This window comes from Lucilia sericata, unplaced genomic scaffold, assembly GCF_015586225.1.
Source record: "Lucilia sericata isolate MDLA Ls3-8-SP2 unplaced genomic scaffold, ASM1558622v1 Contig000550F_arrow, whole genome shotgun sequence".
In the NCBI taxonomy this organism is placed as follows: Eukaryota; Metazoa; Arthropoda; class Insecta; order Diptera; family Calliphoridae; genus Lucilia; species Lucilia sericata.
In genome coordinates, this window is record NW_023994560.1 from 231,173 (window position 1) to 294,709 (window position 63,537).

Genomic DNA, 63,537 nt, shown 5'->3' on the forward strand with positions numbered 1-63,537 from the left:
ACATCCAAAATTATATGTATTCTGGGTCTTTATTAGATTCTAAGATGATCTAGCCATGTGTGTACGTACGTCTATCTGTCTGTCCTTCTGTTTGTTGAATGTACAATTGTTTCCGAACGGGAAGAACTAGGGGTTTCTTCAGAAATATTACCCAACAAGATATATCACTGTTTAATAAAGCGAACGTCGGACTTAGCTCTCACATAGGGTACCTTATAGAATATAGCTTTAATGTTCAATAGCAATAATAAGAACAAAAATCTCTTTAACAAATTTCATGAGGATCGGTTCAAAATTGGTCCTACACCGCAAGATAGAGCTTACAAAATGTTCAATATACTGTGGCAAATCATCAACGATAACGATAAGGCTCATTTTTGACTTAACTGGTTGGTTAAGAAACGAAAATATACCAAATGAAGTGATATTAATCCAAAACGGACTCTACAGACTCAATCATATTCAGAAAAATGCACCATTTGGTGAGTTCTATACTTTCGTGGCTTTATCGGTCCTTATTTATTCTAAAATTAAGCTAGAGCTCACGTTATGGTTAATGAAGATACTCATAAATGGTTTAGTTAAGCCCGATTGAATTTTCGAGATCGTTAAGTGTCATACTGCGCTCACTTTTTGATATTTATGATGACGATTGAACCAAATTTGTCTTTAATGATGACGGTTATTTTAGGCATAACTGGTTTATCAAGAAACGAAAATACCATATATGGAGTGAGATCAATTCACAGCAGACTCTACGGACTCCATTACATCCATAGAAATGTGTCGTTTGGTGGCGTTTCAGACATGAATCCGAAGCTCGCGTTATGGTTATTGCACCATGATCAATGAGAGATCAATATGGAAAAGACTTTACAGACTACAGCAAAATGCACCCTTTGGTGGGTTCTACACGCTTGAGGCATCGTCGGACCATATTTCTTCAAAGATGAAGCCGAATATCACGTTACGTTACAATGGATATCGTTACCGCACCATGATCAATGATTTTTTTTTAACAAAAAATGCGAAATATGGAGTAACATCAACCCTCAACAGAGCCGACGAACTCCATTACAAAAAGGCACCGTTTAGTGCTATTTACATGCTCGAGATATCATCGGATCTTACTATTAACACCCTTAAGATTTTTTTTGAAAAATTTCACAACATTCGGGCGAGTTGTGTTCCAATATGGGGTTGTAAAGTGATCACTTAAGACATCATGTAAAGAAAGTTCCACTGGATATAATACAGATTCAAATTTAAAATCCCAAACTAGATCAATAATTTAAGAGAAATGGCACTCAAAACCCAATAAGGTTTCAAACGATCATTCAACCCAATAATTTAGCTAAAAGAAATTAGTTAATATTTATTATTAATTGTTGTTATTGTTGTTGTAAGCCATTAGAAATTCATTTATAGTCTGATCTGCATAGACGACAAGTAAATTAATGAGTGAGTGAGTGATTAAATGAGTGACTGACCAGCTAAATATCTATCCGTAAACCCACAAAAAACAATAATAAAAGTCATGCAAACACCTTTAAGCAAAAAAATACAAAAGAAAAAGAAAAAAACTCTTACAAACAAAAAGATTTACAATGTTGTTGGTTTTAGTGGTTTTTAATTAATAATGTGAATGTATGGTTGTTTGTTAACAACAGGTAACAAGACGAAAACCATAAAAGAAGCCAACAGACAACTCACTCTAACACACAACATGATCATTAACATAATGACTTGACTGAAAAAAAAAACTGAGTTAAAATGGAAAAAATCTCAAAACCGCATAATGAGACAAAAACAGAAGCGCATTTCACAAATTCCACAAAGCGGTGAAAGACTTCGAGAAGTAAACAACGAAGACACATTAACCACTATATCAGCACCAAATATCTAGATACCAAACTACCAACAACTACCAACTAAGCTAAGCTAATAGCAACAACAAAGTATTTTACTAACAACAATAATTAATAAGAAATTAATAAAACATTTGGCCAAAACAAAAAGGTAAATAAAAATATCTATAGAAAGATTTATGTGTGATACATAAATTAATAATAAATTAACAATATACCACTTTTTTATATAGTTTTAGCTAAAATAATAAAGAGTTTTTCTTCTTTTTTCGAATATTTTTAAAGCCTACATAAAAGGAAAAAGAAAACATAAAACCAAAAAGCGCGCAATTATTTTGAAGTCCCAAGCAACATCATTATTATCTTCATCATCTCTCAGACATTTTCTTTTACTGGATAATTTTTTAACTAACAAGGAAAACAGCAATTAACCGCAAGCAAAATGGTAAGTGTTTATTTTTTTAAAGATAATTTATTTGGTTAATTGAAAATGTTTGTACTCACCACCGAAAAGTAGTGCGATATATTAAATTTGTCATTTCGTTTGTAACTCATGAAAATATAGAGGGTGTAAAAAGAATATTCCTAAAGATAAAAACAGATTTTCTGACTTACTTTCTGGATACCTTATATATTCTGGGTCGTTTTAAATTTAAACACACAATGTCACTACGCATGTCTAACCATTGAGGAACTTTACGAAACCCTTGACAAACCTATAGGCTTATCACAGAATAGACCATTAGAAATTCATAAACTAGACTATAGACTAGGCTATAGACTAGACTATAGACTAGGCTATAGACTAGACTATAGACTAGACTATAGACTAGACTATAGACTAGACTATAGACTAGACTATAGACTAGACTATAGACTAGACTATAGACTAGGCTATAGACTAGACTATAGACTAGACTATAGACTAGACTATAGACTAAACTATAGACTAGACTATAGACTAGACTATAGACTAGACTATAGACTTGGCTATAGACTAGACTATAGACTAGACTATAGACTAGACTATAGACTAAACTATAGACTAGACTATACACTAGACTATAGATTAGACTAGACTATAGATTAGACTAGACTATAGACTAGACTAAATAGACTAGACTATAGACTAGACTATAGACTAGACTATAGACTAGACTATAGACTAGACTATAGACTAGACTATAGACTAGACTATAGACTAGGCTATAGACTATAGACTATAGACTAGACTATAGACTAGACTATAGACTAGACTATAGACTAGACTATAGACTAGACTATAGACTAGACTATAGACTAGACTATAGACTAGACTATAGACTAGACTATAGACTAGACTATAGACTAGACTAGACTATAGACTAGACTATAGACTAGACTATAGACTAGACTATAGACTAGACTATAGACTAGACTATAGACTAGACTATAGACTAGACTATAGACTAGACTATAGACTAGACTATAGACTAGACTATAGACTAGACTATAGACTAGACTATAGACTAGACTATAGACTAGACTATAGACTAGACTATAGACTAGACTATAGACTAGACTATAGACTAGACTATAGACTAGACTATAGACTAGACTATAGACTAGACTATAGACTAGACTATAGACTAGACTATAGACTAGACTATAGACTAGACTATAGACTAGACTATAGACTAGACTATAGACTAGACTAGACTATAGACTAGACTATAGACTAGACTATAGACTAGACTATAGACTAGACTATAGACTAGACTATAGACTAGACTATAGACTAGACTATAGACTAGACTAGACTATAGACTAGACTAGACTATAGACTAGACTATAGACTAGACTATAGACTAGACTATAGACTAGACTATAGACTAGACTATAGACTAGACTATAGACTAGACTATAGACTAGACTATAGACTAGACTATAGACTAGACTATAGACTAGACTATAGACTAGACTATAGACTAGACTATAGACTAGACTAGACTATAGACTAGACTAGACTATAGACTAGACTATAGACTAGACTATAGACTAGACTATAGACTAGACTATAGACTAGACTATAGACTAGACTATAGACTAGACTATAGACTAGACTATAGACTAGACTATAGACTAGACTATAGAATAGACTAGACTATAGACTAGACTATAGACTAGACTATAGACTAGACTATAGACTAGACTATAGACTAGACTATAGACTAGACTATAGACTAGACTATAGACTAGACTATAGACTAGACTATAGACTAGACTATAGACTAGACTATAGACTAGACTATAGACTAGACTAGACTAGACTAGACTAGACTAGACTACACTAGACTATAGACTAGACTATACACTAGACCATTCAGTAGACAATTCGCTAGACTATTCACAAGAATATTCACTAGACCAGCGGTTCCCACCGTTTTTTTCTTCACGGACCCCTTATGAAATTTAAATTTCCCACGGACCCCAATACATGTTTCAATTTTTGAAATAAATACATTAAAAATCGTAATCGGACAAAAACTATAATATGTATATTTATTATTTTAAAATATATTTTTAATTCATAAATATTTTATTTAAAGATAAACAGTCTCTAATAACAAAAAAAAAGAAAAAACAAATAAAAAGTAACATAAAAATACTTAGTATTAAAAAATATAAGATTTGTAAGAAACTTGAGATCGTTATTTTTTTACATAACATATTTTGACATAAGCGACATAAAAGTATTATAATTCATTAAATATTTTATAAAAAAATATTTCGGGAAAAATAATTTTCAAAAATAATTAAAATTGTTTTGATTTTATAATATCTTTAACATTTGGAGTGATTTCAGACAAAGCACATCTTAATTCGTTTTCAACATCTAAACGAGATCTATATTTGGTTTTTATGCATTGGAGGGCAGAGAAACTGACTTCACACAAATATGTGGATGCAAACTGTATTAGAAGTTTTAACGCTTCATTCCCCAGCAAAGGGTAAACTTTATAATATTTTAACCAAAAATCTTCAACTGTCATTGATTCAAAGTCAGACTTAGCACACGAATTATTTAGTAGTTCTATCAGTTCTTCTTGGATATTGTCAGGTATGTCAACAACAGCCATATTAAATGGATTGCAAATTAAATTGGTTTGCCAAGAAGCTGTGCTAAACTCGTGTATCTAAGTGTTTTATTATAATACTTTTAGATTAAACATTTGGTTGTCGGAAGAATCAATAATATCATTCAGCAGAGGAAATGAAGAATATTTTGGTATGGGGGTTTCAAGGCGATCTTTCCATAACAATATTTTACACATGAATGCATTAATTGCATCGTATGCTGTCAGTATGGTCACTTGTCTGCCTTGTAGTTTCAAATTGAGATTGTTTAATGCTTCGAAAAAGTCGCAAATGTATGCGAAATAAAATATAAAATATTTCTCAGTAAATTTTTTAAACAGTATTTCATTTTTTTCCAAAAGAAAAATTTCCACTTCTGTTTTTAAGTTGTACAATCTCTTCAGCATATTGCCCTTAGAAAGCCAACGTACTTCAGTATGAAACAATAATTTAGTTTGTTCTGTATTTAGATCTATGCATAAGGCTTCAAATAGTCTAGTTCTTAAGGCACTCGATTTAATGAAATTTACTATATCTATAGCAGTTTGTAATGCATTTTTTAATTCTACTGGCAACGTTTTGGAAGCAAGCGCATGTCTATGAATAACGCAATGTGATCCAATCATATTTTTATTGTTTTCCTTCGCCATCTTCAAAAAACCTGAATGCGAACCCATCATTGAGGCGGCACCATCTGTGCATATCCCGATTACTTATTATTTATATTATTTTCGGATAAAAAATCGGAGAGGACCTTATAAATATCACTCCCTTTTGATGTCGTTTTTAATGATTTAACAAATAAAAACTCCTCATTTATTTTGTTTTCTTCGATAAATCTACAATAAAACAAAAGCTGACTTGAGTGAGATACATCTGTAGTTTCATCGCATTGCAGTGCAATAAATAAGGAATTTTCAATCTTTTGAAGAAGTTGTTTTTTAATATCATCTGCCATATCATCAATTCTTCTCTTGACTGAATTGTCAGAAAGAGGTATTTTTAAGATCTTTTCTTTTATGGCCATATCAAACATTTCACCAACAGCAGCTAAACACGGTTTTATTAAGCGTTCGCCAATTGTGTGTGGTTTTTTTGATTTTGCTATTAACATTGAAATTTTACAGGACACTTCCATAATTTTTTCCCTTTCTAAATTCAACTGTCCAGATAAATCCAGCTTCATATTTTTTAACGTATTTAATTTAGATGCAAAAAAATGATTTGTCTTATTTTTAAATTGTGGATGGTTTGCTACCAAATGCCTCTCTAATTTAGACGGCTTCATTGCATCATTTGACAAAATTTTGTGACATATAACACATTGTGGCAAATCTTCATTATTTTTATTAACAAATGTAAAGCCAAATTTCATGTAATCTGTGTTATATTTTCTTTTTTTGGACATCTTTACTTTTTCACTAACTAAACTAATTTTTTTCTTGAGAATTGTAATTCACATAGAATGATAGCAAATGAAACTGTATCAAAAACGTATTAGCTCTTACGTGCTGATGATGGTACAATTTTCAGTGTTGAGCTTTAAACACTTTTTATAGGTACTTTTATGCAATTGGCCGTTATATTATCTACAATGTACGATAAAATGTTTTTGTATTTTAGTTCTTAACAAAAACAAACAGATGCATGTTGAAAGTGAAAAAAAATATTTGTTTACTAATGAAATAAATGTGTAAAATACATTTATAAAAGCAGAATGTTTTTTATTCTTTGTATTATTTCGTTCGACTTCGCGGACCCCCTAGGATTTTGCTACGGACCACTAGGGGTCCGCGGACCCCCATTTGGGAACCGTTGCACTAGACTATTCACTAGACTATATACTAGACTATATCCTAGACTTTAGACTAGACTATATACTAGACTATAGACTAGACTATAGATTAGACTATATACTAGACTATAGACTAGACTATAGGCTAGACTGTAGACTAGACTATAGGCTAGACTATAGACGAGCATACTTCAACGCCGATAGTGGAGTTTGTGTATTTATTCATTTCTGATGAATATTTCCCAAAGCGGTTCGATCTAATTTCAGCAAAGGCTTGGTAATGGTAGAGAATGTGTTGTACTATCCTCGCCAACGGCTCTGTATTCGTCACATTCCGCTCATCCAATTTATTGAAGATGTTATTGTAGTCCTGTATCCCCCCGGTGGCATGTTACCTTGGCGAGACCTCCGCCTTGGTGTTATTGCAATCCCGGGGTATAAAGAGGTGGCCAATACCTCCAGTCTGACCGGGGCTGAAAAATTGGTTACAGTCTACTGCCTGGCTTAGTCCTTGCATAGATTGCTAGAGGTCAGACCAGAGCACCGCATAATCTGGTACTACGGGTGGCCAGTTGCCCGCAGGACTATGTCCTGGCTGGTCAGTTGGTTGAGGTTCCTTCGGGATCCACGTAGTGGCTGTGGTTTAAACCCAAATTCGCGGGAAGAGTAAGTTGCGGTTAAAAGACTGATGCATGATAATAGTCAATATTTCGGGATAAGTTCGGTGCTGTTGCCGAAAACAACAGATACCCCACAGAGGAGTGACTGTGGAACTAAGCGTTGGAAATGGGTTGGAGTCAATTGTATATGATACGGAATGGATGTAGAGGTATGCGGGCCTCACCCACCCGTATATCTAAATGAGTGTGTCGTATGTTTTTCTCTTATGAGTGTGTCGAATAAATGAGATGTGTGCTGGGTTGAATGATAATGGATGAAAGGTATCATATACAAGTGATACCGATTAATTTTCCTTCCTTGCCCAGATATGTTCAGAGTATACTCTGTTCATATCAGAATTACCACAGCGTGTCACTGTGTCACAATGTCTACGGCTTATTGATGGATGGTGCTTCGGTCCACCGGTTACGTCTCTAGGTGCTGTTGCCGAATCAACAGAGCCATAGTAGTGTGGTTGGGCGACATTATGTCGGGGTAGATTGAGCTTGCTCATGACACCTGTCTTTCCCCAACGTGACTACTTTGGCAAGAGATTAGATAGCTCGAGTACTCCAGCAAAGTACTTGTGCATGGACCGGTCATAGCCAATGTGCAAAAATTGCCACCTGAGTTCTTCATTGAAGAAAAAGGGGCGATGGTAGATCGTTCTCAAGTCTACCCTGTGGATGAAAAAGACCACCGTGAGATAAGGCCGACACGGCAGGTGCTCACGTTAAAACTCTCGACAGTCTGTAGTCTTGTATGTCCAGTCATAATACATACATACCACTGAGAAAACTTCTAGTTCTCCTTTCATTTTGGTTACCCCATCAGAGATTTGTGGTCCTAAATACTATTCTATTATTCCACATGGTTGAGTGGAATTCTTTTTGCTTTTAAATTCGCTTTTGTCGCCTCGAAAGGTTTTGCATTTGTCAGGTTAACTTTATCAAGTTTGCTGAATAAGCTCTCTTGTGTACAGAAAGGTTTTAATTCCCAAATAGGGATGTTAAGTATCCTGTATAACATCTTTCTCAAAGCGGTTCGATCTAATTTCGGCAAAGGCTTGGCAATGGTAGAGAATGTGTTCTACTTTCCTCGCTAATGGCTCTAAATTCGCTTTTGTCGCCTCGAAAGGTTTTGCATTTCTCAGGTTAACTTCATCAAGTTCGCTTTTCCTTAATAGAAGTGAATAAGCTCTCTTGTGTACAGAAAGGTTTTAATTCCCAAATAATATGTGATTTGAATTAAATCTGAATCAGTTCATAAAATTATACATAGTAATACAAATGGGTCATAAGTTCCCTTAAATCACTTTACGAGTCACAAGTAATATAGAAACAAGATGGATCCTTGAGGATATATTTATAGTAAATATTTGTTTACCTAATATTACCATTTCGGTTGACATATAGTTATGCAATCATAAACGGATCTAACATTCACTTGAGTAGTTTATAATATTTCAATACTATTCGACCTTTTATTTAGAATTGTTTTGACGGTTAAAGGTTTTAATAAATATACACGTGGGAACATTCTACTCAAGATTATAATAGAAATATTCTTTAATTTTTCCCTGTATTTGAACTGGCTTTTATCAATTTTTTATTATTATTTCTAGGTGTCAATTTTTTTGATACCCTTTACGTGTATTATGGAAAATTTAAATGTTCATATGTATATAATTTTGGTGATATATAAAAAACAACAAATATTAAAAAATATACATATATATAAAAATAAAAGTAAAAACAAAATAATTAATAAATATTAAATGCATTTAAAAGTGTGTGCACAACAAAGAATGGACAATTTCAAAATATTAAAATTATTTTGAAAGTATACGGAACTGTTGTCTAGTGTAGTTTATAGTCTAATCTGTAGTCTAACCTTTAGTCTAGTAGATAGTCTAGTTTATTGTATGGTGTGTAGTCTAGTTTATGATAAAATCCAGAGTCTAGTTATATAGTCTAGTCTATAGTCTAGTCTAGTCTAGTCTATAGTCTAGTCTATAGTCTAGTCTATAGTCTAGTCTATAGTCTAGTCTATAGTCTAGTCTATAGTCTAGTCTATAGTCTAGTCTATAGTCTAGTCTATAGTCTAGTCTATAGTCTAGTCTATAGTCTAGTCTATAGTCTAGTCTATAGTCTAGTCTATAGTCTAGTCTATAGTCTAGTCTATAGTCTAGTCTATAGTCTAGTCTATAGTCTAGTCTATAGTCTAGTCTATAGTCTAGTCTATAGTCTAGTCTATAGTCTAGTCTATAGTCTAGTCTATAGTCTAGTCTATAGTCTAGTCTATAGTCTAGTCTATAGTCTAGTCTATAGTCTAGTCTATAGTCTAGTCTATAGTCTAGTCTATAGTCTAGTCTATAGTCTAGTCTATAGTCTAGTCTATAGTCTAGTCTATAGTCTAGTCTATAGTCTAGTCTATAGTCTAGTCTATAGTCTAGTCTATAGTCTAGTCTATAGTCTAGTCTATAGTCTAGTCTATAGTCTAGTCTATAGTCTAGTCTATAGTCTAGTCTATAGTCTAGTCTATAGTCTAGTCTATAGTCTAGTCTATAGTCTAGTCTATAGTCTAGTCTATAGTCTAGTCTATAGTCTAGTCTATAGTCAAGTCTATAGTCTAGTCTATAGTCTAGTCTATAGTCTAGTCTATAGTCTAGTCTATAGTCTAGTCTATAGTCTAGTCTATAGTCTAGTCTATAGTCTATAGTCTAGTCTCTATAGTCTAGTCTAGTCTATAGTCTAGTCTATAGTCTAGTCTAGTCTATAGTCTAGTCTATAGTCTAGTAGTCTATAGTCTAGTCTATAGTCTAGTCTAGTCTATATAGTCTATAGTCTAGTATAGTCTAGTCTATAGTCTAGTATAGTCTAGTCTATAGTCTAGTCTATAGTCTAGTCTATAGTCTAGTCTATAGTCTAGTCTATAGTCTAGTCTATAGTCTAGTCTATAGTCTAGTCTATAGTCTAGTCTATAGTCTAGTCTATAGTCTAGTCTATAGTCTAGTCTATAGTCTAGTCTAGTCTAGTCTATAGTCTAGTCTATAGTCTAGTCTATAGTCTAGTCTATAGTCTAGTCTATAGTCTAGTCTATAGTCTAGTCTATAGTCTAGTCTATAGTCTAGTCTATAGTCTAGTCTATAGTCTAGTCTATAGTCTAGTCTATAGTCTAGTCTATAGTCTAGTCTATAGTCTAGTCTATAGTCTAGTATAGTCTAGTCTATAGTCTAGTCTATAGTCTAGTCTATAGTCTAGTCTATAGTCTAGTCTATAGTCTAGTCTATAGTCTAGTATAGTCTATAGTCTATAGTCTATATAGTCTAGTCTATAGTCTAGTCTATAGTCTAGTCTATAGTCTAGTCTATAGTCTAGTCTATAGTCTAGTCTATAGTCTAGTCTATAGTCTAGTCTATAGTCTAGTCTATAGTCTAGTCTATAGTCTAGTCTATAGTCTAGTCTATAGTCTAGTCTATAGTCTAGTCTATAGTCTAGTCTATAGTCTAGTCTATAGTCTAGTCTATAGTCTAGTCTATAGTCTAGTCTATCGTATAGTCTATAGTCTAGTCTATAGTCTAGTCTATAGTCTAGTCTATAGTCTAGTCTATAGTCTAGTCTATAGTCTAGTCTATAGTCTAGTCTATAGTCTAGTCTATAGTCTAGTCTATAGTCTAGTCTATAGTCTAGTCTATAGTCTAGTCTATAGTCTAGTCTATAGTCTAGTCTATAGTCTAGTCTATAGTCTAGTCTATAGTCTAGTCTATAGTCTAGTCTATAGTCTAGTCTATAGTCTAGTCTATAGTCTAGTCTATAGTCTAGTCTATAGTCTAGTCTATAGTCTAGTCTATAGTCTAGTCTATAGTCTAGTCTATAGTCTAGTCTATAGTCTAGTCTATAGTCTAGTCTATAGTCAAGTCTATAGTCTAGTCTATAGTCTAGTCTATAGTCTAGTCTATGGTCTAGTCTATAGTCTAGTCTATAGTCTAGTCTATAGTCTAGTCTATAGTCTAGTCTATAGTCTAGTCTATAGTCTAGTCTATAGTCTAGTCTAGTCTAGTCTATAGTCTAGTCTATAGTCTAGTCTATAGTCTAGTCTATAGTCTAGTCTATAGTCTAGTCTATAGTCTAGTCTATAGTCTAGTCTATAGTCTAGTCTATAGTCTAGTCTATAGTCTAGTCTATAGTTTAGTCTATAGTCTAGTCTATAGTCTAGTCTATAGTCTAGTCTATAGTCTAGTCTATAGTCTAGTCTAGTCTATAGTCTAGTCTATAGTCTAGTCTAGTCTAGTCTAGTCTATAGTCTAGTCTATAGTCTAGTCTATAGTCTAGTCTAGTCTATAGTCTAGTCTAGTCTATAGTCTAGTCTATAGTCTAGTCTATAGTCTTGTCTATAGTCTAGTTTATATAATAGTCTATAGTCTAGACATTAGTCTAGTCTATAGTGTGGTATATAGTCTAGTCTATAGTCTGGTATATAGTCTAGAGTCTAGTCTAAAGAATAGTCTAGCATATAGTCTAGTCTAGTCTATAGAATGTTCTATAGTCTAGCCTAGTCTATAGTCTAGCTTAGTCAGTAGTCTAGTCTATAGTCTAGCCTATAGCTTATAGTCTAGTCTATAGTGTAGCCAATTATATTATCTAGTCTATAGCCTAGTCTAATTTATAGTCTAGTTTATAGTCTTGTCTATAATCTAGTCTATAGTCTAGTCTATATTCTAGTCTATAGTCTAGTCTATAGTCTAGTCTATAGTCTAGTCTATAGTCTAATCTATAGTCTAGTCTATAGTCTAGTCTATAGTCTAGTCTATAGTCTAGTCTATAGTCTAATCTATAGTCTAGTTTATAGTCTAGTCTATAGTCTAGTTTATATAATAGTCTATAGTCTAGTCTATAGTCTAGTCTATAGTCTAGTTTATAGTCTAGTCTATAGTCTAGTCTATAGTCTAGTCTATAGTCTAGTCTATAGTCTAGTCTATAGTCTAGTCTATGGTCTAGTCTATAGTCTAGTCTATAGTCTAGTCTATAGTCTAGTCTCCATTATGGCCTAGCCTGGTTTATGCTCTGTCCAAGATAACAGTTTTTTATTTAGGGAATATCTAGAAGTAATGGCGACATTAGAAGTTCTTAGGATGCTAGTCTGAAGTATTCTGTAGAAAGTTTTTTAATGAAAAACATAAAAATATATTAAAACATATTTTTAGCTTCAAATCGTTTTTCATTTACATGATTTTAAATTGATCTCTGACTTAAAATTAGAAGTGTAAATAGAAAATTTCATTATAATTTCATTAAACTTATTAATCAAATTCAAATCTATCGCGTGTTAGAAATACAGATAATCTACTTTGAGTTTAAAAAACAATTAATAAAAATATATATTTAACATTGTTTTAAAAGGAAATATTTTTAACCAATACTATGGAACAGAAAAGATTCAATATGCTATTCAAATGTGTTTTTTTTTTTAAGAAAATTGATAACGAAAAAAAAAGTTCAGAATTCAAAACCATAACGTAGAACTTCAAAACAAAATGGGTGTGTTTATGAACTTTTTATAGAATTCAGAATTATACATTAGAAATTAAGGTTCAAAACATAAATAGAACAAATAACGTCATTTGATATAATTTTAAAAGAAACAAAAATATTTTGAAAATTTGGAAAAAAATAAGAAATTTGTTAAATTAAATACCAACGTAGTTGATTTTATATAGATGAAAACTATATGTGACTTTTAATAGTTCCAAAAGAAATTAGATTAGTTCCGAAAAAAAATAAACGCCAACAAATTTTCATATAAAATTTATTATGTTTTTACTGATAATTCTTAAGCTAAAATCATGTTTTAATTAATGTTTTTGCAAATCTTTTTATTGTTTTCTTTTAAGAAAAACAATAACAATTTATTTATTTATTAAAAATAGTATATAATAATTAATATTTTGCTGAATTTAAAAAAAAAAAGAAATACGAAAAAAAGTAAAAACAATTTCTAGACTTAAGACAGAAAGCTTTAGCCTAGTTTAAGCTCTGATTTTCAAATCAATATTGTTTCAATCTTCGTTTAGAACATAACGTTATTAACCGAGCGATCCGTGTTAATCTATTGTTGTCTCATATAGCACAAAAAAAACTATTCTGAATTTAATCACTTCGTTTTTATAAAATCAATAATTTTGAAAATTTTTTCTTAAAGTGAGTTAATTTATTGATCTTAAGGAAATTATTTATTAAAATATAAATAATGGAAAAAAAGCAATTAATATAAATAAAACAAGCTTCCATTAACCTTTGAAAGATTATTTCAAAAGATAAGTTTGGAAAATAATTTATAAAAAATAAAGAAAACAGTGGGTGAAAAAACAATAAAGGACTTTTGTGGAAAATAACTAAAAACTAAAAGTGTATATTATATATTAAGTGAAAGGCTTTAAATTAGGCTTTCTTATATATGGACTCTAAAGCAAATGAATTAAAAATGTCAAACTTAAGTTTATAAATGTAGCCCTTAATAAAACTGCTCCACTTAAATCTCTGATTCTAAAAATACTTTTTTGTATTAAGCGTCACAACATTAAAGACCCTTAAGTACCGCTTACATCAGTCAATAAAATACGCAGTTTAATTTAATGTTGATAACAGAATACGTTTCAAAAAAAGATTAACTCGAGTTACAGCAGTTTTTAAAGGAAAACTAAAAGGTTATTGGAACCAGACAAAAGTTGGGAAATATATTAAAAACAAATAACGGAAGTAGGAACATAGTTTGTTTAGGAACTGATCTAACATAATAAAATTCTTAGTAGGAAAGGTCATTGACCAGACATAATAGACTGGAGACAGTTTAGAAAATGGTCAACTTTAAACAAAAATTGTCCTTTCTCATCCCCCCCTTAATAGGGGGATTTCATGTCAAGAGACCCAACTTTTGATGGGGGTGCAGCAAGGTTAGTTCTATTGGACATAATTTTTTAACAATATCGGTCAATTACTCTCTAAGTTATAGTGGGTTAAATTTTGACATTTTTGCCAAACAGGTGTGATTTTCACTTTTCTGTGAATTAGTGTATTGAACTAGTTTGCTGTGCTGACTAATATAAGAACTATTCTATTGACTAGTATATGGAATAGTTTATGGACTAGTCTATGGACTAATCTATAGACCAGTTTATGGACTAATACAGGAATTAGTTTATAAATTTGTCTATGGGCTAGTCTATGGACTAATCTACTGACTTGTCTATTAACTATTCTATAGACTAGTATATGGACTAGCTTTTGAACTAGTACATGGACTAGACTAGACTAATATAAAGACTAGTCCATGGGCTAGAATATGAACTAGTCTATGAACAAATCTATGGACAAATCTATGGGCAAAACTAGTCTATGGACACGTCTGGGGGACAACTCTATGGACTAATCTATTGGCTTGTCTATTAACTAGTCTACAAGTAGACTATGGACTCGTCAATGGACTAGTCTATGAACTAGTCTATGAACTAGTCTATGAACTAGTCTCTGAACTATTCTATGAACTAGTCTATGAACTAGTTTATGGACTAGTCTATTGACTACTCTATGGACTAGTCCATGATCAAGTATATAGACAAGTCTATGGAGTAGTCTATTAACTAGTTTATAGACTAGTCTATTGACTACTTTATGGACTAATCAACTGACTTGTCTATGGGCGAGTATGCTGACTAGTCTATTATTTAGTCTATTCACTTCTCAATGAACTAGTCCAAGAAGTAACATATGATCTAGTCTATGAACTAATTTATAGACTAGTCTATTGTCTACCGTAAGGACTAATCTACTGAATAATCTATGGACTACATATTGACCACTCTATTGATTAGTCTACGGACTAGTTTATGGATTTACTATTATATAAACTAGTCTATGGACTATTCTACAGACTAGTCTATGAACTTGTTTGTGGACTAGTCTATTGACTGCTTTATGGAGCAGTCTATGGACTAGTAAATGGATTTGTCTATAAACTAATCTATGGACTTGTCAAAGAACTAGTCTATGAGCTAGTTTGTGGACTAGTCTATTGAAAACTCTATGGACCAGTCTATGGACTTGTCAATTAAGTAGTCTATGAACTAATCTATGGACAAGTCTATAATCAAGTCTATGGACAAGACAACTCTATAAACTAGTCTACTGACTAGTCTATGGATAAGTTTATTGACTGGTCTATGTACTAGTCTATGAACATATCTATGAACTAGTTTGTGGACTAGTCTATTGACTATTCTATGGACCAGTCTATGGACTAGTCGATGAACTAGTTAATGGACTGGACTATTGACCACTCTATGGACTAATCTATTGACTGGTGTATGGACTACTCTATTAACTGGACTACTCCATTAACTAGTCTATAACTATATTGGCAAGTCTGTGAACAGTTTATGTCCACAGTTTATGGACTAATCAACTGACTAGTCTATTGACTAGTCTATGAACTAGTTTATGGATAACCCTATGGAGTAATCAATTGACTAGTCTATAGGCAAATCAATAAACAAGTCCGTGGATTAGTCTATTGACTATTCTATGGACTATTCTATTAACTGGACTACTCCATTAACTAGTCTAGTAGTCTATTGACTAATAATCTATTGACTGGTCTATTAACTAGTCTATGGTCTATTCTATGAACTAGTTTATGATCTATGCTAGTCCATTGACTACTCTATGAACTAATCTATTCTATGTACAAGTCTATGTGCTGGTCTATGGGTAAGACTAGTCTATTGACCAGTCTATGGATTTGCTTACTGATTGAATTTTCACTCTATGGACTTGTCTGTCTGACTTAGCAGTTGTCTATTATAAGGACTAGTCTTTTTACTATTCTACTGTCTTTGGAATGTTAAGTTTACGGTTTCTAATCATATCAGTATTGGTTTAGAAACTTTCCTTGCCTTGACTCTATAACAGCTTTAAAAGACATATGGCCGTCCACTTCTAGATTGTCTCTGAAATTTGCAAATTCTACTGTCTTTCGAATGTTAAGTTTAAGGTTTCTAATCATATCAGTATTGGTTTAGAAACTTTACTTCTCTTGACTCTGTAACAGCTCTAACAGAAATACTAGCGTCCACTTCTAGATTGTTTCTGAAATTTCCAAAATCCCAGAGTACATATGTATGTACTCCTTTTTGATGGTGGTAATACATATAAACTTGTATTAAGAAGCTTTTAAAGAAGGAGCAGTTCTTCCTTTTTAAGGAGATAAACATTATTTCAGAGTATTTTCTGAACTCATTAATCAAATATGAGCTCCTTTTCATGGCAAAAGATTTTGATGGAAAATTCGTTTATATTTAGCTAAGAAAGGATTTATGGTCCAATCTTTAGAAATTCAGTTTCCTGGACGCAGTTCATAGAATTTTCCAATCAGCGTTATGTAAAATAACAAAGCTCCCAAGATATTTGGATCTAATTCATAGAACGATAATTCCACTTTCAACTTAACCTAAATTTTTACAAAATCCACCGATTTCTTTATATTTTTAAAGTGATTGAGAAACTCTATAATAGAAGTTCTTTGACCCTTTGTAAAATCTTCACGTTTTCTCCTGATAATTGTAAATAAACTTGAAATTACTATACACGTGTCTTAATACTAATTCATAATCAACAAAATGAAAAATCCTAAGCATACAATTCTTAAAAACTATTCAAACTTAAAGATTAGACTATAAATTAGTGTTTAAAACAAAGATTTGAAAAAATAAATCACCAAATTATACGATCTTGCTAGATTTTCGTCATAGAGATAGAGAGCATTTTTGAGTGACACTTTCTTTAGCTGATAAACTTTTGCTTATTTAAATGGTTTTCAAAATGTACTTAAGTATATACCTATTAATTGAAACAAATACCAACAAATACAGTCAATTTGAACCCCGATGAAAACAAATTAAAGAAATATCTTATCAATATAAAAAAACAAACAAATATTTTTCACAAATAAATTCAGAATGTCAAAGTAAAATCACTTACGCAAATAATGATGATCACTTGAATATAAATTATTTCAATTTTCTTTTAAATATTCCAACAGGTTCATCAAAGTTTCAAAATGGCCCTATCGAAAATCGATACTGAAATGGATCAAGAGAAATATTTACGCGAATGTACTCATCATTTTCGCGGCATAGAGAAACCTTTAAAATATGGTCCCACCATAGAGACTCTTAATGATTTGATTGCCGCTTTGCATAAGGAATTCTCCACAAATTATGTGAATATCGAAATGGTCAATCACATTATGTTGTCCTATAAATCAAATCCCAAAGAATGGCAAAAGTTTGCCAAATTCGATCGTTATAAATACACCAGAAATCTGGTGGATGCTGGTAATGGTAAATTTAATTTAATGATTTTATGCTGGGGTGAAGGTCACAGCTCGACTATACACGATCATGCTGATAGTCATTGTTTTATGAAAATGCTTAAGGGAGATTTGATGGAGACCCGTTACTCTTGGCCCGAAACGGAAAAGCAACAACAAGAGCTTGAGCAACAGGGCGAAGAATTTGAAAATCATGATGCTTTACAGGTGTTGGGTCAAAGAACCATGGGTCTTAATGATGTGGCCTATATTAATGGTAAGTTATTAAATAATCCCCCTTTTTCCTTAAGACCCTTTTAAATTATTATTCCATTTTACTTATAATTTAGATAACTTGGGTCTACATCGTGTTGAAAACCCCAGCCATTCTGATACTGCAGTTTCTTTGCATTTATATTGTCCTCCTTTCGAGACTTGTTCCATGTTCGAGAAATCTACCGGTAAACGTTTACAATGTACCGTTACTTTCTGGAGTAAATATGGCCAAAAGATAAATCAGCACTAGTGTGTCGTCTACTAACACCCTTTTCTTGGTCGTGCATTTACTATTTTCCACTCCACCCCCTAAAAAAAGACTTAATATTCGTACATGATTTGTTTTTTTAATTGTATATTAAATATTTTATAAATATTGTGTTTTTTATTTCTTCTTCTAAGTTTAATATGTTTGAATATTTAAGTTTAATTAGTTAATAAGTTTATTTTTTACCAAAAAAAAGACAAAACAAATTGTTTAAGAAATAAATATTAAGAATAAATAATTACAAATTGGAAAATAGTATTTTATGTTGTCTAACAAATTATAAAGTCGTTGTAATATTAATCGCTTACTTTGTAAGTAGTTACATATAACTTAGAAATTTCAATTTCATATAGACTATACTATAGACTAGAATATGGACTAGACTATAGACAAGACTATAGACTAGACTATAGACTAGACTATAGACTAGACTATAGACTAGACTATAGACCAGACTATAGACTAGACTAGACTAGACTATAGACTAGACTAGACTATAGACTAGAGTATAGACTAGAATATAGACCAGACTATAGGCCAGACTATAGACTAGACTAGACTAGACTAGACTAGACTAGACTAGACTATAGACTATAGACTATATAGACTATAGACTATAGACTATAGACTATAGACTAGACTAGACTATAGACTAGACTAGACTAGACTAGACTATAGACTAGAGTATAAACTAGAATATAGACCAGACTATAGGCCAGACTATAGACTAGACTAGACTATAGACTATAGACTATAGACTAGACTAGACTAGACTAGACTAGACTAGACTAGACTAGACTAGACTAGACTAGACTATAGACTAGACTATAGAATAGACTATAGACTAGACTATAGACTAGACCATAGACTAGACTATAGACTAGACTATAGACTAGACTATAGGCTAGACTATAGGCTAGACTATAGGCTAGACTATAGACTATACTATAGGCTAGACTATACTATAGAATAGACTGTATACCAGACTTTAGACTGGATTATGAAATATACTTTAGACTATATTAGACTACAGACTAAACATTAGTACAGACTCTAGATTAAACAATAAAATAGACTGGAAAATGGAATTTGGAAGACGGTAGTATATTTATTATTTTTGGTTTTTCCTTGACCACGATCTTCTATCCGGGATCGGTAAATCATAGTTTCTGACTTTTTTCCCCGTTATGCAGTCCGGCACGTTTGTAGCCGTTCGTCTATAAGAAGCCGCTGGTATCGTATATATGTTCCGATTGTAGGGATATCCAGAAAATTTCCAGAGCTTAAGTTGTCGTAGTCCCCAAAATTCATAAAGTAAAAAAAAAAATCATACCAAAACCTCCCTAATATACATATGTGTGTATTATCACTTATCAGTAATACTTTTCAAAAGTTGGTAGGCAAAGTGTGTTAAAGATCTGTGAGAAGAAGGAAAAGCAGCCGAAAGGGAGGGACAAGGAGGAAGGGGGGGAAAGAAAGCGGAAGGAAAAAAAAAGGGAAGAGGGGAAGCGGGGGGCGCCACACGGAGGGGAAAAGGAGAGCCGGCAACGAACGAACGAAGAACGAACGAACGAACGAACAACGAACGAACGAACGAACGAACGAACGAACGAACGAACGAACGAACGAACGAACGAACGAACGAACGAACGAACGAACGAACGAACGAACGAACGAACGACCGAACGAACGAACGAACGAACGAACGAACGAACGAACGAACGAACGAACGAACGAACGAACGAACGAACGAACGAACGAAGAACGAACGAACGGAACGAACGAACGAACGAACGAACGAACGAACGAACGAACGAACGAACGAACGAACGAACGAAACGAACGAACGAACGAACGAACGAACGAACGACGAACGAACGAACGAACCGAACGAACGAACGAACGAACGAACGAACGAACGAACGAACGAACGAACGAACGAACGAACGAACTAACGAAACGAACGAAACGAACGAACGAACGAACGAACGAACGAACGAACGAACGAACGAACGAACGAACGAACGAACGAACGAACGAACGAACGAACGAACGAACGAACGAACGAACGAACGAACGAACGAACAACGAACGAACGAACGAACGAACGAACGAAACGAACGAAACGAACGAACGAACGAACGAACGAACGAACGAACGAACGAACGAACGAACGAACGAACGAACGAACGAACGAACGAACGAACGAACGAACGAACGAACGAACGAACGAACGAACGAACGAACGAACGAAACGAACGAACTAACGAACGAACGAAGAAACGAACGAACGAACGAACGAACGAACTAACTAACGAACTAACTAAAAACTAAACTAAACTAATAACTAACTAATAACTAACTAACTAAAACTAACTAACTAACTAACTAATAACTAACTAATAACTAACTAACTAACTAACTACTAACTAACTAACTAACTAACTAACTAACTAACTAACTAAATGCCATTCCATAAATCGATGCTAACGATCGCCGTATGGCTGTAACGTTATCCTAACTCCATCCACACCTTCAATAAAAATCATTGCTTAATTTTTAAAGAAATAAGGTTCGAAGACAATGGTGACAATTTGAAGAGGTAATGGAGTATCTGGGGTTGTTATGAATTGGTCTTACTTCATATCGGCAATTTTGATCATTAGTAAACACGTTAAGCCATGAGACTCACTGCTACATATGTAATTTAGCGATAATACATCGAGTCAGTTATATTCCAAGTTTTTGATGATTGCTGGGCAATTGATTTTAGCTCCCATATTAAGCTTCCGTACAGACTATAAAGCACTTAAACAATACACTTATGTCTGTCTTTACTTTCTTAGTTAGATTTCTTGCAATTTATCCACCAAAATCCTTAAATTTAATTATTTCTAAACAATAAAACAAGTTTTTAAATTTATTTTTTAAGCATTTTTTATTTCAGGTTTAAAATTAAGAGTTAATTTTTATATAATTGAAACAACAAAAAACTAAACTTAAAATCTAATTAATTTTATTTAATATTAAATTTCTTTTGTGTAGTTTTTTTTTTTTTGCTTTAAACAATACTTAAAATAATTATAGGAAATAATAAGATTTTAATAATTTAGAAAAAAATCCATTTAGAAATAGTTATACATATTTATTTACTAAATAACTAATTAAATAAGTTTATTATACAAAAAAAAGAACGTTTGTTTATGCTGGGATTGTTTTAATTATTTTTATTTATATATAAAATTGTTTAGATACAGTAAGTGACCAAAGATTGTAATGCAGAGTTTTTTTTTGTAAGTATTTTAAGGTTATTTATTATAAAAAGAATATTAATATATTGTAGTGGAAAAAAAATTAAGGAAAAAATTCAAAAGGATTTGTTTAAAGTTTATTAAATTTAATAATACTTTGTTTTAAATAATTTTATTTAACTTTTTAAGTTTTTGTTTAACATGTATACAGTTATTTTAATATTATTTTTTAATTAAATAGTAAAGAAAGGAAATTTTGTTCCCCCTGTTTAAAAGAAAAGAAGTTGAATTTTATTTAAACATTTTATTCAACTAATTTTCATTTAAAGTTTTGGGAATTTTTTTTTATCTGTTTTACAAAATTACTGTTTAAAAATTGACAATAAATTAATTTTATTAATTTGTTTTTGTTTCTTTACAGTATTTTTAATAATTTATTTAGCTATTAGTTTTAATTGTTTATTTTTATTATATATAATTACAAAATGTCTTTTTATTTTTTATTATTTTGTGTTTATTAAAGAAAATTTATAATTTTTTTTATAAAAGTTTATGTTTTTATTAAAAATAAAAATCTGTAATTAAATATTATATTACTTTTTAAGATGGAAATTGTTCAATGTTTACATTTCTAATTGAAAAACATTTATAAATTTTATAAATTACGAAAATTTCGAAATTGTATTCTGAAACTCGTTTACTTTCTTCTGCTGGGCGATTACTCTGTATTTCGATTCGAATGAAAAATATTTCGATATCAAATGTATTTAACTTACAAATTAGAAAATTTCAGCTTTCGAATCTATTTAAAGAGTAACTCCTTTGAAAATGAAAGCAATCACTTTAATAAGCAACATGTTTCTTTCCAAAAAGTGATCTACTTGTGGAAGGATTGCTGTTGTCTTTCTTTGTTAAACCTTTAAATGTTTTTCTATTAGAAAAAATATTGTTTATATTTTTTATTAATTCTGATAAAAGATTTCATAATCCTGATTTTAAACAACCTATAGATTTAATTGATTTCTTCTATTTGATGTTTGGTTTCATTTACAGCGGTGATTCATTGCGCCTCGGATTTGAGTTTAACATTTTAAGTATTCAGTAAGATATGATTTAAAACCAGACACTTTTCCAAACCAGACTCTTTTCTATAGAAAACTCTCCAAACAAGACACATTTATATAGAAAACTGTCCAAACAAGACACGTTTCTATAGAAAACTGTTCAAACAAGACACTCTTATATAGAAAACTGTTCAAACAAGACACTATTCTATAGAAAACTATCCAAACCAGACACTTCTCTATAGAAAACTATCCAAACAAGACACTTTTCTATAGAAAACAGTTCAAACAAGACACTTTTCTATAGAAAACTGTCCAAACAAGACACTTTTCTTTAGAAAACTATCCAAACAAGACACTTTTCTATAGAAAACTGTTCAAACAAGACACTTTTCTATAGAAAACAGTTCAAACAAGACACTTTCATATAGAAGACTGTCAAAAACAACACACTTTTCTATAAAAAACTGTCCAAACATGACACTCTTCTATATAAAACTATTTAAACAAGACACTTTACTATAGAAACCTGTCCAAACTTTTCTATGGAAACCTGTCCAAACAAGACACTTTTCTATAGAAACCTGTCCAAACAAGACTCTTTTCTATAGAAACCTGTCCAAACAAGACACTTTTCTATAAAAAACTGTCTAGACAAGACACTTTTCTATAGAAAACAGTTCAAACAAGACACTTTTCTATAGAAAACACTTCAAACAAGACACTTTTCTATAGAAAACAGTTCAAACAAGACACTTTCATATAGAAAACAGTTCAAACCAGACAAGTTTCTATAGAAAACTGTTCAAACCAGACACTTTTCTATAGAAAACTATCCAAAAAAGACACTTTTTGTAGAAAACTGTTCAAAAAAAAACACTTTCCAATAGAAAACTGTCCAAACAAGACTCTTTTCTATAGAAACCTGTCCAAACAAGACACTTTTCTATAAAAAACTGTCCAGACAAGACACTTTTCTATAGAAAACAGTTCAAACAAGACACTTTTCTATAGAAAACAGTTCAAACAAGACACTTTTCTATAGAAAACAGTTCAAACAAGACACTTTCATATAGAAAACAGTTCAAACCAGACAAGTTTCTATAGAAAACTGTTCAAACCAGACACTTTTCTATAGAAAACTATCCAAAAAAGACACTTTTTGTAGAAAACTGTTCAAACAAAACACTTTTCAATAGAAAACTGTCCAGACAAGACACTTTTCTATAGAGAACTGTCCAGATAAGACACTTTCCTATAGAAAATTGTCTAGAAAAGACACTTTTCTATAGAAAACTGTCCAGATATGAAACTTTCTATAGACAAGACACTCTTCTATAGAAAACTGTTTAAACGAGACACTTTTCTATACACAACTGACCAAACAAGACACTTATCTATAGAAAACTGTTCAAACAAGACAATTTTCTATAGGAAACTGTACAAACAAGACATTTTTCTATAGAAAACCGTCCAAACAAGACACTTATCTGTAGAAAACTGTTTTAAACAAACACTTTGATCAGACAAGAAACTTTTCTACAGAGAACTGTCCACTTAAGGGTCTTGTCTATAGAAAACAGTTCAAACAAGACACTTCTATAGAAGACAGTCTAAACCAGACACTTTTCTATAGAAACTACCCAAACCAGACACTTTTCTATAGTAAACTATCCAAACAAAACACTTTTCTATAGAAAACTATCCAAACAAGACAGTTTTCTATAGAAAACTATGCAAACAAGACACTTTTCTATAGAAAAATATGCAAACAAGACACTTTTTTATAGAAAACTGTTCAAACAAAACACTTTTCTATAGAGAACTGTCCAGACAAGACACTTTTCTATAGAAAATTGTCCAGAGAAGACATTTTTAGAAAACTGTCCAAACACGACATTTTCTATAGAAAACGGTCCAAACAAGACCCTTTTCTATAAAAAACTGTCCAAACAAGACACTTTTCTATAGAAAACTGACCAAATATAAAACTTTCTATAGACAAGACACTCTGCTATAGAAAGCTGTTTGAATACTCACTTTTCTATAGACAACTGACCAAACAAGACACTTACCTAAAGAAAATTGTCCAAACAAGACACTTTTCTATGGAAAACTGTCCAAACAAGATCTTTTTCTATACAAAATCGTCTAAACAAGACACTTTCTTATAAAAAACTGTCCAATCAAGACACTTTGTTCAGACAAGAAACTTTTCTATAGACAACTGACCAAACAAGACACTTATCTATAGAAAACTGACCAAACAAGACACTTATCTATAGAAAATTGTCCAAACAAGACACTTTTCTATAGAAAACTGTCCAAACAAGACACTTTTCTATAGAAAACTGTCCAAACGAGACACTTTTCTATAGAAAACTGTCCAAACAAGACACTTTTCTATGGAAGTTTCTATAAAAAACTATCCAAACAAGATATTTTTCTATAGAAAATTGTTCAGACGGAACATTATTAGAAAATGGTCTCGTAGTCTTGAGAAAGACTAGAATAGCGGATATATAGATAAAAATATATCAAATCAAAAAAAGCGTTAGGCGCTCTGAATAAAAAATAGGTAATTATACGATTTTCATATATAAAAAAGACAAAAAAATATATATATTTCTGTATAATTTTTAATAAAATTAAAAAACGAATGCAGAACAAAAAAATAATTAAAATCACTCAAAATTGCATTTTTTTTTTCATTTGTTTTTCGATAAACAAAAACTAGTAGAATTTTTCTTAAAGGACAAAAATTTTGTATTTACAAAATTTTTAAAATTACAAATAAATAGGAGCATAGTAGGTATTTAAAGTGTGTAAGGGTTTTGTTTAATTTTTAATTAAGTTTAAATATAATTAACAAACTAAGAACTATTTAACTTTTTTTGTTTTAATATTTTTAAATATATTTTTTTTAGAATTATATACTAAACAAATTGTTTAAAACTAATGGTAATTTGTTTAATCGACATTGTTTTGGTTCTTGTTATGTTTTCTAATTTGTTTTTTAATTTAGTTTAACTATTTACTATAATGATTTGTTTTTGTTTGTTTTTTGTTTTTGTTTTAATTAGATAATTTAGTGTATTTTTTGTTTTGCTACATAACTTCTATTATTTAGAAACTTAATGTACTTTTTTAATTACGGAAACATCACTATCACTTTCTTTAGGTTTCTTCTCACAGAATTCTATCAGATAGGCAGCAATACCTGATAAACAGATGAAAGCACCAGCAAAATAAAAAGCATTATCCCATCTGCAAACGAAAGTAAAATTATTATTAAATAATTTAATTAACAAAGAAAAGAAAAAATAATAAAAAAAATTTACCTTAACGTAGCTTCATATATAGCACCAGCTATGGGAGGACCGGCTATCATACCGACACCTTGCACTAATAGTACCAGACCATAGGCACAGGTGAAATCATCCAAGTCCACTATACTAACCAAGATACTTGGTGTAAATGAAAATGAACTGGCAAAGGTGAAACCAAATATTATACACAAAGCTAAAAGACCATTATAGCTGGATACCAGCAATGGCATTAACACTACCGAAAGGCCACAAACTGTTAAAACGATAATAAGGTATCAGACATTAATAGGGGATCTAAATTAGTATTTGTTTTAAATACTTACTTAACATACATCCTGAATAGCAAACATTTACATTCATCCATGAACGATCACCCAAATAACCCAAACCAATCATGCCAATAGTTTGAGCAATACCAATAGCCGAAATCAATTGAGCACTAGCCGAAGTATCGTAATCATGCATTTTTAGATATTCGGGTAAATACAGATATGGAATTATGAACCTGCAAAGAAACAATAGTTTTTTTTTTTTAATAAATTAAATAATGAATAAAATAATTAGTTATAACTAGGATTTGCGAGAGCAATGTAAAATCTCTTAAATTTCGTAGTACAAGTACCCAAGAAGGGGTAAAAATTCCTTTCATATTGAGCAGCTATTTAAGGAAATCGGTTTTTGTCTTGGAACTCCTTAATCACAGATTAGTCTGTACTACTTTTTTTATGAACCAATCAAATAGTCTATAGTCTAGTCTATGGTCTAGTCTACAAAGTGTGTTGTTTGGACGTTTTTATACAAAAGTGTCTTGTTTGGACAGTTTTCTATAGAAAAGTGTCCTTATTGGGCAGTTTTTTATAGAAAAGTGTCTTGTATGGACAGTTTACTATAGAAATGTGTCTTATTTGGACAGTTTTCTATAGAAAAGTTTCATGTTTGGACACATTTCTACACAAAAGTGTGTTGTTTGAACTGTTTCTTATAAAAAATGTGTTGTTTGGACAGTTTTCTATAGAAAAGTGTTTTGTTTGGACAGTTTTCTATAGAAAAGTGTCTTGTTTGGAGCGTTTTCTATAAAAAAGTGTCAAGTCTCAACAGCTTTCTAGAGGAAAGGGTCTTCTTTGGACCGTTTTCTATAGAAACGTGTCATTTATGGACAGTTTTCTATAAACACGTGTCTTGGTTGGACGATTTTCTATAGAAAAGTTTTATAAGAACAGTGTGACAGTTTCCTATAGAAAAGTGCCTTGTTTGTACAGTTTTCTATTGAAAAGTGTCTGGTTTGGACAGTTTTCTATAGAAAAGTGACTTGTTTGGATAGTTTTCTATTGAAAAGTGATTTGTTTGGACACTTTTCTATAGGAAAGTGTTTTGTTTGGACAGTTTACTATTGAAAAGCGTCTTGTTTGAATAGTTTTCTATAGAAAAGTCTTGTCTTGTTTGGACAGCTTTCTATATATACGTGTCTTGATTGGAAAATTTTCCATAGAAAAGTGTCTTTTGTGGACAGTTTTCTAAGAAAAGTTGCTTGTGTTTTCTTTGGACAGTTTTCGATGGAAAAGTGCCTTGTCAGGACAATTTTCGATGGAAAAGTATCTTGTCTGGACAGTTTATATAGAAAAGTGTTTAATCTAGTCTATAGTCTAGTCTATAATGTAGTCTATAGTCTAGTTTATAATCTAGTCTATAGTGTAGTCTATAGTCTAGTCTATATCTAGTCTATAATCTAGTCTATAATCTAGTCTATAGTCTAGTCTATAGTTAGTCTATAGTCCAGTCTATAGTCTAGTCTATAGTCTAGTCTATAGTCTAGTCTATAGTCTAGTCTATAGTCTAGTCTATAGTCTAGTCTATAGTCTAGTCTATAGTCTAGTCTATAGTCTAGTCTATAGTCTAGTCTATAGTCTAGTCTATAGTCTAGTCTATAGTCTAGTCTATAGTCTAGTCTATAGTCTAGTCTATAGTCTAGTCTATAGTCTAGTCTATAGTCTAGTCTATAGTCTAGTCTATAGTCTAGTCTATAGTCTAGTCTATAGTCTAGTCTATAGTCTAGTCTATAGTCTAGTCTATAGTCTAGTCTATAGTCTAGTCTATAGTCTAGTCTATAGTCTAGTCTATAGTCTAGTCTATAGTCTAGTCTATAGTCTAGTCTATAGTCTAGTCTATAGTCTAGTCTATAGTCTAGTCTATAGTCTAGTCTATAGTCTAGTCTATAGTCTAGTCTATAGTCTAGTCTATAGTCTAGTCTATAGTCTAGTCTATAGTCTAGTCTATAGTCTAGTCTATAGTCTAGTCTATAGTCTAGTCTATAGTCTAGTCTATAGTCTAGTCTATAGTCTAGTCTATAGTCTAGTCTATAGTCTAGTCTATAGTCTAGTCTATAGTCTAGTCTATAGTCTAGTCTATAGTCTAGTCTATAGTCTAGTCTATGTCTAGTCTATAGTCTAGTCTATAGTCTAGTCTATAGTCTAGTCTATAGTCTAGTCTATAGCCTAGTCTATAGTCTAGTCTATAGTCTAGTCTATAGTCTAGTCTATAGTCTAGTCTATAGTCTAGTCTATAGTCTAGTCTATAGTCTAGTCTATAGTCTAGTCTATAGTCTAGTCTATAGTCTAGTCTATAGTCTAGTCTATAGTCTAGTCTATAGTCTAGTCTATAGTCCTAGTCTATAAGTCTAGTCTATAATCTAGTCTATAGTCTAGTCTATAGTCTAGTCTATAGTCTAGTCTATAGTCTAGTCTATAGTCTAGTCTATAGTCTAGTCTATAGTCTAGTCTATAGTCTAGTCTATAGTCTAGTCTATAGTCTAGTCTATAGTCTAGTCTATAGTCTAGTCTATAGTCTAGTCTATAGTCTAGTCTATAGTCTAGTCTATAGTCTAGTCTATAGTCTAGTCTATAGTCTAGTCTATAGTCTAGTCTATAGTCTAGTCTATAGTCTAGTCTATAGTCTAGTCTATAGTCTAGTCTATAGTCTAGTCTATAGTCTAGTCTATAGTCTAGTCTATAGTCTAGTCTATAGTCTAGTCTATAGTCTAGTCTATAGTCTAGTCTATAGCCTAGTCTATTCAGTCTATAGTCTATAGTCTAGTCTATAGTCTAGTCTATAGTCTAGTCTATAGTCTAGTCTATAGTCTAGTCTATAGTCTAGTCTATAGTCTAGTCTATAGTCTAGTCTATAGTCTAGTGTATAGTCTAGTCTATAGTTTAGTCTGTAGTCTAGTCTGTAGTCTTGTCTATAGTCTAGTCTATAGTCTAATACTAGACTGTATTCTAGTCTATAGTCTAGACTATAGTCTAGTCTATAGTTCAGTCTACATAGTATTTTCCATACTACACTATAGAGTAGTCTAGTCTACATTTCTTCATAACTAAAGATCTAAAAATTAGGTTAAAAGGTCACCCATATAAGTGTTGCGTTATTGGCATTAAACCAATAACGAGTTATTTTGGCGTCTTAAATATCAAAGAATTAAAATTAATGGCGAAAATAAAAACATTGAAAATGTTTGCCTTAAAAGCGTAACGCAAAAGCGATATTTAAAGTTTGTTTAATTTTTGTATCTTCAATTTTGAAAATCTGCCAAATAAAGACTAGACGAGACAAAAAATAAGCTTATTTTTATTTGTAAGAATGATGACAAGTTAAGAACACTTGAAAATATTTCTTTAAATCCTTTTCAAGATAATACTATTATTTAGGGTAAATTTAAGTTAAGTTCTTAGAAAAAAGTAAAGTATTTGTTATGTATTTTTTTTTTACTCACCATATAAATAAGAATAATGTTGATAAATTAAATAAAGTAAATTTAACATCCTTAAATAAGGAGAAATCAAAAACAGATTTCATTGTATCGATGAGATTGTCATACCAAGTCTGTAATGAAAATATATAAAAAAACAACAAATTAATTAAAATTAAAATTTATAAGAGTAAATATGATTTATAAGAGATTCTATTTGTTTAATTTTAAAGAAAAATTTATATTTCTCTGGTTAAAGTTCATAATTTTAATCAAAAATAAATCGCATCGCATCGTTTCATCGTAACACACGCTTTAAGTATAGAAAAGTAACATCTAAGTATGTTTGTATGTCTGTATGTATCGCTCTACAAAGCCTTTCCATATACATGTATAAGAATTTTGCTCATAGCAACTAATTTTATTACAGACTAGCTATACCCAGTGTGCTTCGCTACCCTCATCGTAATGGAATAAAATAAATATTATTGTAAATGTATATATATCTGCAATATCAAAAAGTCCCCTATTTATATTTATGTTTATATATACAATATTTTAGAAAACTCAAAAAGTACCAATGAAGTACAAAAAGGTAACAAAAGACCTCTTTTATTTAATTTCATGTTCCTAAGTTCAATATTATAGAAAATTAAAAAAGTACCAGTTGAAGAACGAAAAATTACCAAAGGGTCCCCTTTTATAGATTCTCATTAACTCTGGGCTCCACATGGTTAATTTCATGTTATAAAAAACACAAAAAGTACCTTTTGAAGAACGAAAAATTACCAAAAAGTCCTCTTTTATATGTTCTCACTTACTCCGGGCTTTACGTACTTAATTTCATGTTTCTAGGTTCAATATTATAGAAAATTCAAAAAGTACCTTTTGAAGAACGAAAAAGTGCCGAAAAGTCCCCTTTTATAGGTTATCACTTAATCTTGGCTGTACTTGCTTAATTTCATGTTTCTAGGTTCAATATTATAGAAAATTCAAAAAGTACCTTTTGAAGAACGAAAAAGTACCAAAAAGTCCCCTCTTGTAGATTCTCATTTACTCCAGGCTCTATATGCTTAATTTCATGCTTCTAGGATCAATATTATAGAAAATTCAAAAAGTACCTTTTGAAGAACGAAAAAGTACCAAAAAGTCCCCTTTTATAGATTCTCATTTACTCCAGGCTCTACATGCTTAATTTCATGCTTCTAGGATCAATATTATAGAAAATTCAAAAAGTACTTTTTGAAGAACGAAAAAGTACCAAAAAGTCCCCTTTTATAGGTCCTCACTTAATTCGGGCTCTACATGTTTAATTTCATGTTTCTAGGTTCAATATTTTAGAAAATTCAAAAAGTACCTTTTGAAGAACAAAAAAGTACCAAAAAGTCCCCTTTTATAGTTTCTCACTTAATCCAGGCTCTACATGCATACTTTCATGTTTCTATTTTCAATATTATAGAAAATTCATAAAGTACCTTTTGAAGAACGAAAAAGTACCAAAAAGTCCCCTTTTATAGATTCTCATTTACTACGGACTCTAAATGCTTATTTTCATGTTTCTAGGTTCAATTTAATAGAAAACTCAAAAAGTACCAGTCGAAGGACGAAAAAGTACCAAAAAGTCCCCTTTTATAGATTCTCATTTACTCCAGGCTCTAGATGCTTAATTTCATGCTTCTAGGATCAATATTATAGAAAATTCAAAAATACCAGTCGAAAGACGAAAAAGTACCAAAAAGTCCCCTTTTATAGATTCTCATTTACTAAGGGCTCTACATGCTTAATTTCATGTTTCTAGGTTAAATTTTATAGAAAACTCAAAAAGTACCAGTCGAAAGACGAAAAAGTACCAAATAGTCCCCTTTTATAGATTCTCATTTAATAAGGGCTCTACATGCTTAATTTTATGTTTCTAGGTTAAATTTTATAGAAAACTCAAAAAGTACCAGTCGAAGGACGAAAAAGTACCAAAAAGTCCCCTTTTATAGATTCTCATTAACTAAGGCCTCCGCATGCTTAATTTCATGTTTCTAGGTTAAATTTTATAGAAAACTCAAAAAGTACCAGTCGAAGGACGAAAAAGTACCAAAAAGTCCCCTTTTATAGATTCTCATTTACTCCGGGCTCTACATGCTTAATTTCATGTTTCTAAGTTAAATGTTATAGAAAACTCAAAAAGTACCAGTCGAAAGACGAAAAAGTACCAAAAAGTCCCCTTTTATAGATTCTCATTTACTAAGGGCTCTACATGCTTAATTTCATGTTTCTAGGTTAAATTTTATAGAAAACTCAAAAAGTACCAGTCGAAGGACGAAAAAGTACCAAAAAGTCCCCTTTTATAGATTCTCATTTACTAATGGCTCTACATGCTTAATTTCATGTTTCTAGGTTAAATTTTATAGAAAACTCAAAAAGTACCAGTCGAAGGACAAAAAAGTACCAAAAAGTCCCCTATTATAGATTCTCATTTACTCTGGGCTCTACATGCTTAATTTCATGTTTCTAGGTTAAATTTTATAGAAAACTCAAAAAGTACCAGTCGAAGGACGAAAAAGTACCAAAAAGTCCCTATTATAGATTCTCATTTACTCTTGGCTCTACATGCTTAAATTCATGTTTCTAGGTTAAATTTTATAGAAAACTCAAAAAGTACCAGTCGAAAGACGAAAAAGTTCCAAAAAGTCCCCTTTTATAGATTCTCATTTACTCCGGGCTCTACATGCTTAATTTCATGTTTCTAGGTTAAATTTTATAGAAAACTCAAAAAGTATCAGTCGAAAGACGAAAAAGTACCCAAAAAGTCCCCTTTTATAGATTCTCATTTACTAAGGTTAAATTTTATAGAGAGGTTAAATTTTATAGAAAACTCAAAAAGTACCAGTCGAAGGACGAAAAAGTACCAAAAAGTCCCCTTTTATAGATTCTCATTTACTAAGGGCTCTACATGCTTAATTTCATGTTTCTAGGTTAAATTTTATAGAAAACTCAAAAAGTACCAGTCGAAAGACGAAAAAGTACCAAATAGTACCCTTTTATAGATTCTCATTTACTAAGGGCTCTACATGCTTAATTTTATGTTTCTAGGTTAAATTTTATAGAAAACTCAAAAAGTACCAGTCGAAGGACGGAAAAGTACCAAAAAGTCCCCTTTTATAGATTCTCATTAACTAAGGCCTCCGCATGCTTAATTTCATGTTTCTAGGTTAAATTTTATAAAAAACTCAAAAAGTACCAGTCGAAGGACGAAAAAGTACCAAAAAGTCCCCTTTTATAGATTCTCATTTACTCCGGTCTCTACATGTTTAATTTCATGTTTCTAGGTTCAATATTATAGAAAATTCAAAAAGTACCTTTTGAAGAACGAAAAAGTACCAAAAAGTCCCATTTTATAGATTCTCATTTACTCCGAGCTCTACATGCTTAATTTCATGTTTCTAGGTTTAATTTTAAAGAAAACTCAAAAAAGTACCTGTGTAGAACGAAAAAGTAGCGAAAAGTCCCTTTATTATTAATTTCATGTTTCTATTTCAATATCATAGAAAACTCAAAAAGGACCAGTTGGAGAATGAAAAGTACCAAAAAATATCACTTGATACCGGGGTTCCAAATAACACCCCATTAGGATATTTAGTGTTTCTAAATTTAAAAATTTTATCTAAATTGGATCATTGTGGTTGAATAAAATCAAATTTCCCGTTTTTACCCCTTTTGGTACTTTTTTCCTCCCCATTAACGAAATAAAAATTCTATTCCAAAAAGTTGCAACATCGTAGTGGGAGCCCGTTATTATGTATTCATATGTATAATTTAATAAACCAAAAACAATGTTTTATGAAAAAAGTACCAAAAATAGGTACAATTTTAACCCCTTAAACGTCCGAATATCCAAAAAGTACTAAATTCATATTTTTATTTTTTCGTTAAGTTATGAAGGAGTTAAAAATATTTTTTGAATGTGCACTGGTTTAAAAGATACATGGGGTGCGAAAAAAGTACCAAAATACAGTTTTTACCCGTTTATTCCCTAAAGGGGCCGAATTTTAAAAAAGTACCAGACACCTGTCCGTTTATTTTTTAAATGAACGGCGATAAGCTTTAATCTGTTTTTGTATCTTTTCTAGTTTAGGAGATATAAGGTTACCGAATTTACCCGTTTTTACCCTTTTTTACCCCCTAAACATTCGAATTTCCAAAAATCCCGTCTTAGTGGATCTATTTGGCGGGAGGCCAACCTCCTGTCCAAATTTCAGCTCTTTAGCTTCAACCGTTTAGGCTGTGCGATGATGAATCAGTCAGTGAATCAGTCAGTCAGTCAGTCAGTCAGTAACGTTAGAATTTTATATATATAGATAATCTTCGTTGGTTGTGTTTGATATTGTAGTAATCATACTCATACTTATTTAGTCTGAACATTACTTACGTATAGTGAAATCTTCTTTGTCTTTATTATCTCAAAAAAAATAATTCGATTTAGGCCTAAATCTATTTAGTCGTTGTAAGTTAATTTGATTAGAGAATATTTACTAAAATTCTATATGAATAAGAATTAATAAAGATTGTAGAACAGTGAAAAGATTGTAGAACAGTGAAACAATGGTCTGTTGATTTAACATGATTCTATTAAGTTGTGTGATTAAGATTTAAGATAAAGAGAATTGAAATTTAAAGAAGAAAGATCTTTAATAAAAAATCACTTGGAAAAGCTTGAATTGTAGTGATTTTAGTTCTTTAGATGATTTATTTAGACTATAGACTAGACTATAGACTAGACTATAGACTAGACTATAGACTAGACTATAGACTAGACTATAGACTAGACTATAGACTAGACTATAGACTAGACTATAGACTAGACTATAGACTAGACTATAGACTAGACTATAGACTAGACTATACTAGACTAGACTAGACTATAGACTAGACTATAGACTAGACTATAGACTAGACTATAGACTAGACTATAGACTAGACTATAGACTAGACTATAGACTAGACTATAGACTAGACTATAGACTAGACTATAGACTAGACTATAGACTAGACTATAGACTAGACTAGACTAGACTAGACTAGACTATAGACTAGACTATAGACTAGACTATAGACTAGACTATAGACTAGACTATAGACTAGACTATAGACTAGACTATAGACTAGACTATAGACTAGACTATAGACTAGACTATAGACTAGACTATAGACTAGACTATAGACTAGACTATAGACTAGACTATAGACTAGACTATAGACTAGACTATAGACTAGACTATAGACTAGACTATAGACTAGACTATAGACTAGACTATAGACTAGACTATAGACTAGACTATAGACTAGACTAGACTAGACTATAGACTAGACTATAGATTAGACTATAGACTAGACTATAGACTAGACTATAGACTAGACTATAGACTAGACTATAGACTAGACTATAGACTAGACTATAGACTAGACTATAGACTAGACTACAGACTAGACTATAGACTAGACTATAGACTAGACTATAGACTAGACTATAGACTAGACTATAGACTAGACTATAGACTAGACTATAGACTAGACTATAGACTAGACTATAGACTAGACTATAGATTAGACTATAGACTAGACTATAGACTAGACTATAGACTAGACTATAGACTAGACTATAGACTAGACTATAGACTAGACTATAGACTAGACTATAGACTAGACTATAGACTAGACTATAGACTAGACTATAGACTAGACTATAGACTAGATTATAGACTAGACTATAGACTAGACTATAGACTAGACTATAGACTAGACTATAGTCTACATTGACGTTTAAAAAACAGTAATCGCACTGTCTCTGATGCCCTTAGGTTCTTGGTCTCTATCAAACTGATTTTTACGTCATCGATACGACCACATGAAACATCCGATAAATAAATCTTTAGACGTTTACAATTAACATATACCTAGACAGTCTAGCGTCAGTCGATAAGGCTTTAATTGTAATGTATTCTTAGACATGTATACTCTGTGTCCCAAATTTGTCGAAACTCTGTCAGTTATGAGGTCATTCAAGGGAAAAATGTGCTATTTAGATATCGTTCCTGGACGAATATATTAAGTGGACGGTCTACCATTATCTTTTGCAGAACATTTAAAGTATTTTGAGCCTTGATAGACTTCTAACACATTTCAACACAAAAACGCTCTTTCAGTATCTAGACTGTCTTTAGGATGATGCACTCTGGGACATTTTAACTTGGCAAACCGCCCTCACTTTGGAGTTATATTGAAATCCAGGGTTATAGAGGTGGTATAAGTGCCCTTAGTCCGGCGGTACTATAAATTGGTTGAAACATTTGACTTGTGGTCTGACCAGAAATTTTCGGACTTTATTTTATCGCGGTTATTGGAGAAGTTGCTTCGGGATGTCGGAGGTGGGAATCCAAATCGTGGAAAGAGAATGTTGATTCAAAAATAGATACATACATAAAAAATAATTTCGGAATAAGTACGGTACTGTTGCTGAGACTGCAGGATCCCTCAGAGAAATCACTGTGGAACTAAATGTTGAGAATAAGTTGATATGAAATAAAATGTAGAATCAGGGATGTGCGGACCTCACCCTAGCCGCAAACCCAAGTTAATGCGTCGAATGGAAGCGTTTCGTTATGGGTTCAATGGTGCTGGATGTACGGATGTGTTATCTATAAAGCTATGTTCATTTTCTGGGGTTTACTCTGTTCATGCGAGACCTTTTTGTGTCCTTTGTGTGTAAAGAACGATGTCTTGGCTAAATAATGGAAATCGTATTTCCATTAAGAGTGATGTCGGCAATAAAAATGTTTCTGAAACGAAAACCTACTACTGGTAGCCTACTTCCCAGATAGGTACCTAACTATGAAAAAATGTTTGGTAAAAAAATGTAACGCTAAAAGTTCTGACAATGGCGCATATTTGGGCAGTAACAGTGTCATCTTTTTGTACTGAGGATGCTTAGTACTTCCTATATTCAGACAGCGAAACTGTGTATTCCGGAATGGAAAGCACCAAAGGTAAAAGTTTCGTCGTTCGTTTCTTGTATTTTTGATATACTCGCGAGTCATGTGTCGTCTTCATCCTGCAATCCTGAGCAAAATACTAGTACGGAGGTGGGTATCATGTTATCCGTGGCGGACAATGCGTCACTGGCAAAAACATAGATGAAAGAGATCGATGTACTCGGGAAAAACTCTAAGCTACCTGAGTCTCCTTTAAATATAGGTGTGAATTCCGACTTTGATTCCTCAAATGATAATAACAAACCATCATAGCGAATCTCACAAAGGAAGAAATAGAGCAAATGGTGAAGGAGGTGAAACTACCTAATACCGGAGCTTAGAGGAGGAAGTTGAAGGAAATGATTCAGGAAATCATACTGAGTCAATCCCAAGATACTCCAATGAAACAAATCGGATTCTCTCTCAATATCTGAAAATGAAAGAAAACCATAAGTCCTCTTGTAATAATGAAACGGTGGGTAGAACCAAAAAGATCTTATGGCGTGGCCCTAACGAGAGCAGACGAGAAGCCTTCTCAAGCCTGAGGTTAGTAAGATGTTACGTATTCTGAGTGGACACACATGATTACGGCCACAGCTGTAGTAAATTGGGCATGCGGATTCAGAGCGAAATTAGATCCAAATATCTTGGGAGTGATACTATTTCGGACATATAAATTCCCTCATGGACACTGATGGGAAAATTCTTAGGAATTACGTCTAGGAAACTGAGTTTCTGAACATCGGTTTTTGTTTTTACCAACAAAATTTTTTTATGAAAAGGAGCGCAACAGGACCGATCGTGGCTTAGGTGAATTTCTTCGGATTTTATGTTGATAGATCCCACAATCGTTTTGCAAGTCGAGGTAGAATGTGTCAAGAAAACTACATGACTAAAAGCTGGGATTAATTTAAAGAATTTATAATTTTAATTATACATTGATCGAAGACTGACTAAGCTGTAGAATCTCTCAACCAAGTCCGAAATTATTGAAAAGTTGATCAAGCCGATGCCAATGGCTTACACTAAGGCCCTTTTATGGCAGCCATACTTATCCAGTAGATAAGCTCAAGTTGAAACCATTTGAACCAAAGCGATCTTCGGGGGTAACCCACTAAAAGATTCCATCTTCTATGAGGGAGACAACCAAAGAAGCAAATGCCTCCAATCAACCATAACTGCCATCTGGCATTTTCAGTTTCGATATATCCATTGAGTATTATTACAACTATTACCTTAACAACGATATTAAGCTTCCAGACAATTGAGAAATCGTGAACTTTTCAAAAGACTAGATCATATAGAACCTTTTAGTAAAGACACAGAGTGTCAAAGCAATTTTCTTGGGAATCTTTCCAAAATAGTGTAAATCGAACCAAATGAAAGCGACAGATCATCTGCCATGAAGAAAACAACTAAAGAGGAAAAAACTAGTACTCAATCGTGCTCATACTGTCATCGTACTAAATACTTCACAAGGATCTTAAGCATTCAGAAAAATTTCGGTCTCTTTTCTCTGCCCAGAATTATAATGACTAGATTCTTCACAAGGATCTTAAGTATTCAGCAAATTTTCGTGAATCAAGCTAATATATCTTTAACTAATTTCGATTTCAAATATATAAAAATTAAATGGATTTCATACATAACAATTAATCATACTCACATCTTCATCTTCCTTAGCAATTGTCGTCATTGAATTCCTATAGATATTAGGACACGATGAAGCTCTCAAACGATAACGATGTGTACTCAACATAGCACCACGATAATGCATAGAATTACGATGTATTCTCATATCCTTAAGGAAATTTGAATTGCGTATCGATATGTTGCGCCTTAGATTTGAACGATAACTGGGCTTTTTCGATTTCGAAAGTCTTCTCATGCCTGTTATGCTATCGATACGGGTTCTCTTTATAGGCGCCTTTGTCTGTTGACCCGTTAAGGGTTCATCTTCGGGTATCGTTATGACAGCCGGACCACCATTTCTACTCGCACTAGTACTGTTGACAATTTCATTGTGTTTCTTAAGATTGGATTCTATTAAAGCTAAACCATTATCCTTAATGGCGGTAAAATACGAGTGAACTACGGGATTGAGAACATCAACGGAATTGTGACGATGACCATTGGGCCTTAAGTCCTTTTTGGCCGCAAAAAATATGTTCTCGTTGAGCGAGTAACGTGAGTTGGCACAATTGTCTGTATGATTATTGTGTTCGCGGGTATATTTTTGTGTTAAATAACCCTCATCGGTGGAGGAGCGCAGTGAGATAAGGGAGGTATTCAAGGGCGTACGATTGCCCGATGAACGTTTCTCAGAAGGCGATAAAGTCTCTATGGAGGCTAAAAAGTTTTTCTTGGCTGTTTCGGCCACCTCGCTGGGTATGCCACCCATCATGGTGTCATCGGGTGAACCGATAATGGCAGCTGTTGCATACGGATTACCGGCCGAGGACATTGATAGTAAGTTTTCTCTTGAGGGTGCTTCAACACCTTCTTTCAGTCTTAAAGATCTTCTACTCGTACTCTTAACTTCGTAAAGTTCCTCTAATTCTTGAGAACTCAAAAATGTCGGCAGAAACAGTTCACTGCGATATCTTTTCATGTGGGTTTCATTAAGATCTTCTATTTGCTGGTTAGCTTCGGTATTGTTTTTCGTTACCAAAGTATCCAACACATATTCCTTAGTGGCTCCCGTATCCAACAGTTTCTTGATTTCCTCCAAGCATACACTCGAATTCGAAAATGTAGTAACACTTTGTGATCTACTTTCCAAACGATTTTCTTCAATCAACCAATCGGGATCACGCATTAAAGCACCACAAACACAGGCATTTAGCATGGTACCGGCCAAGATTAAAGTAGCACCTCTCCAGCCATACGTATCGATCAGCCATTGTGTTAGGGGGGCATATAAAAAGGTACCTATACCTGTTCCAGAAGCACCTATGCCGGTGGCAAAAGTTCTTTTCTTGTCAAACCAAAAAGCTATGGATACAACGGCAGTGACATAGCCTATACCCAGGCCCAAACCCGAAATTATGCCAAAGGTAACCATTAACATTTCCACGGAATTAACCACCGAGGATAAGCCAAAGCCAATGGCTGATACTACACCACCTATTATGGTCATTTTGCGGCAGCCATACTTATCCACCAGATTCGACCAAATAGGACCCATTAGTAAAGGCACTGAGAAAAATAGTGATGAAATCCAAGCGGTCTTCGAAGGGCTCTCACCAAAATAGTCCAGCAATTCGGTGTTAATCAGACCAAATGAAAATGACAGACCATCTGCTATGAGGGAGACAACCAAAGAGGCAAATACTACTACCCAACCATAACCGCCATCCGGCATTTCCGGTTTCTTTTTCTCCGTTGAGCCCGAGTCTATTGAGTCGCCCGAATCATTCGATATCAAACGTGTTCTCTTCTTTGCATTGCCATTACCATTGCCGGTGCCATTGGCTAGCGAAGTCATGGCTGTATTGTCGGCTGCATTTATGGTGATAATGCTGTTCTTAAGCATGCGTGCGTTCTCTTCATGCTCTTGCAAATCTTCGGAAGATAGATTACAAAATGTTACTTCCGGAAACAGATCATGTTTGATGGATTTATTAAGGGGTGTGGTTTTAACCGAAGCCACGACCGCTGGCGAAAGTTCTGTTTTACTATCGCTGAGCGGCGTGGTGAGGGGTTGATAAATGCTGCCATTTTGTTTTTGACTACTAATACTAGTATTGTTATTTGATTTAGAAATCATTTTTGAATTAATTGCAGTTTAAACGGCTTTGGACGTGATAGGGAGGGGGCGTTATAAAAGGTGGGTTCTTTTTTTTTTTTTTGCAAAAACGAGGTTTGTTTTCCAAAGGGAGTTGTTTTTTTTTTTTAATATAAATTTTATTTAATTTATTGATTTTGGTTTTCTATTTAGTTATATTTTTTCTAATTGAACACAATATTTTTCAGCAAAGATTTGTATAAGTTTTGTTGTTTATTGTACTAGATTCCTTTTTTGCTTTTCTCGTTTTAGAATCCTGATTTGTAGAATAATTTCCTTACGACTTGAGTCGTTTTCTTCACTTTGTTTTTAAGTCTTTAGACTCTTATCTCTTTTTCTTTCTCTTTAATAAAATTCCCTATATTTTTCTTTTCTCTTTTTAGAGTCTTTTAAAGACGTTCGGATATTTTTTTAGAATTTAAAAAAAATTGAGCATAGTTTTTTGTATAAAGGGTGTTTAAGGGAGAAATTTAGAGACTGGTCCTTCTTGTCCTTCTTTCCCGGCTTTCTTTAATAGCCTTGAACAAATTTAGACTTAACTGACAAAGTCGCTGTCTGTATTTGTCTAACGTTGATGATGACGATGATCTTTACAGGATGCTTTCATGTAAACCAAGTGTAGATTTCAACTCGAATATTTTCAACTGTTGATGGCTTTTGTAGAAACTGTGTGGAAGAGAGAGAGAGAGAGAGAGAAATGAAATATATGATTAATATTATATATTATAATATAAGGACCTATTGTAATAACTAAAATCGTTGAGTTTTAATAGTGAAATTTTAGTCATCATTTCATCTATTTTTGATAACTAACTAGTTTTGTAACTGATTACTCCTGCAGCGGTAAGAATATAGATGGCTAATTAGTCAAGACTAAATACTGCTCTGCAATAAAGTCTCTGGACTAATCTATAGTCAAGATTATGGACTGATGAATTGTAAAAACTATAGACTGATCTATAGTCAAGACTAAAAACTGATGTGTTCAAGACCATAGACTGATATATAGTTAAGACTATTGATTGATCAATAGTCAAGACTAAAAACTGATGTGTTCAAGACCATAGACTGATATATAGTTAAGACTATTGATTGATCAATAGTCAAGACTATAACGTAATCTATTGTTCAGACTTTAGCCTAATCTACTATAGGCTGATCTACAGTCAAGACTGCAGACTGATCTATAGTCACGACTATAGACTGATCTATAGTCAAGACTATAGACTGATCTATAGTCAAGACTATAGACAGATCTATAGTCACGACTATAGACTGATCTATAGTCAAGACTATAGACTGATAGTCCAGACTATAGACTGATCTATAGTCAGGACTATAGACTGATCTATAGTCGAGACTATAGACTGATCTATAGTTAAGATAATAGACTGATCTATGGTCAAGACTATAGACAGAACTACTGTCAACACTATAGACTGATCTATAGTCAAGATTATAGACTGAAATATAGTCAAGACTATAGACTGAACTATAGTCAAGACTATAAACTGATCTATAGTCTAGACTAAAGACTGATCTATAGTCAAGATCTATAGTTCAAACTATAGACTGATGTATAGTTCAAACTATAGACTGATCTGTAGTCAAAATTATAGTCAAAACTACTATAGACCGATCTATAGTAAATATTATAGACTGAACTGTAGTCAACACTATAGACTGATCTATAGTCAAGATTATAGACTGAACTATAGTCAAGACTATAGACTGAACTATAGTCAAGACTATAAACTGATCTATAGTTAAGACTGTAGATTCAGCTTTAATCATTGATTATTAATCAAAAGACTATAGACTAATCTATAGTCAATACTATAGACTGAACTATAGTCAAGACTATAGACTGAACTACATTCAACACTATAGACTGAACTACATTCAACACTATAGGCTGATCTATATTCAAGACTATAGACTGGTCAATAGTCAAGACTATAGACTGATCTATATTCAGGACTATAGACCGATAGACTGATCTATAGTTCAAACTATAGTCAAAACTGCTATAGACTGATCTATAGTAAACATTATAGACTGAACTGTAGTCAAGACTATAGACTGATCTATAGTCAAGACTATAGACTGAACTATAGTCAAGACTATAGACTGAACTATAGTCAAGAGTATAAACTGATTTAAGTTAAGACTGTAGATTAATCTATTAATCAATAGACTATAGACTAATCTATAGTCAATACTATAGACTAAACTATAGTCAAGACTGTGGACTGATCCATAGTTCAAACTATAGACTGATCTATAGTCAAGACTATAGACTGATCTATAGTCAAGACTATAGACTGATTTATAGTCAAGACTACAGACTGATCTATAGTTAAGATTATAGACTGATCTATTGTCAAGACTATAGAATGAACTATAGTCAAGACTATAGACAGATCTATACCTAAGACTTAAACTGATATATAGTTAAGATTATAGACTGATCTACGGTTAAGAGTATAGACTGACTTGTAGTTAAGATCATAGTCTATAGTCAAGACTATAAACTGATCTATAGTCAATACCAAAGACTGATCTATAGGTAAGACTATAGATTGATCCATAGTCTGTATTCAAGACTATAAACCAATCTATAGTCAAGACTATAGACTTATTCATAGTCAAAACCATAGACTGATCTTTAGTCAAGACTATAGAATGATTTATAGTCAAGACTACAAACCTGGCTAATCAAGAATAGAAATAGGTTCCTAACAAAAAAAAAATGTTAAAACAAATGCAAAATATTTGCAAATTCATTATGTGATGCAACATTTTGCAAAAAATAGCAACATTGTAGAACCTTTTCTTGACGTATTTACAAACAAAATATTATAAATAATTTATTTATAAATAAAGAAAAATACATAATACATACATACGTTCATTATAGAAGACACTGCTAATATAAATTTAACATTTAAAATATTATTAATGGAAAAATACACTTAAGAAGGAAAAATTTTGGCAAGAGTAATAAATAAACGAACCAAACCGACAATATTTAATTATTCCATAACAAACGTTGAGATTTTACATACAAAATTTGCATAATAATGTAATGTGTATGTTTATAACAGCTCTTTGGATAATAATTATTTACTATATTTAAATTATTTTTTTTTATAAATAAATGTTGTCACTATAATTGGTACAAAACACAATTGATTTTTACGGTCTTATAAATCCAACTAAACATTTCAATTTCAACTGTTTTAGATGCGTCATTTTTTTTGCATAATTTTTTTGTTTCAGTTTTTTTTCAATTTTTTTTATTTTTGTTTAATATTTTATTGTTTGTTTGCAAACAATAAATACAAAAAACACAATGTTTTTAGCATGTTTTTTGTTGTTACTTTTTATTCTGTTTAATTTTTGTTTTTTTCGTATTTTAAACTAAAAACGCGTAAACGTTAAAAATCAAAACAAAACGAAGAAAAAATACTATAGACAGACAGACAACGAGAGTGTGTCAACAAACGTTCTTTGTTGGAATAGAAATTGGCAACTGTTAGTAAAATACTACTATCTAGGGCTGGTGGCGCTTCTAGAGAGGGCCAGACCAAATAACTGTTTGTTTTTGCAGAATTTAATTTAATTTTAAAACTAACAACAATTTTCGTAACACACTTTTAAATAATAATAATAAAACACATTTTATCGTTTGTTGTTTTTGTTGTTAAATAATAATTTTTCAAAATTTATTTCCTTCAACTTGACCTCATGAAAATAGATTGTGCAGAAAGAAATTTAGTAAAGGAAATATTGTAAAAGAAAAACGCAAAGAGAAATGAAAAAAAAACAACAAAATACACAAAAAAACATTAAAAACAAATTAAGAAAATCATTATTAAAAGAAAATTATAGTTGAAAAGGTCTCTACTATTTGGCAGACACATTAAAAGAGGGATAGAGAGAGTAAGAGTGATCAAAGAGATATGAACAAGTAAGCAGAGTTGCCTTACTTTTAGTGGTATGTAGAAAATAAGGTTAAAAATATATTGAACTCTTTATCTGATAAAAATTTGCGTAAAATAGTTTTGTAAAAAAGTTTTTTATACCCTCCACCACCATCAGTGGTGATAGAGGGTATATATAACTTTGTCATTCCGTGTGTAACACCAAGAAATATTCATCTGAGACCCAACAAAGTATATATATTCTTGGACCTTATGAAATTCTGAGTCGATTTAGCTATGTCCGTCTGTCCGTCTGTCCGTCCGTCCGTCTGTCTGTCTGTCTGTATAAAACATTCTCACGTTAACACGAAGCAATAAAAATTAACGAAATTCACCCAAAATATTTGTTATTGTCCTAGGCAGTTTGGTATTGAAAATGAGCAAAATCGGTTTACACCATGAAAAGTTATGAATCAAAATTTGAAACAACCTCGAAAAAAATAAGCATTTTTTACACATTCTGATGTAATTTTCTCGAAAATTATGAAAGATAATTCCATGAAAATCGGCATACATTCGTTTCTACACAAGATCTTGATTCCTGCTGAAAATTGCCAGAATCGGTCCACAATTTCATATACCTCCCATACAAAAGTACATATTCCCGGAAAATGGGATTTTTGTTAATAACTTCCGTCACAATGTCGAAATCTTTACAAAATTTTACAAATTAAAATCTTATATCAATTTCATTCAGAGAAAAAATTTTCTGGATCGATCCATAATTGGACATAGCTCCCATACAAGGTCCCCTCCCGAAAATAACTTAAACGCAAATAATTCATTTCTAAATCAAGTTGTCTATATAAAATTTGGTACAAGTATTGCCCTCACATACAGAAGTATTACTGTAAAATTTTTTTCCTATCGGTCCATTCTTGGTCATAGCTCCCATGCAAGGTTCCTTCCCGAAAATCACATAAACGCACATAACTCATTACAAAATATTGATATCCATACATTTAGCACAAATATTGCTCTTATATACATAAATTACACTATAAAATTGTTTTACGATTGGTCCATACTTGGTCATAGCTCTCATACTAGGCCCCCTCCAGAAAATTACTTAATTGTACAATATTCATTACCAAATAATGATATAGATACAGAATTTTGAAATTTTGTTTTTATATACACAATTGGTCGTAGCTCCCATACAAGGTCCTCTTTCGAAAATCTCTTAAATGCACATTACTCATTACCAAATAAAGCTATTGATACAAAAATTCTATTTCAAGATTTTTGCACGATCGGTTCATAACACACATTACTTATTACTAAATTACGATATAGATACAGAATTTTACTGAAATATAGCTTTCATGTCCAGAAGTTTTGCTTAAAGAATTTTTTAACGATCGGTCTATATTGGTCATATCTCCCATACTAGGTCCTGCTCCTAAAACCGTATTTAACTAGTTGCATTATCAATTTGTGTAGAACAAAATTATATATATATGTATTTTGAAAATCCTTAAATCTTTCACACACATGCATACATGCAAATTAATAAAGATCGCCGAGCGTTGGTAATGTTCAATAAATCTTGGAATTGTAATAGATTAGAGCTGTTTGAATCTAGGGATTTTTTTATTTAAGATATGAGAAAACTTATTTCTACAAATATTTGATCAATTAGAAAAGTATTAATATAAAAGTAGCTGGTGGAGGATATTTAAGATTCGGCTCAGCCGAATATAGCACTCTAACTTGTTTATATTTAAAATAGGGAATAGAATAGACCCGTTCATATTAATTGTTAAAACTAGAACCGATTGGACTGTAAGGTAACCATAACATTTAGATTACTTGGGGATATTCGGCAATGAATGGGCCAATGTACTTGCTAAAAAGCGAAGGGAAATTTAGAAACAGGTCCTTCTTGTCTTTGTTCTTCTCGGGTTTTCCTTGAACAGCCTTGAACAAATTTATATTTAACTGACAAAGTCTGTGTCTGTATTCGAACCATTAGGGAATTATCGACAATGAAAGTGCGAATGTAATTGCTAAAAAGAGAAGGGAGCTTAAGAAAGTTAACCAGATCAATGAAAAACAGTTCGACTGAATCAAAAACATGGGCGAGAGAATCCCATTCGGTCACGAGAACGAGTTAGTATCTTCAAAATTAATAAGTCCGAGGTAGGGGACGTAATCTTAGTGAACATTTGACCGATTCGATTTGACCTCCTTTCAATCTAACCTAGAATCAATTCTCTTCTCCTTTCTCTCTGGAATATACTTTACATTCTATTTTGATGGTAATTTGTGATCGTCAAGACCTACTAACAAGACAGACCAACGATTTAAGCCCTTAAGACTTTTTCCGTTGGCGTTGCATTAAATCGCTTATATATTTAAAATTTTCAGCCTATTTTTCCAGTTTTCCCTATAGTTTTTTGAGGACAAACATATATTATCATATGTACAAATGTATATTATTGTCCCTTACACCTGGATGTTGACTGACGAAGTGTATGTTAGTTGCTGTATGAATATGTTGTATGGTGTTACCAGTCCCGCGTCTTCTGGGACCCAACTGGAGTAGTTCTGTCTACGAAGACCGACCGAAGTCGATAATCTGGTACCACGGGATCCAGGAGCCCCTGGAACATTAGTTCCAGCCTGGTTCCTGGTGAGGCCCTTCGTGGTGGTTGTGGTTTAAACCCAAATCTCGGGTAGAGCGTAAGCTCGGTGGGGAGTTGCATTGCAACTGAGTAACTGACCCATAAAAAAGGCATTTAGGAGATTAGATAGTATCCGATCCTGACAATGGGTGAAGACATGTCCAGAAGAATGTCTTCGAATTTGTAACTCTTGCTCTTTCTGTCAAGGCGTTGTAACAAGTTGACCAATGGGGCGCTGGTCGACGTATTGTAATCACCCAGTGGTTCAAAAAGTACCAGCGTGGGATAGGTCTTTACGCCAAGTACTCACGTAAACCACTTCTACAATCTTGTCCTTTACACTACCCCCCCTTAATAAACTTTCGCCATCTTGATGTAATTGCAATTTAGGATAAAAGAGTGTCTGATAGTACCAAGGGCCATTCCTTAGAATGATTTGATCTAAGGTCGAAACAGAGAACCTATCTTATATGGTACCAAGGGAACCGGTATCCCGCAGGGCATAGTTCTGGACTTTGTCTTGTCCTAGTTATTGGAGAGGACGCCTCGGCGCGCAACTAAAATTTTGGGCTTTAGACCCAAATTCGGGGAAGGAGAATGTTGGTTAAAAGACTGATACACGGTAAAGTCTATAATTGGGGAAAAGTTCGGTGCTGTTGCCGATACCCCACAGAGGAGTGACTATGGCACTTCGTGTTCGTCTAACAGCCCATCCTGTGCTTTTAAAGGTATCATTGTCTAATAAGGTCGTCATGGCGGATAATATTCCACTTTTACTGATCTACAACCGATTCTAAATTGTTTGATATCAAAATTATTACTTTTCCTTTACATACATATTTGTTTAAGGATGTTCAATCGATTGATATGGAATCGATAGACTTCTATTGGTAGATATACATTCTAAAAAGTGTCGATCGTTGACAAGTCTATTGCATTAAGTGGCATCTTTCCCCTCTAAATTCGTAAACATTAATTCTCAATAATAAATTTTCATTCAAACATAAATTAAAAGATCACTCTCTATGTTTTTATACTAATTTTTCTCATTATTACTCTCTATCTCTCTCAAAAAATGCAAAAAAAAAATCTAAACAAAATTGGGAAAAATATTTGTCTGACGCTTGTTGTTGCCAAAAAAAAAATATATAAATATTTGTTGTTATATTTACGTACTTAAATAATGTTGCTATTTATTTATTTATTTATTTATTTTTTTGTTGCTTCATAAATTATTATAAAATCATTAAAAGATCTTGTACATGTACAAAATCATCTCTACGAAAATGTATTTTTAGCTTTTGAAAAGAATTCAGCACAAAAGCAAAAGTCAAAAGAAAATTTTTGTCATAAATGATATTTTTAATATGGCGTTGACGTTGGTCTGTTTGCTAATAAATCTCAATGTTAAAGAAAAATTATATTTTTATAATATAAAAGAAAAAAAGAAAATGAAATACACATAATATAAAAATATACAAAAAATCCCAGTGATAAAATTGTATTAAAGCAAATCCATAATGACAGTTTTTAGCTGTCAATTTTGATGTAAAAGAGTTGTTGTTTACTATTATGAAAGAAAGTTTTTATTATCAACAAATCATAAATTAAATAACCCCGAAATCATTTTAATATTTTGTTGTAATTTATTTAAACAAAATCCTTGATTCTAGATTTAAATTATGATAAATATTGAGAGAATTTTTTTTTTTAACAAAAAAACAACAAATGTGAAAATATTTTTATTGATTTGCAAATTAAGGCATGTGTCACAGACTCATTGCTGATCATGTGTTTTTTTATCATTTTGCGTAGGAAATGACGTCAAAGTGGAAATGAAAGTAAAAGTAAAATTATGCAAAAAGCAATTTAAAAAAATTTAAATTTGTGATTTAATATTATTTATTAAAACGATTTTTAAAATATTACTTTATTTTCACAATTTTGCATTGCCAAAAAACGAAACGAATGTTATACCAAAACCCTCCATATACTTCTTTCAAAATTTATATTTGATCTCAGATTTCTACAAACTGGAGTAGCATTTAACTCGTACTGAACTAGAACTAAAACTGAACTAGAACTGAACTAGAAAAGAACTTGAACAGAACTTGAACTAGAACTGAACTAGAACTGAACATGAACTGAACATGAACTGAACATGAACTGAACATGAACATGAACCAAACATGAACTGAACATGAACTGAACATGAACTGAACATGAACTGAACATGAACTGAACATGAACTGAACACGAACTGAACATGAATTGAACATGAACTGAACATGAATTGAACATGAACTGAACATGAACTGAACATGAACTGAACATGAACTGAACATGAACTGAACATGAACTGAACATGAACTGAACATGAACTGAACATGAACTGAACATGAACTGAACATGAACTGAACATGAACTGAACATGAATTGAACATGACTGAACATGAATTGAACATGAACTGAACATGAACTGAACATGAACTGAACATGAACTGAACATGAACTGAACATGAAATGAACATGAACTGAACATGAACTGAACATGAACTGAACATGAACTGAACATGAACTGAACATGAACTGAACATGAACTGAACATGAACTGAACATGAACTGAACATGAACTGAACATGAACTGAACATGAACTGAACATGAACTGAACATGAACTGAACATGAACTGAACATGAACTGAACATGAACTGAACATGAACTGAACATGAACTGAACATGAACTGAACATGAACTGAACATGAACTGAACATGAACTGAACATGAACTGAACATGAACTGAACATGAACTGAACATGAACTGAACATGAACTGAACATGAACTGAACATGAACTGAACATGAACTGAACATGAACTGAACATGAACTGATCATGAACTAAACATGAACTGAACATGAACTGAACTAGAACTGAACTAGAACTGAACTAGAACTGAACTAGATCTGAACAAGAACTGAACTAGAACTGCAGTAGAACTGAAGTAGAACTGAACTCGAACTGAACTAGAACTGAACTAGAACTGAACTAGAACTGAACTAGAACTGAACTAGAACTGAACTAGAACTGAACTAGAACTGAACTAGAACTGAACTAGAACTGAACTAGAACTGAACTAGAACTGAACTAGAACTGAACTAGAACTGAACTAGAACTGAACTAGAACTGAACTAGAACTGAACTAGAACTGAACTAGAACTGAACTAGAACTGAACTAGAACTGAACTAGAACTGAACTAGAACTGAACTAGAACTGAACTAGAACTGAACTAGAACTGAACTAGAACTGAACTAGAACTGAACTAGAACTGAACTAGAACTGAACTAGAACTGAACTAGAACTGAACTAGAACTGAACTAGAACTGAACTCGAACTAGAACTGAACTAGAACAAGAACTGAACTAGAACTAGAACTGAACTAGACTTGAACTAGAACTGAACTAGAACTGAACTAGAACTGAACTAGAACTGAACTAGCACTGAACTAGAACTGAACTAGAACTGAACTAGAACTGAACTAGAACTGAACTAGAACTGAACTAGAACTGAACTAGAACTGAACTAGAACTGAACTAGAACTAGAACTGAACTAGACTTGAACTAGAACTGAACTAGAACTGAAGTAGAACTGAACTAGAACTGAACTAGAACTGAACTAGAACTGAACTAGAACTGAATTAGAACTGAACTAGAACTGAACTAGAACTGAACTAGCACTGAACTAGAACTGAACTAGAACTGAACTAGAACTGAACAAAAACTGAAAAAGAACTGATAACTATAAATATTTTATATTTTATCCAACTTACCTTAATAAAATTTCAATAGATTTAAACAATTCCTTAGTGTATTCACTTATAACAGCAACAACAGTTAAAATGACAATTAAAACGTCGGCAGAAGATGTTTCGATGGCAGCACGAGCAGCAGTTGCAACAATTAAATTATCACTGGTTTTAATTAAATTATCACAAATTTCTTTAGTTTTATTTAAATTAGCTTTACTATTAATATTATTATTATTTAATTGTTTAACAATTGTTTTATTAACACCACTATTATATTGACCACCGATTAATTCACCATAATTACACAAATCACTTAAAACTTTGAATGAACTTTTATTATCACAACAACAATTATTATTATAAACTTGGGGTTGTTGTTGGGGTCTTTTAGAAAAATGTTTAGTTTTTATTAAAATCCTTAAACGTGGATCACGTGGTGTATAATAGAGAAAAACTTTATTCGATTTACTACTATTGTTGTAAGTACGATTATGATTATTATTTTTACTGCTCTTGGCTTTCAACAATGTGGCAGACGTTGCAAAAGCTGCTGCCGCTGATGTGTCCGTAAACGAGGAGGAGTTGATGGTCGTCGGTAACGTTGACAACTTTATGGAGGTTGCGGATAATTTCAGTTTTATCGTAGCTGCTGATGTTAAAGTTGTACTAAATGTTTTACTCACTAACTTGGTGGTTGATTTTTTAATTGTTTTATTAGATTTACTAGATTTACTCGATTTACAATAGAAAGTTTTTAACCGAAAGTCATTCATTAAGACCGTTAAACGACTGAACCCGTTAAACGAAATAAATATATTGATTAGTACTACTACTGCTAAGAGTAGGGGTTGTAATAAGCTTGCAAATGTTGCAAATTCCGTTAATAGCGTTAAGGCTTCGTATAGAGGAGAAACTTTTAACTTTTGTTTTTGTTTAATTGTTTTATCTAGATTTAAGTAAAATTCCAAAGATTTCTTCTTATTGCTTTTAGTTAATTGGCGTTGAAGTGACACTTTCAAACCGTACATAAACGTTTTTGAAATGAATGCTTTAGACACGTTAACCCTCATGCGGTAGGTTTGATAATTTTTGGTTTTTTTAAATGAAATTTTTGTTTTTTAAATGATTTTTCAAACTGTGGGTTTTTATAAAAAACACTGTTAAACACTTTTTAGAGCGATTTGTATTTTAATAAACAAAATAATTGAAATTAAAAATAATAGTTTTTTTAAAAAAATTTAGTTTCTTTGGAGAATTTTTTAGCACTTTTCACACAATTTTATGTGATGTTTTATAGCTTGATACCAGATACGTTTTTCCAGTAGTTGTCAAATGATTGCATTACTATTTACTTTTTGAACAAACATGTTGTTGGCAAATTTGTAAATATTTTATTTCGAAATTTTGCATGGAAGCTGCCTTTTGTATTTTTGTGGTTTATTAAAGAAAAGAAGGCGTTACCTGCCTTCTTAATGGAACTTAATTTAAGAATTTATTACTTGTGTTACTTTTATGATTATGATTTTGTGCGTATCTGTTTCTTGTTTTTGTTTTCTTTTATTATTTTTCGTTTTATTGGTTTTCTTTTTATCGTTTCTTGTTTGTTGTTTATTTATTATTTTCTTCTTTATTCAGTCACTTTGATTAATGAGATTTTTATTGTTAATTAGAAAATATTTGTTTCTGTCGACAGGATAACGGTAAATGTAGATGACATTTCTGCAAAGAAAGGAGAAAAAACAAAAGAGAATTAGGTAAAAGAATTTTGGAAAGAATTTAATAAAACATGTACAAAAATTATATGTATGAATGTCCGACTTTAATATGTCCTACAATAACTGTTTTCTATATAAAAGGGCGACATCTTTAGGGCTCGGGTCAGTTGTAGGCGGAACTGTAAAATGTCATATCATATTTAAGTCAATTTCGAAAGAAATGACGGACTTGGATCAAATACTACGTCACAAATGTAACTAACTAAAAACTAACTAACTAACTAACTAACTAACTAACTACTAACTAACTAACTACTAACTAACTAACTAACTAACTAACTAACTAACTAACTAACTAACTACTACTAACTAACTAACTAAACTACTAACTACTAACTAACTAACTAACTAACTAACTAACTAACTAACTACAACTAACTAACTAATAACTAACTAACTAACTAACTAACTAACTAACTAACTAACTAACTAACTAACTAACTAACTAACTAACTAACTAACTAACTAACTAACTAACTACAACTACTAACTAACTAACTAACTAACTAACTACTAACTAACTAACTAACTAACTAACTACTAACTAACTAACTAACTAACTAACTACTAACTAACTAACTAACTAACTAACTAACTAACTAACTAACTAACTAACTAACTAACTAACTAACTAACTACTAACTACTAACTAACTAACTAACTAACTAACTAACTAACTAACTAACTACTAACTAACTAACTACTAACTAACTAACTAACTAACTACTACTAACTACTAACTAACTAACTAACTAACTAACTAACTAACTAACTAACTAACTAACTACTAACTAACTAACTAACTAACTAACTAACTAACTAACTAACTAACTAACTAACTAACTAACTAACTAACTAACTAACTAACTAACTAACTAACTAACTACTAACTAACTAACTAACTAACTAACTAACTACTACTAACTACTAACTAACTAACTAACTAACTAACTACTAACTAACTAACTACTAACTAACTAACTAACTAACTAACTAACTACTAACTAACTACTAAACTAACTAACTAACTACTAACTAACTAACTAACTAACTAACTAACTAACTACTAACTAACTAACTAACTAACTAACTAACTAACTAACTAACTAACTAACTAACACTAACTAACTAACTAACTAACTAACTAACTAACTAACTAACTAACTACTATCTAACTAACTAACTAAGAGAACTACAACTGAACTACAACTGAACTACAACTGAACTACACTGAACTACAACTAAACTACAACTAAACTACAACTAAGCTACAACTGAACTGGAACTAGAACTGAATTAGAACTGAACTAGAAATAGAACTGAACTAGAACTGAACTAGAACTGAACTAGAACTGAACTAGAACTGAACTAGAACTGAACTAGACTGAACTAGAACTGAACTAGAACTGAACTAGAACTGAACTAGAACTGAACTAGAACTGAACTAGAACTGAACTAGAACTGAACTAGAACTGAACTAGAACTGAACTACTAGAACTGAACTAGAACTGAACTAGAACTGAACTAGAACTGAACTAGAACTGAACTAGAACTGAACTAGAACTGAACTAGAACTGAACTAGAACTGAACTAGAACTGAACTAGAACTGAACTAGAACTGAACTAGAACTGAACTAGAACTGAACTAGAACTGAACTAGAACTGAACTAGAACTGAACTAGAACTGAACTAGAACTGAACTAGAACTGAACTAGAACTGAACTAGAACTGAACTAGAACTGAACTAGAACTGAACTAGAACTAGAACTGAACTAGAACTGAACTAGAACTGAACTAGAACTAGAACTGAACTAGAACTGAACTAGAACTGAACTAACTAATACACGACATTAATATTTGACTCGAACAGGGACCAAATTGTAGCATAAGACATCGATCGAAATCTCCATTTAGATTCTATTGAGATTTCGATCGATATCGTATGCCGTAATTTGAGACCAGATTTTTTTTTTTTCAATAATTATGGTTGCGATCGCCGTATAGGACATAGCGCTATACTGTTGAAACCACATCTCGTCCGTATCAATGTCCTCTACATTTTCAAATAGAAATTTATTGATCATAGTGTAGTAACGATGGCCATAGACTGTATGGCGAGTTCCGACTTCATTTTTAAAGAAATACGATCCCATGATACCACGTGCGTTCACCACATCAAGCGGTGAAATTTTAAAGACGTAATGACAACTCTAGAGACTGTTATGGATTCGTCTCATATCATTTCATCATTCATAAAGCCAAATAGAAAATATTTTTTTGAAATGTTCGGGTCCTATCATGCTTTCAGCAGACGCCATATTTTTTAAAGGTAGGTATAAAAATTTAGCCCGATATTTCAACTCAACTAGACTTTTTTTGCAAATAGCAAATCATTTCCATGAAAAAAATCTTTATGAGCCCCCCATACAAAACCAACACGAGACAATTAAACTATTTGCCAGTGTTCTTAAAAAATAGAGATAAAAACAAAGATTTATAAATGTTATATTTAAAGAACTTTGTAAATAAAATAAAATAAATATTAATACAGCTAAAATTATCTTGTAAAACACACTGTACCCGCGTACATAACGTGAAATTTAAATTCAAATAAAATCTGAATTTTTTTCTGCCTTTCTCACCCAAAATAAGATAATTAAATAGATGAATAGGAATATGGATGTCGTTAGTCTTTTTCATTTCTTCTACTATAAATGTTAAAATTTTAATAAAAGTAAAATATAAATTATTTTATTGACTGAGTTGGTGAGTGAGTGAGTGAGCGCCTTATCAAGTCGGGGTAGTAAATAGATGATGAATATAAAATTGTATAATTAAATTATATTGTATATGAAAATCTATATAAACAGACAAATCTACAAATATACATATATACAACATACTATATAGTAGTAATATAATCGTGTTAAATATACAATAATCGTACAACAGAAGATAAGACGTTCTTATAATAAAACGAGCGAAATATATTTTTTGTGTTTGATTTATTTCTATTGTTTTATGTTTTTTTTATTAAATTACAAGTTTTTTGAAAAAAAAAAATAATTAATTTATTTCGAGTTATATTTTTTTGTTCAATAAAAATGGCTTTAATCATATAGATAAAACAAGATTAATTTTATGATGCACTTAATTAATGGGTTAAGGTAATAGAATAATGTCAAACTTTAGAATTTTTTACGCAGTTAAAGAAATTGTGGTTCCATATAGGTGCAAATGGAATAAATATTAAAGATAACGTCAAAAGAATTAGTCTATAGACTAGTTTATAGTCTAGTCTATAGTCTAGTCTATAGTCCAGTCTATAGTCTAGTCTATAGTCCAGTCTATAGTCTAGTCTATAGTCCAGTCTATAGTCTAGTCTATAGTCTAGTCTATAGTCTAGTCTATAGTCCAGTCTATAGTCTAGTCTATAGTCTAGTCTATAGTCCAGTCTATAGTCTAGTCTATAGTCCAGTCTATAGTCTAGTCTATAGTCTAGTCTATAGTCCAGTCTATAGTCTAGTCTATAGTCTAGTCTATAGTCTAGTCTATAGTCTAGTCTATAGTCTAGTCTATAGTCTAGTCTATAGTCTAGTCTATAGTCTAGTCTATAGTCTAGTCTATAGTCTAGTCTTTAGTCTAGTCTTTAGTCTAGTCTATAGTCTAGTCCATAGTCTAGTCTATAGTCTAGTATATAGTCTAGTCTATAGTCTAGTCTATAGTCTAGTCTATAGTCTAGTCTATAGTCTAGTCTATAGTCTAGTCTATGTCTAGTCTAGTCTATAGTCTAGTCTATAGTCTAGTCTATAGTCTAGTCTATAGTCTAGTCTATAGTCTAGTCTATAGTCTAGTCTATAGTCTAGTCTATAGTCTAGTCTATAGTCTAGTCTATAGTCTAGTCTATAGTCTAGTCTATAGTCTAGTCTATAGTCTAGTCTATAGTCTAGTCTATAGTCTAGTCTATAGTCTAGTCTATAGTCTAGTCTATAGTCTAGTCTATAGTCTAGTCTATAGTCTAGTCTATAGTCTAGTCTATAGTCTAGTCTATAGTCTAGTCTATAGTCTAGTCTATAGTCTAGTCTATAGCTAGTCTATAGTCTAGTCTATAGTCTAGTCTATAGTCTAGTCTATAGTCTAGTCTATAGTCTAGTCTATAGTCTAGTCTATAGTCTAGTCTATAGTCTAGTCTATAGTCTAGTCTATAGTCTAGTCTATAGTCTAGTCTATAGCTAGTCTATAGTCTAGTCTATAGTCTAGTCTATAGTCTAGTCTATAAGTCTAGTCTATAGTCTAGTCTATAGTCTAGTCTATAGTCTAGTCTATAGTCTAGTCTATAGTCTAGTCTATAGTCTAGTTCTATAGTCTAGTCTATATTCTAGTCTATAGTCTAGTCTATAGTCTATTCTATAGTCTAGTCTATAGTCTAGTCTATAGTCTAAGTCTATAGTCTAGTCTATAGTCTAGTCTATGAGTCTAGTCTATAGACTAGTCTATAGTCTAATCTATAGTCTAGTCTATAGTCTAGTCTATAGTCTAGTCTATAGTCTAGTCTATAGACTAGTCTATAGTCTAGTCTATAGTCTAGTCTATAGTCTAGTCTATAGTCTAGTCTATAGTCTAGTCTATAGTCTAGTCTATAGTCTAGTCTATAGTCTAGTCTATAGTCTAGTCTATAGTCTAGTCTATAGTCTAGTCTATAGTCTAGTCTATAGTCTAGTTTTTAGTCTAGTCTTTAGTCTAGTCTATAGTCTAGTCCATAGTCTAGTCTATAGTCTAGTATATAGTCTAGTCTATAGTCTAGTCTATAGTCTAGTCTATAGTCTAGTCTATAGTCTAGTCTATAGTCTAGTCTATAGTCTAGTCTATAGTCTAGTCTATAGTCTAGTCTATAGTCTAGTCTATAGTCTAGTCTATAGTCTAGTCTTTAGTCTAGTCTTTAGTCTAGTCTATAGTCTAGTCCATAGTCTAGTCTATAGTCTAGTATATAGTCTAGTCTATAGTCTAGTCTATAGTCCTAGTCTATAGTCTAGTCTATAGTCTAGTCTATGTTAGTCTAGTCTAGTCATAGTCTAGTCTATAGTCTAGTCTATAGTCTAGTCTATAAGTCTAGTCTATAGTCTAGTCTATAGTCTAGTCTATAGTCTAGTCTATAGTCTAGTCTATAGTCCTAGTCTATAGTCTAGTCTATAGTATAGTCTAGTCTATAGTCTAGTCTATAGTCTAGTCTATAGTCTAGTCTATAGTCTAGTCTATAGTCTAGTCTATAGTCTAGTCTATAGTCTAGTCTATAGTCTAGTCTATAGTCTAGTCTTTAGTCTAGTCTATAGTCTAGTCCATAGTCTAGTCTATAGTCTAGTATATAGTCTAGTCTATAGTCTAGTCTATAGTCTAGTCTATAGTCTAGTCTATAGTCTAGTCTATAGTCTAGTCTATAGTCTAGTCTATAGTCTAGTCTATAGTCTAGTCTATAGTCTAGTCTATAGTCTAGTCTATAGTCTAGTCTATAGTCTAGTCTATAGTCTAGTCTATAGTCTAATCTATAGTCTAGTCTATAGTCTAGTCTATAGACTAGTCTATAGTCTAGTCTATAGTCTAGTCTATAGTCTAGTCTATAGTCTAGTCTATAGTCTAGTCTATAGTCTAGTCTATAGACTAGTCTATAGTCTAATCTATAGTCTAGTCTATAGTCTAGTCTATAGTCTAGTCTATAGTCTAGTCTATAGTCTAGTCTATAGTCTAGTCTATAGTCTAGTCTATAGTCTAGTCTATAGTCTAGTCTATAGTCTAGTCTATAGTCTAGTCTTTAGTCTAGTCTTTAGTCTAGTCTATAGTCTAGTCCATAGTCTAGTCTATAGTCTAGTATATAGTCTAGTCTATAGTCTAGTCTATAGTCTAGTCTATAGTCTAGTCTATAGTCTAGTCTATAGTCTAGTCTTTAGTCTAGTCTTTAGTCTAGTCTTTAGTCTAGTCTATAGTCTAGTCCATAGTCTAGTCTATAGTCTAGTATATAGTCTAGTCTATAGTCCAGTCTATAGTCTAGTCTATAGTCCAGTCTATAGTCCAGTCTATAGTCTAGTCTATAGTCCAGTCTATAGTCTAGTCTATAGTCTAGTCTATAGTCTAGTCTATAGTCCAGTCTATAGTCTAGTCTATAGTCTAGTCTATAGTCCAGTCTATAGTCTAGTCTATAGTCTAGTCTATAGTCTAGTCTATAGTCTAGTCTATAGTCTAGTCTATAGTCTAGTCTATAGTCTAGTCTATAGTCTAGTCTATAGTCTAGTCTATAGTCTAGTCTATAGTCTAGTCTATAGTCTAGTCTATAGTCTAGTCTATAGTCTAGTCTATAGTCTAGTGTATAGTCTAGTCTATAGTCTAGTCTATAGTCTAGTCTATAGTATAGACTATCCTTGTTTTGTGGGAACGATGTTATTCCAGATATAGAATGGGAGCACTGATTGAAAAATTCTGAGAAATTTAATACAGAAAACTGAACATCGTATGATATACATATGTAGGTTCATAGATCACTATATACAATTTTTCCCACCAAAAAATATGGAAACATATAAGGGAGTGGATAACTGGCCCGTTAGCGGCCTCTGTGTATTTCTTCAGATCTCAGGAAGTGTATGTATGTACATCAATTTTACAAAATTTCAACCTTAGGAAACGGACGGACGGACTTGCCTAGACATTTTTAAAACTTTTTAAATAATTTTTTATAAAATAATTTTGCTATAATTTAATTATTTTCTCTTTATTATTTACTCAAATGAAATTAAATTTATTAACAATTTTTTACGATTAGACTTTGTTTTCGTTTCTATAAATTTTTGAAAAAAATATTTTATTTATTTTTATCAATTAAGATTAAACTCATAAGAGAGACGTTATTGTAAACATTATCCTTGAACTAATTTACAATTATATTTAGTACTACAATGTAATAATAATAACTAACAATAAACTACAAATTTTTATTTATTTAACCAAATAAATAAATAAACATATACATACAGTAAAAGTTCAATGTTCTGCACGTTTAGCAGTGTGAAAAAATGTTAAGCATACAATTTGAAAAATTAGATTAAGAAAATAATTAAAATTGTTTTATTTAGAAGAAAGATAGAGAGAGAGAGTGTGTGTAAATGTCATAAATGCTCTTTAAACAAATTGTTAAAATTAATTGCATTTCTTAAACAAAAAAGATTAAATTTCGTTTTCCTTAATTATTCATCTAAGTCTATGTCGACATGATACTCAATTGAAATCCGCAATAACAAAGTGACGGATTGAGGGCACATCCGACTAAATAATACCCTGCACTAGTGATTCTCATGAGGTGTAGTCGAACTTGATATCAGCTATATACTGAACTGAACTATAGGCTGGATTGTAGAACAGACTATGGACTAGATTATAGAGCAGGCTATAAACCAGACTATAGACCAGACTTTATATTAAACAATAGACTGAACTATAGACTAGACCATACACCAGACTATAGACTGGACCATAGATTAGACAATGGACCAGTCTATAGACTAGACTATAAACCAGACTATAGGTCGGACTATAGACCTGACTATAGACAGATTAGAGACTTGACTATGGACCTGACTATAGACTTGACTACATTATAAACCAGACTATAGATTAAACTATAGACTCAACTATAGACCAGACTATAGCCTACACTATAGTCCAGACTTAGGACTGAACTATAGACCGACCAGATTATAGACTGGACTTTAGACTAGAATATAGACCAGACTATAGACTGGACTGTAGAGTAAACTATAGACCATACTATAGAGTAGACTATAGACCACACTATAAACTGGACTGTAGACTAGACTATAGACTGGACTGTAGACTAGACTAAAAATCAGATAATATACTGGATTATAGACCAGATTATAGACTAGACTACAGACCCGACTGTAGACTGCACTGTAGAATAGACTATAGGCTAGACTGTAGACTAGACTATAGACCACACTATAGACAACCCTATAGACTAGAGTATAGACCAGACTACAGACTATAGACTGGTATAGGCTAGACCAGATTATAGGCTGGACTGTAGTCTAGATCAGACTATAGACTGAACTGTAGCCTAGATCAGACTATAGACTGGACTGTAGACCATTATACTAATCTCGGACTTGCTCATACTGAAGGGACTTCTCGTCCTCCTCTCGTTAGGCTCATCCCAGAGCATCTTTGTGGTTGCAATCAGCGTTTCCTTATTTCAAATAGTCTTATGGGATTCACTCGCTTTTGTGTTCAATCCAACCCCTGTAGGTCTTTAGGTCCGTTTTGCACCAAACTTTCCATGTTCGATTTGGACTTTGGTCATGGATATATTGTGACTTTATAAAAAGGAACGGATAGACCTAGTCATTAAGACTTTAAATCGTTAGTTCTTCTTTAAAATATTTGCAACACCTTACAATTAACCATAACAAACCTTAGCCCAACTGCCTATTACCCCTACCACTATAAAACCGTAGGGTATCAAACTCTCTTTTCAGTATCTCTATTAACGATTTCATTTATTTTGAAAGTTAAATTAGATGGAAATTTTAATATACAAGAAAAAAAATCTAGGAAATCCAATACATTATACGGAAATTAAAACGAATACAAACGAGTATATTATGGCCCCATGTTATCAGTTATCAGGGCAAAAACATGAGGAACAAAGTGAGCAAAATTTTTCTACAATAAAGTGATTAGTATGAACTGAAGAATACTTTGTTTTATATATACATAAATATTCTATTTAAAATTATATTATAACAATAAAAATAAAAGAAACGAGCATTATTTAAATTGGACGGACCGACTCCCATAGACATTGTAAATTTATATAGAAAGAATTTGACAAATTAGAGCAAAAGTACATAAAGAAATGTTTGCCTGTTTTTCTATTTACAAATATGTATAAGAAGTATAACAATAGCTTGTCTGATTAGGATTTTAATGGAAACTATTTAAAATAATTGAAATGTTAAATCGACATTTGAACGGAGAGAGAGAAATTTTATGATGATCAAATAAAGATTTAAACTGTTGATCAAAATGTTTCAGACTAAAATCCTTTAAGAAAGAACTGATTCGAGAACCGTTTCCATGGAACCTCTTCCAACGAATGCAAGAGAAAATCATTCATTCTATAACTATTTATGGAACTAACACAATGAAGACCCTTATTAGACTTTAAGAAGATATAGTCAGGTCCGTCTGCATGTATGTGTGTCTGTCCGTCTGCATTTCTGTTTGTCAATCAGTCATTAAAAGCGAGAAGTTTTAGAACTAGTTGTGTTACTAATGCAACGAAGGACCCCAAAAGGAACAAATACTCTGGATCCTTATTAGATTTTATGACGATCTAGCCATGTCCGTCCATCCGTCAGTCTATCTATATATATGTCTGTCTGTCTGTCTGTCTGTCTGTCTGTCTGTTATGTCTGTCTATCTATATATCTGTCTATCTGTCTGTCTTTAAAACACGATAAGACCCATAAGGGAGGAGCTAAATGGTTAAAATTTTCCTTTTTTCTAAAAATTCGGGAACTGGAACTAGATGTGGAACTATATACAACGAAGCACCACAAAATTATACACGATGCTTATTAGATGCGATGCTTTTAAGACCAGGTCCGTCTATCTGTCCGCTTTAAGGGACACGATAAGACCATACAGGAGGAACTAAAGGGTTAAAGTTTTTCTTTCTTCTGAAATTCCAAGTTCTAGAATTCAACGAAAGTCTACAAAAGTATACGATTTAGCCATGTCCGTCCGTCCGTCCGCCTGTGTATTTGTCTGTCTGTGCGTCTTTAAAAACACGATAAGATCCACACGGGAGGATTTAAAAGCTTAAGATTTCCCTTTTTTCTAAATTTTCGATTACAATTTATTTCTTCTTAAAGAAACACTTACGTTTTTTAACAAAATAATGTTAAGCACGAAATAAACTGCAATTAAAATCAATTTTAACACTTGTCAAAATACAATTGGTTTAAAAAACTTTTCATAGGCAAAAAATTAACTTTGTTTTTATATTTGTTTGCAAATTCTAAAGCAAATATTGCTAATATCTTCAAATATGTATAAATCTAATTTCAAAACACGTTTATTTTCGTGACATTTTCACACGCGAACGAACACAGTAACAACACAAATTTTAATGACATGAATTCAATAGCCTGTAAATAGGCAATGAAATTTATTAATTTCATATTATTTTCTTATTTCACTAGTTGTTTAACAAAATTCCCAAAAGAAACACTTATAATTGTTAACCGTTTTATTAAAATTATTAACCGTTATTTATTATTGTTTATATTTTCTCGTTTTCTTGTTTTCTCGCTTCCGATTTTTCGTCGTAAACAAGAGCCCGCGATTTAAATGGCGAATTAGAACGCCAACTTTTGTCGCGTGCTCGTAAACGGTTCCATTACGTTGTATTCTAAACTGACGACTAAAATAAATTTTCATCAGAGTTTTTTTTTTCTTAATCTTTAAACTGACTTCGCACATATTCATACAGGCAGACGTAAATCGTGAAAACAATATCACAAGTGTGTGTGTGTGTGTGTAAATAATACGATGAGAAATGAAAATAACGGCAAAAGGCCAATGTGAGCCTCTCAATTTGAAAATCTCTTATAAAAATCATACACAACTGAAATCTGAAATATGTCCGTCCATGAACGGACTAAGTGTCCAATTGTTAGTAGTGCAATAATCAACAACAAAAGCAAGAACAACATGTGAATAAAGATTATAC

General features: G+C 32.0%; 2 protein-coding genes across 3 annotated transcripts; one reads left to right on the forward strand and one right to left on the reverse strand.

Annotated features, from left to right (window-relative positions):
- The first annotated feature begins 13,465 nt into the window (after positions 1–13,465).
- LOC119606064 (cysteine dioxygenase type 1) lies at positions 13,466–18,600 on the forward strand. Its single transcript, XM_037959442.1, has 3 exons — positions 13,466–13,640; positions 17,536–18,082; positions 18,156–18,600. The coding sequence occupies exons 2-3, from the start codon at positions 17,554–17,556 to the stop codon at positions 18,329–18,331; spliced, it is 705 nt and encodes a 234-aa protein (XP_037815370.1). The 5' UTR covers positions 13,466–13,640; positions 17,536–17,553; the 3' UTR covers positions 18,332–18,600.
- A 7,071-nt stretch (positions 18,601–25,671) lies between these two features.
- LOC119606054 lies at positions 25,672–44,271 on the reverse strand. Of its 2 annotated transcripts, none has more exons than XM_037959428.1 (6): positions 43,451–44,271; positions 38,421–41,207; positions 29,760–29,869; positions 26,317–26,498; positions 26,006–26,246; positions 25,672–25,931 (listed from the first exon to the last, which is right to left on the reverse strand). In XM_037959428.1, the coding sequence occupies exons 2-6, from the start codon at positions 40,521–40,523 to the stop codon at positions 25,799–25,801; spliced, it is 2,769 nt and encodes a 922-aa protein (XP_037815356.1). In that variant the 5' UTR covers positions 40,524–41,207; positions 43,451–44,271; the 3' UTR covers positions 25,672–25,798. The 2 variants fall into 2 exon arrangements, with proteins under 2 accessions (XP_037815356.1, XP_037815355.1); XM_037959427.1 differs by having other exon boundaries at positions 43,447–44,271.
- Positions 44,272–63,537: the final 19,266 nt, after the last annotated feature.

What these genes read in the sequence shown, in the direction of transcription:
- LOC119606054 (XM_037959428.1), bottom strand. Translation starts at nt 40,523, where the DNA reads ATGATTTCTAAATCAAATAACAATACTAGTATTAGTAGTCAAAAACAA. An exon ending in CTATTCAGGATGTATGTTAA is followed by an intron (nt 26,247 to 26,316) that starts GTAAGTATTTAA and finishes TCGTTTTAACAG; the next exon opens with TTTGTGGCCTTTCGGTAGTG. An exon ending in ATATATGAAGCTACGTTAAG is followed by an intron (nt 25,932 to 26,005) that starts GTAAATTTTTTT and finishes TTTCGTTTGCAG; the next exon opens with ATGGGATAATGCTTTTTATT.
- LOC119606064 (XM_037959442.1), top strand. Translation starts at nt 17,554, where the DNA reads ATGGCCCTATCGAAAATCGATACTGAAATGGATCAAGAGAAATATTTA. An exon ending in TGATGTGGCCTATATTAATG is followed by an intron (nt 18,083 to 18,155) that starts GTAAGTTATTAA and finishes CTTATAATTTAG; the next exon opens with ATAACTTGGGTCTACATCGT.